Raw genomic sequence first — 72,089 nt, 5'->3', positions numbered from 1 at the left:
TCTCTGCTGCAGCCACTCTCTCTCAGGACAGATCAACATCAGCATCACCACCGATGCTTTTCACTCATCACAATGGGTGTGTCAGTGCAAACTAGCAAGTGGCTTGCTTATTAGAAAATGTAAAAATATACAACCTGCACATTCTCCAACAATTTACATACAGCACTTTTAATACCAGAGGCTAGACATATAGAGAAAATGTAGGTAGTACAAAAATGGTCTTCTTTGCAGCAGACCAACTTTACGGGCAAGTTGAACATTTTGAAATTTCAGTCCCTGCCTTTGTTGGCATGTTGGCTATGCCCTGCAAAGACATTTGACCACTAAAAGGTGGATTTTGTGTCTCCAAAGTCATTCTGTAGTATATTTACTTTGATGTTTAGGACTGGGGCAGCACGGTGGCTGAGTGGTTAGCACTGTTGCTTCACAGCAAAAGGGCCCGGGTTCACAATTATTTCTGGGTCATCATGGACATTATCTGTCACTGCTGTCAGAAACTCCAGCTCCTCATTCAGTTCAATTCAATTTGTTTGTATAGCACCCAATCACAGTAAAAATCATCTCAAGGCCATTTTCATAGAAGAAACCTCGACTAGAAATGGGCTCAGTTTAGATGGCCATCTGCGTTGACCAGTTGGGGTGAGTGGCATTAGGCACTGGCTACCACAGATTTGCTTCAGTGCCGTTTACCACAGTGTTGTAGTGACAAATGTAATTATTGTCTGGATTTTGTTTGTAGGGAACATTTTTGTGAGTAAAAAGTACTACATTTACTGTATAGCACTGGAATCACAAAGAATGGACAGTCGAAGTGCAAAAAGGCATCTTTGTACTACAGTTAGCGTAACAACATGTAGTCCTTTCCAGGAAATGGTTAGTAATTTACAAATTTGCAAAATAAAATGCTAGCAAAAATGAATCTGGTGCTGATGGTACTACATAGAAAGTCAGGGGATCATCAAGATTCATCCTGTTGGGATGTTACATAAAGACCTGTGGCAAATTTTATAGGAGTTAGCGCGATATGATATTTCAGTCTGAACCAAATTGACCAACTAACTGATATGTGGAGGAGTACAGCCTTGCAAAGCTACAAATGTTGGGTCACTTCTGGCAGACAACACATCTTGAATTATTATTATTCCCACAATAACGCTGACCTACCACAGTCTGAGCTGTGCTGTCAAAGGTTTTATTCTGAGTCAAGTCTTGCACATCCTGACTGTGCTGCTAGTGAGGGAGATATAAATGTGTAAGCCCACCATTTTCAACCTGAACACTCTGGCTTCAGCTGCAGGGATCAACAACAAGTCCCAGTGGACTGTGCAGGCTGTGAGCCAGCAGCAACTGGACTGAGGCCCAAAGGCTGTTTCCACTCCAGTGCTGGAAAGCAACTTCTGCCTGTTAAATTCCCCACCACTCTATCAGCACTGGGCAGCAGGTAGCAGGTAACTCTGCTGGCCACTGACTACGGCAGTGATAAAATCTCTCTCTCTTACACACACACACACATTTATTTAGCAGAACATATGTAAGTTGTCAGTAGACTGACTGAGAGCAAACAGAAGAACATGACTCATAATACTAAGATTGTATGACAACATGCTGTGTTGTAGCCTGCATTGATCATATTGAATGTTTTTTATATGTGCAATAGAGGAAGATGACAGAGGCACTTCTTTATTTTTATTGGAAGGATAGCATTGTTGGTCAACAGATAAATGATTGTAGGAAGACAAATAGCTGTATTAGATGAGCAGATTTCTGATGTCATTCCACAGGAGTCTTTACAACTTTTGCTGCCACTCATTTTATTCATTCATTTTGGTTGATAGTTTGGCTCTATGTCAGAGGCCACTGTAACACCACCTGTTAGCTGTGGAGATCACATTTTAATAAGGTAAAGAAGAGCATAGTATGAATAAGCCCCAACTCCAACATCATATAGACATTCAACATCTGACTGGCCACTTTCTGCATGTTGGCACAAATGAAGTTTCATTAGGATTCCAAACACAAGTAGAACAATTGAGAGCCTAGTTCGTGGACTCTGTATTTTATCTATGGCCTTATTCCAAGACAGAGGAACGCCTACCAGTAGCTGCCATCTGAGTTTATCAGTCACTTTGGTTGTTTCCAGTTGAGAGAGATTATTTACACCTCAACTACAAAAGCACCCTGGCCAATAAAAATTTAACAATGGTAAAATGTACAAAAGAAAAAAGCAGTGTTCTAGAGTAAGGTAGTGTTGCCTATCTATCTTTTGGCTTATTTTTCAGCAAGAAATCTTGGTGAAGTACACTGCGCTGGATCTGCATCCTTTGCTGCCAGAATGCAAGCTTTCTTGAGAACTTTGGGAACTGCATTGTACAATTTTAACTTTCTTTAAATGTTTTTTATTTATCCATATAAATCTTAATACTTCAGATAACTGCATCAGGTCCCACCATTTCTTATCATCGCACCCTTGATTTGATCTGGTAAGGTCTGGAAAGTGCTGCCAAGTTCTAATCATTATCATCAGATAGACTGAGTTCTTGGTTAAAAGCTCTTGTAGGAGAAATTATATATTCTGTTCTATTTGTTTAGCAGACACCCTGTCTGCAAAAGGAGACAATCAGGATGAATAGAGGATAGGCTAGGTTACAAGCTAAGAAAATAGGGAACAACAGACTACACTAAGATAATTTCAAATAAAAAAATAAATCTAAAATTATAGGAATTTAGCAGACGGAGAAATTGAAGGTAGGTAGAACAGAGAGGATTCAGAAGAGTGAAGAGGAGAAGTAGAAGAAGGAGCAGATAGCAGTTGTCAGTCTCATGGAAATTACAATGTATGTCACAGTACCCTGTCAAGAGCAAGGAACATGAACTGTCATGGAGCTAACTTTGTTACCTAGAAAGTAACTGCACAGCCTGCAGAAGTTTTATATGATGAATAGTCAGTCATTCAGTCACTTCCTGAAGGTCACTTCAAGTTCTGAGATATATTTAGACTGTCCTGCATACATAGCACTTTTAAGGGATCAGGTCAAGGGACTGCAAAGGCTGTTCCAGAAGCTTCAACTCATGTTCGTTGATGCAAATTCAAGACGGATTTTAAGTGTATTGTGCTGTCGAAGATTTTTATTTTCTTGCTGGACATTTACATCTATAATTTGCTGATATTTCATGGAGTCCTCTTACTTGCAAAGTTTCTTGGCTGCTACACAATGCAAAATGAGGGTATAATGTTTACTGAGTTAATGAAGTAAAATGAAATGAAAGTCCAGTCACATTATGAAGCTAGAACATAACTTATATCAATAACAATACTACCACAACACTAATTCATGCAGATGAAACTCCTGTAAAACTTTTAGAACCATGATATTAATATGCACATATGGAGAGTGTTTGTGTTAATTTGTTTTCAGCTAATAGCACATGACATGACTTCTAGCTTGTGTGTGTGTGTGTGTGTGTGTGTGTGTGTGTGTAAAGGAGCCACTCTCTCCCACTCTGCTCCATGTGGGACCCATTACAGGACAGTAAAGTCAGCCTCCACCTCACATATTCATAACATCCCCCATTAATTGGGGAAACATTGATTATTTCATGTTTGTGCCTGAGGTAATTGAAAGACCCTGTCATGATTTGGCAAGTGTTGTAATTGCCAGTAAACAAGCCAGCTGGTGTAATGTGAAATGAGGGTTGTTCCTCATTTATTGTACAGCCAAAGTTCTCAATAAGGTGTTGCTGACAATAACGCAACAGATGATTTTAACCTCATCATGTGTTTTGTTGCCTGACAATGGTGATAACTGCAGATACTGATGCATTGGACAGATGCAGTATGGTGTGCAAAATAATCCAGTTTATCCAAACGCAGCAACAGAGAAAATAAAGGAACATACAATAAATTGGCTATCCACAGTGCAGTGTCACACAATTTTGACAAAATATTTCTTTGTGGATTACTTTTCCCAGAAGAAGAAGAATCTGAGCAGGCAGGCTGTCATAAAGCAGACCCCAGTTCATAGATATAAATTAAAGTATTTTGAAGCGAAACCAATAGGAACCCCCTTGTTTTCTGATGTTCAGTTTTATTTTAGTGTTAAAAAAAGGTTAATTTTTAAATAGATTATCATTTATTTTCACTTTTCATTCTATAACTAGTTGTTCAGTTATAGACTGTAAATTTATAGTTTAAACTGGACAGTACAGACATATTTCCTTTTTTTCTACATTCATAAAATTCTGTAGGTCTGAGTTAATCACAGATTTTCAGTAGCATATTAGAATTTCTGATGAAAGTGGACCCCAAATTGTACAACATCGTCCACCAAAATAAACTTAAACTGCTGAAGCAGGTCTGAAGCAACCGTATAGTGGAGGGAGGTAAATGTTAGGAGAATAACAGCTTGTGAGCTTGTGGCTAGTAATATATTATCATTCTCACTCTTTATGACATCGTGCTGAATGCTTTGTAAGTTTAATCTACCCGTATTTTGCTGTGGGACTAAAAATCTGAAGAGTGCTCATCAGTAAAAAAGTTTCTGCAGCAACTGAGACTGAGACCCTTTATGAAGAGGGGGAAAAAAAACGGGAACACACTGTTAAATGGACTAGTTTTAATAGTGCAAAGAAGTAAGACTAATGTTTCAGCGCTACTGTGTCTTTATCTGAGTCAAACAGAACAAAGGCATAAGACAAACCCTATAATTGCTTAGAATGAGATAGACACCTTAAAGCCTGAGAGAGGAAGCATTGTGTATGCAATATGTATGAAGTATGTGTGTCATAAATTTACAGACATAGGGACACAGGAGAAAACCTTACTTCTGATTAATGAGCATGTTATGCCTGTTAATCATAAATAGACAGAACAGACTGAAAAAAAAAAGTAGTGTCATGTAGGGGTTGATGCTGGTTACTACAAAATAAATACAGTTTCGGTTTTTTCAGCTTGGACACCTCATTTTGGATATTCTTGTTTTTCTTGTTTGTACTCAGTTTTTCTTTATCTGTATTATGCCCTCTGATCCTCCTTTTATGGCTTCTATACCACATTGCAATTGTATTGAATAAATACTTAATACCATCAATATCTGCTGTTTATATGTAAACATAGCAAGCTCATATGTCACAAAATAATCCAAGTTCAAAGATGGGTCATCTTGCTTTTAGGGCTTTCAAATGCATTTCATGGTTTTCATTGCCAAAAGAGCTGTGTTCAATTGTCATGGGAGACAGGCTTTTAATAATCATCTAGCGCTTTTAATTTATCCAGAAGTAATTATGGAGACCTTCATTTCCATTGTGACCAAAAAACTGTTTGCACCACAAATTAAAAAGATCCAGAGTTTAGACAGCATGCCTCACAGTAGTGCATCCAGCACAGGGTGAAATAATATGCCAAAAGCACTGCTTGTTACATGCTTGAAGTTGCATTGTGTAATGACAGTAACAAAGAAAATACAGAAATTATTTAATTCACCACCAGAAAACACAGCCACATGATTTGACAATCAAATTGTAAACTACTAGGTCTGTATTTCAGGAAAAATCTAAATGGAAGACTGCCTACATAATAGAACAAAGAACTTAAGATGTAGCTATAACTTTGGAACAAGACCCAAGGTTGTGAGAAATGCAAAAGAGAACCATAGACATAGTTCTAGTGTTAATGGTCAGCGGTGCCAGATTTGGCTGTTTGGCTAAGAGATCTGCCCTGACCAGAAGTCATGGTTGACCATGAAACACTGCTTTCAGGACAAATTGGACTTTATTTTCCCTTGGATGCTCATCCCCTCATTATTCGGTTAGTGTTCTTTGTTTTGACTGTTACTTTTCTTTTGTCTGTCTCATGGACTGATAAATGGTGTTGCAGATATTTATGAGACTTGGATGCTTTCACATGCCAAAGGGTCTTAGATAATAAACAAACAGTAACTTTAGAACTAGTTTGACTATGTAGTACACAGGGTAGTGGTAGCAGCTGTTTGTTTATTGTCTTTGAAAGACAAAGAGATTTTATTAGTATTAATTAGTATTTTAGTAGTATTAAAAAAATGTGCCCCTAAATTTTGATTGGCATTTTTTTTTTCATTTTGCAGCTCAGTTCACATTCTTTTTAAATGTTAAAACAATACAACATATAGCTATATTTGAGTTAGCCATACAGTGAATATCTTACAAAGTTTATCTTTGTAATGAAAAACATCACTCCCATAAACACCATGGTAGATTATGGTTTGTTTTTATACTGGTTTAAAAATCGACTTTGCATTTCCTAGAAAATGTAATTAACAAATGCAAATTAGTTGTACACCTACTCATTTTTAGGAGACAGACTTGGCAGTAACACATGTGCTCAGTAGTTTTTTTTTTTTTTTTAGAAGGGTACATTTTGACCTCATGGTACTATACAAAAACTCAGGATTAGTTAGATAAACAATCAGGCCACTGTGAGTCAGCTAAGGGTGCATTAAGAAAAGTAAGATTTTAAAGCAATAGAATGTAGGAAAGTTTCTCCTATTATATCTTGTCTTTAATAGGCACCAAATGCAAACCAACACCCACACACATACAATCATAACCACATACACACGTGCACTTAGGTTACAGCTGACCCAACTGATAAAAACAGAGCTGTCCTGGGGGATGTTGTTATTGCTGAGGCTAATTGCCAGAGATAATGTGATGAATCCCACATAAATGGGAGCTGATTATGTGACAGGCAGAGCAGCTCTCAGCCGCTTAATAAACCATTAATGCAACAAACAGCAAAGCCTTAACACAAGAGACGGCACTGAAGCAAATATATTCTCTCTCTCTCTCGCACGTACACACGCACACACACTAGGAATTACTATCAGAAATGCCACTTCCATCCTAATTCTTTAAATACTGGCTTATGATTGGTCACTTAAAAATGCTCAATGACTTTAAAAGTTAATATATATATTTTTTGTTTTTGTTTATTTGCAGCAATTTATATAAGACCCCCAGAGTCTTGCTTCCAGAGGGCAGGAAGACAAGAGAGTTACTCGATGAATAAGAGATTGACCAGAAAAGATGGCTGGCCTGACTACTGCTACCATCAGTGGTGGAAGTAGGGACTGGCATGATTAATCGTTTATTGATAATTAATCATTATAAATTTTGTCAATCATATGTATTTCATCAAGTGAATGTTCTTAACGAGGATACATCGTGCAGTATGGGATATGTCTTGATGCTACACACAGACAAAATTGTTCATAACCTTCCATTTAAGAAAGAAAAATCCACAATGGTCACTGCAATAACTTGAAACTGACAAAAATAATAATAAAAATTTGAAGGAAATTAACTAATTAAAATCAGACATTGCTTTTGAGGTGTGGTTCAAAAGAAGCATTTAAAAAAATAAACTAATGAAACTGGCCTGGACAAAAATTATGATACCCTTAACTTAAAGGATTGTTGAGAATGCCTTGATAGACCTTTTGAGGCAACCATTGCAATCAAGCGATTTCTGTAACTCTCATGAGACTTCTGCACCTGCTGACAGGTATTTTGGTTCACCTCTCTTGAGCAAACTGCTCCAGCTGTCTCAGGTTTGAAGGGTGCTGTCTCCAGACTGCATGTTTTAGCTCTTTCCATAGATGTTCAAAATGATTTAGATCAGGGTTCATACAATGCCACTTCAGAATAGTCCAGTGTTTTGTTGTTAGCCATTCTTGGGTGTTTTAGGTGTGTGTTATTGGTCATTATCCTGTTGGAGGACCCATGACCTGCGACTGAGAACAAACTTGACACTGGACAGAACATTTCACTCCAGAATGCCATGATAGTCTTGAGATTTCATCGTACCCAGCACAGATTCAAGACTCCCTGTGCCAGATGCAGCAAAGTAGTCCCATAACATAACTGAGCCTCCTCCATGTTTCACAGTAGGTACAGTGTTTTTTCTTTGTATGTTTGAATTGTGCATCTGTGAACATAGATTTGATGTGACTTTCCAAAAAGCTCCAGTTTTGTCTCATCTGTCTAAAGGACATTGTCCCAGAAGCTTTGTGGCTTGTCAATATGCATTTTAGCAAAAATTCCAGTCTGGGTTTTTAATGATTTTCTTTCAACAGTGGAGTTCTCCTCAGTCATCTTCCATTAAGTCCACTTTGGCTTGTATGCTGCGATCTGACACTGATGTACTTTGACCTTGGCAAAGCTTCAAATGAGAAACTGGTTGAACTGGGGTGGGCAGTGGAAGTGATCCAGACAGCTATCCTGCATGCGGGGGGAGATAGGGCTGCATTGACCTACACAGAGGAAGGGGAGTGTGAAATACTAAAGCTGCAGCCATGCAGACCGCTGCTATGGCAGTACTCCTCAGTGGGACTCTAGTATTGAAACAGAAGTTCACAACTTTCTGAAAGAGATTCCCCCACCCCTCAACTGCAGCACTATAGACTGCAGAACCTAACTCCAAAGTTAACAGATCAATACCTCCATAGAGTAAAGCATGGATTGTTTTGTTACAGTTTTGTGTATTTGAACATAAAGCAGTATAGCTCGGCACTTTTTCTCTTGTTTAGGTCAAATGAGCAGTTACGTTCAGACTATTGTTGAAAAATAATTTCTTTTTGGAATAAAGTTTTTGTTGTGGGAAAAACTTGCTTTGTTTGGTGTTTTCTGCTGTTAGAAAATAATAGTTAAAAAAGTAATGATTAATCGATAATGGATTGATAGTTTTGCTGGTGTTCCTTAAATGCCCATCCCTCAGTCGAAGTACAATGTGGTGATGTGTCAAGGTGAAACGTCATCTTTTGTACTGTTCCATGATGAACCAGATGAGCGTCAGGTGTAATCAATCAGCCGCCTAGGAGCACCCACCCACCCACACACACACACACAAAGAGAGAATGAGAATGAGAGAGTTATGGAAGGAGAGATCTGGTCTTTCTGTCACTTGACAGGGACTGTTGGACAGGGATATATGAAGCTTTTCTTTTCACTACCTTTTCCTAAAAGTGTGTTCTATATTATTTTTGATTATGTTTCAGTTATAAAAGCTGGCCCATGTTTTAGCTATTCTGACCTCCTCTTCATAAGAATTGCATGGATAATGACATGCTTAAAGAGTCACCACTACATGCAAAATGTTGCCAGTGGGTATAATTCAGAATAAATAAAGAGAAACCAGAATGCAGAAGTTCATGAAGTCATGAAGTTCTTGGGCCTATTTTGCAAGAATGCTATCAAGAGGGGCAAAGATGACAGAGCAGCCATGCCTGACTATTCTGATACCTGTTAACCAGGCAGTCTTCGCACCCCCCAAAGTAGGCCTTCGTTTGTCAGAGATCTGTGACATTATGTGTCCTTAGTAGTCTTGTCCATAATGCATCATAGCAGTAGCACTCACAACAAACTCTATCAACCTCAACCAACCCACCATAGCATCCCACCTGCTGCTCAATAAACACAGGCTGCGTTTGTATCCAAATTGGAGGCTAATGCAGAATGCCTCCTAAATTACTGCATAGAGCTCCATGTACAGTAGTCTTCAACAACAAAAATCAATGGGTTAAAATCTGCCAGCCAAATATTTGAGATGAAAAGAAATGAAGCTCCCAGTAGCACTAGTCAAATATTAATACTCTGCAGGGAACAACATGAAATATACAAAACATCTCAAATGCATCTCTCTGCAGAGTTCATGTGACCAAATTCCTACCTCTGATGTTAAGTCAGTGTTTCCATACCACACTATTTGGAATTTGTATATAGTTTGTGTGTGTGTTTCCATCTTTGTGAGGACAATTTTCAGCATAATTTGTTGGGGGGAAGATATTTAATGTATGGACCTCCTCACTTCAAATTCCTGTCTCAGGGTTAAAGACTTGGTTTTAGGGTTAGGATTAGAATCAGCTTTAGGCTCTCACCCTAGGTCAAAGTTTGAGGTTTGGGTTAGGGTTGAGGTTAGCCATTTAGTTATGATGGTTAAGGTTAGGGTAAGGGTCACAAAGAGAGAAGTACAAGTATGTATATGTGTATTGAATTAATGCCACATATTTATGCTAATGTCTCTGTAGTTTGCCATCAAAGAGTTTACATGTGGCTTGCAGAAGCAGTTAATATATTGTTTTTTAGAACTGAGAGTGATACCACGTTTGTCAATACAAGGTATTTCAGCTACTACCATCACTATTGCTTCTATTCTAATCAATACAAGTTGTGTTTTACCTGCACTACACAGTATATGCATGAACACAACCTGTGGTGTTATTTTTCTAAACTGTTCCGTTTGATTATTTTATTTTTCTTACTGTACTCTCTTGCCCTGCTCTTGTTCCTTTTCATATATTCACCAAGGCTAGTCTATAGCACGATACGTTTGTGGGCCTCTGTGAAAATGAGCAAGAAGTTAAGGATGACCTCAATTATCAGTTAGTCGTCATTCACTGATTGAAGTACTTGATGTTAACGTTCATTATATGATGCTGGGCCTTGTGTCTGCATTTAAATATGGCCTTATCACTGCTAATCAGAGAATGCTTGTCCACATTAAATGCTTCTGGATGCTGTTTCCTTCTTAAACCACATTGTGCTTAAATCATCAGAGCTAATTTAAACACATGGGTGCAACATATATATTTATTATCAGTCAACAGTTTTACAAATTTCTTGTGTAAATTTGCACTTATATAATGGGGAACTCTACATCATATAGGCTGTTTTATAGTTATTCACATGGTGTTTATATTTACAGATTGTATCTGTTTGAGATTGGAAAATGTTATTTTTTTTGGAGAGTATGAAAGCCACTAACATGATATATCTGGTTATCATAGTTTTGTGACTCTTGGCATGAAAGAGATTTGAGATTCAATCCATGAAGTGTCATGGTGTCAGTTACAGTGTCAGGCCATCACAGCTATCACTTTCATGAAGCACACAGTGCCAGAGGCATACGCTTTGCTTTTACTTTTTGATAGAGTAAGCTGACCTAACATGGACAAAGAATCCTGGATCAATATTTTCCATTTACAACCAACCTTTCAATATCACCAGAACTGATGTAAAATAGACAAAAAAAATTCCAGAGCTAACAAAAAAAGATCTTTGCATTGAGTCTTTCACTGTGGGTCATCATTGTCAAGTGATGTCATTCCTCACTGGAAAACACTGATAGTTTGATGGTCTCAGTGGGTGCTATATATGGATGTAGATTGTGTGCTGCAGGTCTCTTCCACTCCTATCCTGTTTTCCTGTCTGAATCTTCACTTCTGGCTCTCAAATAAAGAATATAAAGCTACAAAAACTAATAAACATTGAACTCCAGAAGGCAAACTCAGTGTCTACTGATGGCTACAGGATGGGGGTGGAGCTGAAACTTTAAATGAACACATTAGCGGCCGGAGCAGAAGTAAATGGTGCAAAGGATACAACAGTGCATCACATGTTATTGTTTTGATGGCATCATGCTCATTTATTTTCATGAATTTAACACTTTTCTAAATTACATTTTTTAGTTGTTTTGTTTTTTTCCCATCAGATCTGTGTTACAGTCCTAATGACACATTTATTCACTACACAAACTACCTAACTACTTTCTAAGAATGGTAAGAATTGGGATCAGTTGACTTTCACAGACTTATATTTTGCTATGAACAATCCCCTCTCTATCCTGCTATCTGTTTATTTGAATGATTTTATAATGGCCAGAGGCTATGGTGTTTTACACTGTAGAGCAAAGCTGCTATGAAAGCACAGGTCCCCGACCTTCCACTGACAATAAGTATTTTTTCACTTTAAAAAACAGTGAGAGCAAGATGAAGAGTTATTTTCTGCTAGAGGTGCTGTCAGTGTGTACAGTGGGTCGTCACTGAGCTGGTGATTTGAATGCACTCTTCTGTAGTCTTCACTATTATATCATGATCTGCCCCAGCAAAGCTGCCTCACTTCCCATTCTGCAAAGGCTGAAGAAGAAAATTCATTGAAAGACTGTGAGAAATATTACAACAGAAAATAGACAACAGGGAAAAGAAGAAAAAGAAATGGATGCCTAAACAGATTAACAATGACTGTTGGGGCACAGAATGTTGTGTCTGCTCATGTATCCAAGAACATGAAATATTTTCATCAGGTCTTTGATGAACTACCTAAGTAACCTGAAGTTCCAGCTCCTGCTACCGCCTTTTCCACAGTTACACAAGATGATTGCTTTATTGTTATTGTTGTTGTTGTTTTGCTGTTATCTTCCTCCAGCAGTAAATGTGACTGTATAAAGCAGAACTCAAAAAGAAGAATAGTTAGGCATTACATAATGTTTAAGTACACTTTGTGCTTGCTGGTCATTAACAGAGAGGAAAAAATAGGAGACTTGGCAGTGGAATCGGGCATTTAGGCACAACTTTAACAAGCCTGGCACAGGTAAAAAGGCAACTTTGATGTTATGATAAAGTTATTAAAAGAGCGTGTTGTGTAAACTTAAAAGGAACCTCAGTCTCATCCAGGACCTCTGGCAAGGATATCTGTAAAACTGAGACTCTTTTAGTACTCAAAGAAAGACACTCTGTGCTAATACTAACAGTCAATATCAATGGCCAACAAACAACCCTATACTAACAGATCACACAAATCATCTTGGTCTCCTTAGGCAAATGGCCCGTCAGAGCTGAACACACAACCATTGTCTAGAGAGAAACACCCTGTTCATTTTAGATACAGTAGAGTTAAGTCATTTTTGTATTAGTTTTTATAATAAGTAATTTCTGTGTCCATTAACTTCCAATAGCCCCTGATGTAGTCTCCTGAGGCCTAGGTCTATCATTGTGCCTACACCAAGAGCCTTTTAAACAACGTTCTAGACAAATCAGCAGGCCCTACATTGTCTGACAGCCCATACGACCCATGTTTCCACCTCTCCAATTTATTATGTGTTCAGTTACATCAGTAACCTCATGTCCATATTTGCTTTTTCATTACAATTAATTAATTACACAAAATTCAGCTCCACTTTCCTTGTTCTTTCTGTTGTGAAGCAATAAAGTCGCTGCATTAAAAGTCATACTTCACATTAGAAATTCATGATTTGACAATTTGATTGGTAATTTATTAATAATTGATTGTTTATATTAATTACACTCAGTATGGGTCGGTCTCCCCTACAAGAGACCTGGTGCCCCAAATAATTACACTGCGCTGTTGATCTGACAAATGTGAGAGAGTGAAAAGAAAAATAATTCAATGTGTTCTTCAGCAGGTAGCCAGGAGCCTTTAAAAAAGTAACAGAGGAAAAGAGAGATGTCCTTGAATCAATCAGAGAGGAACAGGCAGGAGAAAATCTGTTTGAACCTCTGTCTGTTGTCTTTCTTCTCTCTGGCTGTCACTTCACTGAGGCTTTTGATGCTTTTTTATTCTGTTTTTGATATAACAAAACAAATGGAAACAGCCTCAGATTCACAGACTGTTTAAACAGAAACTGCAAGACACAAGGCTGACAGGACGACACGAGGTTTTCTATGAAATGATGGGAAAGGGAAGTGAGGGAAACAAACCACATCGATCTTATATAGAGCTACCATCATTACTGACAGGTTGAACTCTGACATTTTTCAAATTGAACATACTTGCTACTATTGGGCTGAAGAGCAGTATGTCACTTGTCAACAAGTCACCCAAATCAAACAACAAAATACAGTGTCTAAGCCTTTTCCAGGAAGTTGCAGCTGTGTGAAAACAGAGTTTAAAAGACAACTGTCGGTCATCTCTAAAATTATCTCTGGTCACAGTATCATGATTATAAATGGCTGCTTTTATTTAGCATTTACCCAAGCACTTTACAATTTTCCTCTGAGTCACCAATTCATATACAAAGAGCAGCATCAGGAACAATTTGCAGGACAGCGTGTTGCTCAGTGACACTTCAAAATGTGGAGAGGAGGAGCTGGAACCACCAGCTCCATTAGGGTAACCTACTCTCACACCTGAGCTACAGCCCCCCCACCTCTTTGCTAAAATAACCATTTCACTACCACATCAGAACAGTAGCTTGGATAATATTTGAGATGTGATTACATCACCAGGCTTCTTTTTCCTCATTCTGTTTTCTGACAGCAGACGAAGGTTTAACCGCCAGTCTCCCTGTAGCCAGGCACAGACAGGGGATTTGTGGCATTAAGACAGCTTTCATTTCTAACTTTGTCTATCCTCATTCATTTTGATTTTATCTTCCATTCTTACAGCAGCACTGAACATTTCAAGACTAAAGCCAGGTTGCAGACAGGTGTGAATTTGCATCTCTTCTCAGATTATACATGCTGTTTTTCCATGAATAAATGATGTGTAAATATTTCCCTGACTTCTGCATCTCATTAAGTACGCAGAATAGAATCTAAATTTAAAACACACACTGGACCATGTACATACCAGTCAGATAAACCCAACAGCACAGTAGCTGGCAGGCCATAGAATAGAGCAGCCAATCACAGTGCCAGACTGCCAGCTCTGCAAATTTTAACATTATTTTTATTTCCTGGTAAAAAGTTAAAACCTTGTTTGACGGGATCAATGTGCAACTGTTTTTTGCCTGTGGAGATGTCCATTTTCTGGGATATGACTGGATTTGACTGGGTACTAAAAATATTTTAGTGCTTGGGGGACAAAACAGATTTGGCAAAAAAAAAACAAAAAAAAAAACAGCAACTATAACTGTGATAAAGTTGTCCAAATTCTTTCTGAAGCCACTGTTTATACTGAAATTATTATTTTTTTTATTTTAGTAAACAAAATATGGAACATTATAAATGGTATGAAAAATCAAGTTCTGCAGAGTACATTGAAACAGCAAAAGGTCATAGCCAGTGAAATAAACAATAAAAAATGTAATCACAGCCACAGTAGGAGGACAAATAACAGTAAAATACTCAAGTAATATGTGTAAACCACAATGTTGTGCATAATATGAAATATGGTTGACATATTCATTAATCCCCTGAGCTGGTCACCCTAACCCTGTGACCAAATGGTTATTAATAACCAGCACGCTTCCCATTTGATTCTCATTAGAAAAAGCTATTTCTGCTGCCACAACTCAAAAAGAAAACCTGCAGGTAGAGTACAGGCAGTTGGATGGCACTCGTGTTCACAGTACAACTATACTGCTGAATAGTTCTCTTCATAGAGACCGATGTACAGTATTTCTCATTTTTAGCAAAGGTTCGAACTTTTTAAAAAGCACAAATGGAATTTGTGATATACAGTAGATCAATCTCATCATCAGTAAAGCCTGTACTGAGGAGGTAAATAAACAGACATTGAAAAGATGTTTACAACTTTTTAGATTTGGCAACGTTGCTAAATGACACCCGCTGAATGTGGTCAAGTTCCCCAGAGTTGTGCAGCTGTTTAGCATGATTTCATTCTTCTACATCACACATGAGTGAGGTGGCCTTCGAGAACTGGAGTCCTAGAGACCCATGCTTCTAGCTCGTCATCCAATAAAGCGTCTTTGTTACTTTGTAGTACCTGTGCAATTTTCTTCATAAACATATCTGCATTGTAATCATCGTCACCATTTAAAACAGCCTGCACACCTTTCAAAATCACGTTCAGTACACTATCTGGATGAGAAGGCGCTAGAGCATGATTAATACCAGTCAGCCGCTCCCTGACGAGGACAGGTGCTAGCTCTAGGTTATTAATATCAATATCTCTGAAATCAACAGGCTGCTGCAAATCCAGTGAGTTAAAGGCATCAATATCCAGGACAGTGTATGGGATATCTCTGCCTGAACACAGCATGAGACTCTGCTGATTGTCTTGGGATATTCACCATGTTAGTATGGTAACAGTGTTTGATTCTTCAGTTTCTTTGATATGTGAGTTCTGCAGCCCTAACCTGGTGTCAGTATGGTCTAATCTAGAAAGAACCTGGTCTAACCTGTCATTTATCAAGCAACAAACACTATGTCTGTGTATACTGTACAGCAACACTATGTGTTTCTATTTCTTACAATATGTGCAGCATCGGAATCAGACATTACTGTTAGCATATGCATATAGGCTACACGCTTACAAAACAAAGACTGCACACCACTTTGATGTGGAACAAAAGGATAGCCAGGCACTGTTGTCTTCTCCATGCTGTGATTAAAAGGCACCACATCCGCTGTGCCTTGCCTAGCCTTCAAATTCTCCAGGAATTGTGTGGCTGCCTCGATACTCTTTTGTTTCTTTTGAGTCTGCACAACTTTGCGTGAGAGACGCCTCCTATGTTTAGGTGGACAAAGGGCCTCTGCAGACACACACACACACATACAAACACTCAGTGTTACTCATAAATGATACGTATAAGACAACAAATCTTTAACAAAGTCGGCATACTTTCTGAATCGTGGTTAAGACCCTCTATGTCGGGTTCAGATCTCACCAATCAGCCAGTGACTATGTGTGACCGTACCAGAGCGTACAGAGTAACAGCTGAGACTACATTTCAATTATTAAAAAAAAAAAAATGACAATCTGTAACATCCTTATGATCCATTGGGAGGTTTCTACTGAAGAGTGTACAGTTAGAAGAGCACCTGATGAATCACACGTTTTAAAAACATCTGTTTGAATGAACAATAGCCAATAGTAAAAGTCTAAATATCAACCAAAATAACTACAGAATACTCACCATTTGGGCAAACCATATGCATGTGTACACCAACACGGGACAGCACAGATCATTTTGGGAGATTCCCTCTGGGTATTGAACATTCAATTCACCTGCTGAACAGAATAGACCATCCCCGAATATGTCACATGGTTCACAGGGGCCATCCATCCATCCATCCATCCATCCATCCATCCATCCATCCATCCATCCATTTTCTATACCCGCTTATTCCTTAACCAGGGTCACAAGGATCTGCTGGATCCTATCCCAGCTCTCTTTGGGTGAAAGGCAGGGGTACACCCTGGACAGGTCACCAGTCCACATATAGACACACAAAGACAAAGAACCACACACACTCACACTCACTCCTATGGGCAATTTAGAGTCACCAATCAACCTGACATACATGTTTTTGGACAGTGGGAGGAAACCCATGCAAACATGGGGAGAACATGCAAACTCCACACAGAAAGGCCAGGTTGCGTTGTATGAACCAATCATACATATTACACAGTACCCATACTGATCACATGGACAGCAGGAACCAATCACATTACCTATATAGGTTACACCTACTCACATGCACACTCATGCATGCACTTACTCACATGCACATGTGTGCATGTGCAAAGGGAGCACATGTGAGCTAAGTGCAGTCAAATTACTACTGCCCACTCAGTGCCCCCTCAGGCGGCCTGGTAATGGTTTTTTGAATCCAGAGATGTTTTTCATGTCTCTCCAGACCTCGCTCACATTATTTTGCTGCAGTTGATTTTTGATCTTCTTCATTTAGTCGTCTTTATTCTTCCTGATCTTAATCTTTAGTTTCTTTTGGATGCTGTTCATCTCCTCTTTGTTGTTAGAATTGAAAGCTTTCTTTTTCTTGTTTAGGAAGGACTTTCACAATGAGGCCATATCTTGGTTGTGACATCTCTCAGCCAAGACACATTTTCAGTTACAGACTGACACTGGCAAGAAATGTTTTTCAAATACCTATAGCATCTTAGTTTCCAGTTGGTAAATCTTCCAAAGGAGAATCAACTTGCACTTTAAGTTAAATTGAAGGAATACAAGACACCAACTCTCAACAAAAAAATGAGTTTTTATTCAAATTATTTATTATATTTACAGGACCGTTTAAATTCACTACATGCAACTTTCAATATTATTAACACATTCCAGAAGTAGAAGAAGTAATGAGTTAGGAAAGAACAATTTCTACAACCCTTAACAACCCATTACAACCTACCATGTTAACTGGAAAAATTATGAAAACTCCAAACTCAAAGAAAATAATATAATAGAGGAAAGGAGATGAAAGGGGAGAAGAGGAGAGGAAAGGAGAGGAAAGGAGAGAAGAGAAGAGAAGAGAAGAGAAGAGAAGAGAAAAGAGAAAAGAAAAGAAAAGGAAAAGGAGCTCAGCGCATGATGGGAAATCCTCAGGCAGTCTAGGCCTATAGCAGCATAACTAAGAGAGTGTCTGCCTCCTGAACCCAGACCGGGAGCTGGTTCCACAGGAGAGGAGCTTGATAGCTAAAGGCTCTGCCTCCCATTCTACTTTTGGAAACTACTTTTGGAAACCACAAGTAGACCTGCACTCTGAGAGTGAAGTGCTCCATTGGGATAATATGGTACTATGAGGTCTTTAAGGTATGAAGGAGCTTGATCATGAAGGGATTAGTATGTGAAGAGAAGGACTTTAAATTCCATTCTGGATCTTAAGCCAATGAAGAGAAGCTAATATAGGAGAAATATGATCTCCCTTGCTAGTTCCTATCAGAACATTGGCTGCAGCATTTTGGATTATCTGGAGGCTTTTTATGGAGATACTGGGACATCCTGATAGTAATGAGTTACAGTAATCTGGCCTTGAGGTAACAAATGCATGGATTTGTTTTTCTGCATCATTTTGAGACAGGATGTTCCTAATTTAGGCAATATTGTGCAAGTGAAAGAAGGCAGCTCTAGAGATTTGTTTTATGTGGGACTCCACCACAATTTGCCTACTCAGTAATACTGAGAAAACTCAAATGGGCTAAAGAAAATGCTTCTCATTTCTCTCACTATTGCCAAGAAAACAATCTTTAGAGTGGAGTTACTCTTTACAACTGTGTGGCAATTTTAGGTATTAAATTTTTGTTTATAGTTTTTAGTGACTGTTTTCAAGTTCTTTTATTTGTTGCACCTTTTATTGTTTTACACAAAGTTAAATACACATTCACCTAATGGATTAGGGAAAATTCACATTCTATATTCACATTCTATAATATATCTGACATGTAAAGTTGGTGTGATACTACCTTTAGTATATGTGCCATGCTGCATCCCTCCTCTATTCTCCTCACAAATATCCATCTCTCATCCTTCTGTTTTGAGGGATATTAACCTACGGTTTGCTGTGTCATTTGACAGCAGATAAGGTGCTTATAAAAGATGTATTATTCCATGAGCAGTAGCCAGGGGTGTAGGCTGTCTCTTATCATCACTCTTCATCTTATTTTGTTTTTGTGTCCATTTTTTTCAAAACTGCAGTTCTGTGCACACAGAAAGCTGCAATATCCTCCACTGCCTGCTGTTTTTCACTCTTTATCGGCTCAGGTGTCATTTGACCCATGAGGTGACAACTAGGCAGATCCATCCCTCATCTTGCTCACCTAGGGGGACCTTCCCACCCACTTATCTATAGTGCATATATTTGTTGCACACCTGAGGTCAGTTGGATTTTCAGTGCACCCCAGGGTTGATTGAGCTTGTCTGATAGAAACAGACACAAAAAGAGGAGACATTTTCTTACATTTGAATACACGGACAAACCTAATATGACTGCATCACTTGAATCAAATTCTTCAATCTCTCTTTCTGTCTCTCTATCTTTTATATCTATACACTCTTAAAGCTTCATCATTCTCTATGTGTTACTCAGAGAGAGAATTTATGCAAGTTAGTGATGCTTTTAAGGTGATAAACTTTACATAAACCCTAATGTCAAGCTCAGAGTCAAAGATAATGTAGACATTTCTTTCCGGTTTGGGTCAGTATTAGACCAGTATCACTCCTTGAGCCTGAGCTTAAAACTAAAATTTCAGTTTTATCCTAGTTGAGCTTTAAAAAAGTTATGACATCCATACAGTAGTAGCATAGAATACATCTAAAAACATGGTTGGTTCTTTGTAATCAGGATCCTGTGAAGATGATGCCATGTTTCCTGATGACACCATGGAGAGGAAACATATAGTGGTACTAAAATCGATCCTAGAGGAACACCACAAGTTATTATAAAATGCTTTCCGAAATGATCACAAATCTGGCCTCAGTTAAAAAGAGAATTTGTTTATCCACAATCAATATTTTTATATTTTAAAGTTTATTAGATTATTTAGATATAACCTGACATAGTCCAATATTTTTACTAGCCATGTCTTGGTACTATAATAAGCCCATTAAACACAATGTAAAATAGGCATTTCAAATATGTTTAATGTGATAAGAAAACAATGGTGTTTAACAGTTTCTGTAAAATTGTACTTAAAATGGAAGCTTATATATTTATTTGTAGTTACTGAGTGTATCTACACTAACTTTTTAAGGAAGTTTTAAAAATTGAAATTATAAATGTTGTAAAGAAAAACAATAATATTTACAGGATCTTCTTGAAAAACAGTCCAAATAGTGTTACTATTAATGTTTTATTATACATTTTACAAAATTTCATTGTGCACGTGTAATTTACTTGTGGACCTGGACCATGGACTGTGATCTAATAATCTCTTTATTGTAGTTGTGTCATAGTTCTTACACAGCATATTCCTCTTTTAATAGTTTATATAATTTACTGCAACATCATCAAAGATGGTATAGCAGATGATAGTGTAAGGTAAGAGACCTTAAAAGCATTTATTTTAATTTTTTTTTTTTATTCTACCAATCCATCTTACCATCATCTATAAATTGATACAATACATGTGTTATAACCTAAATCTGGTCAATAATATCAGCCATGTTGATACTGATCAGTTTCTGATGGTAGTCACATGAACAATTCAAATGGTGTCATTTTCTTTTGGAAGACACACCTGAGTGACCCTGAACTAAATCAAATATTTTTTTTATGCTTGTTTTTAATCCTCCTTGTCAATGAGTGTCTTCACAAAGATAGACATACAAGTATGCACGTGTGCTTGTGTCTGCATGCACACATTAGTCTTGTTGCAAATCTTAATGAGGAAAGCAGCTGATGTGGGCAGTGTTTGTGTAATGCTGTCAGACAGACACATTTTTTGCCTGGGGTTTGTGTACTGCTTTGCTGCCTTTAATGCAAAAAAATCCTACTGACATACGACATACAAACTGTGCAAATCGAAATGAGCCTTATCTGTTAATCACACACTTCTACTAGAAACTACCAAGACACAAATGGAGCTCTAACTACACAATGTCACTGTGTGTGAATACACGTATAATCCATTCCAAATTCCACCCTGCTTATTATGGGAATATATTTCTTTTTCCAACATGCTTTTGTATTTATTTATGAACACGTTTGCAAGACGGAAATGCAATATCAGCTGCATCAGTGTATTCACTTGTTAAATCCATCAGGCTATGCACCGCACTGAGATATCATAATATCATTATGAAAACCTACACTGTCCCCTAGTTTCTGTTCTTGTTTGCTACACTGTTGGATGAAATCAACTACATATTACATATTCAGATCTGTTCATGCATCTTTCCATCCAGCTCTACATACACTCATGAATTCTAAGGTGCTAAAAAAAAAAATTCACACCAATTGAAATGCAAACAGTGCCCTCTAGTGGAACAAAGAGGATCTTTAATCTGTTTCCTACTAACATCACACTTGACTGTCATCAGACCATTTACTTTCAGAATACGCAAAAAAAAAAAAAATGCAGCTTTTTGGATATTCCTAGATATAAACTGTCTCTATACTAGTTATATATAAAAAATTATATAAACTATTAAAAGAGGAATATGCTGTGTAAGAACTATGACACAACTACAATAAAGAGATTATTAGATCACAGTCCATGGTTCAGGTCCACAAGTAAATTACACGTGCACAATGAAATTTTGTAAAATGTATAATAAAACATTAATAGTCTATAGCTAAAACTGCTTAAGCCTTGTTTGCATCCACCAGGCTTTTGATGGTAATCTGCCTTGTCAGTTAAGTGCACTATTTCTGATTGGCAAAAAGGAAGATGTGCCACCCTTAAGCAGAGAACATACTTTTACCATTTAGACTGTATTGCATATGTAAAATATAATTAGGAGTGTGTGTCTGTATCACCACTATCATTTATAATGATATAAGCAGCAGTGGAGTATGTGGTGTATTTAGAGTGGAACGTGGGTGAATCTCTCCATGTCTACAGCTAATGGTTGAGATTAGTGCAGCTCCCCCCACCCCTCTGGATGGTAGTAATGATTACCATGATGGTAATCATTACTGCCTACATGCTGCAGCTCTTCCCTATGCCACAGAGTCTAAAAAGCTGCTATGTTTATTATTTTTAGCCCTTTTATTCATTATACAAAAAAGTCAGGTAGCTGTAGCAGCGTACTGCCAGGTTACCCAACCCATAACACAGTAGCCCAGTGACGCTCTGATTTCTCCCACATCCTGAAACAATATGCATACTTCTTCTTACCACAGAGCAGAAACTACTAAGGGGCTCTGGACAACTAGTAGTTTAATGTATTAATTAGTTTAATTACATTTTTTTTATCAAATGTGTCATCATTTATCAGTGGGTATGCAAAAGGATGATAGGCTAATGCATAAATGCTACATGCTATGAGATCCAATAAATCATGAGTCAAGTAAATAAAGACAGGTAAAGTGACAGAGTAGTGAAACAAGACCATGATACCAGTGTGAGGCTAAATGTAAGATACCAGCTCAAAAGACCTTGAAAAATTAGATATATGGATATATGTAGTATGTCCTTTAAAGATTAAGTTAATGAAAAGCCATCATTACACTGAAATTAAACATTAATGAAGCTGGTCCTGTAGTAATTTCTTCAAATGTTAAGTTTTAAATGCACAAACACCAGACACACAGTCTGTATGTGCCGGTTTTGTAAAAGTATTTTAGTATTCACCCTTAAAAAAACACATGTTGGTTGTTCAGTAAAACACAGAACACACAGGACACAGAGTGGTAAGGACCATGTTTCACAGGTGATGCATGATTTGGTGTACAGAGTTGCTCCCTGCGAGTGTGAGTGCAATTTGACCAACACAGTGGCATCCTGGTTGGCAACAGTCTAATGACATTAATTGCAGGCGTAGTTTTTAAAAGATTAGTGGTTATCCTCCAGCCTGTTAGAATGACAAACATACAACTGTAACAGACAACCGGTGTAGGAAACCTGTGACTGATCAACTGTGCATTGTGTGTAGTACAAACCGAATTTATATGCTTGAAATTCATACATAGTTGTTGAGTTCATTTCTGCTGGTTGCATGAACACAAAGCACGAGAAGCAAAGTGAACATTCAGTGGATTGTTTAAAAATGATCCTTAATGACTTGCTCTTTAATTCCTACTAAAAACAAGACCTTGAACAACACCCCCCACATTTTTCCAGCTTCCACCAATTAAAGCTATGGCTCCATAAAAGCACCTTGTTTTGTGTATAAACAGGTATAGTACACCCAAAGGAAACTGCTGTTACGTTAAGACAATTACTCACCCACCTCCCACCTCTCAGGCCTACTGACTGCTAACAGCAGCCATAAAAGTTGAGTTGTTATGTGTGTCAGCCCTTATATTCAACCCCTTTCAGTCAAAATAGGCTGGATGGTGTGTGAGAGCCGATAGCAGCTATATATTAGTGTCACTTTTCATCCGATACACAGCCCTCACAGAAATATGGCCAGAAAGGGTGCTTGCTGATTTATGCCCATGGAGTAGGAACTGCAACAGCTGGATGTCCTGCTGGTTAATGCGCTGCTCTGACCTGGGAGCAGCAGTGCTCATATATGCACAGGCAAAATCATTTTTACACACAGCTTCATATTTCATGTTCTAGTAGTTATTTGTAGCACACATACAGTAGCACAGGGAAAGGTGGTAGGAAATAATTTTCCAAATGATGTGCCAGCACAGAAACTTGAGCTTGGTATCCTTCCAGGAAACAAAGAATCGGCCAATTTTTTAACAACCAGTAAAACCCAATGAAAGTATATGGCCCACACACAAACTCACATTCCCCATGTAGTTCTCTGGCAAACAATGTAAAGCTTATAGTAATAAAGGAAGCACGCAATAATAGGGTTTGTGTTTTTATATTCCCTATTAGCCAGTGGCTATATTTCATATACAATAGTACTTATTTTGTAGTTTTTGAAAGAAGAAATAACATTTTTCAAATGAAATGTTTTTTTCTAAGAAATACAAACACCTTTACTCAGCAGGCTTTGCTGCTGTTAGAACTCATAGCTTATGGCGGCTGATCTTAGTAATAACAACAGGCTGTTACCAAACATGGGTAATGAAATTCTTGTGATGAGAGTGTTTCAGCAGTAGCAGTATAATTCTGCACACAACAGTAACTCCAATTTACAGTTCTATTAACAATTGTATTAACCATGTATAAACCATTAGGTTGTACATATTGGCACATTAAGTATGGATTAAATGAAGAGTATGTGACATCAGTGCAGGGTGGAGGTGTTGAGGGGCCTGGAGTTATGAGAGTGCAGGTTTGAGCTTACATATCCACTGTAGGTGCTGTGTGGCTTAGTTATGAGTGGGCCAACTTCAGACAATGTGTGCTAAGTGGCCTCCATGGCTAGGAGCTTCCTATTAATGATCTGCTCTGTTGTTCTCACCTCTCTCTGGAGAGCTTTTGGACTATTATTATGATATCTCATCTGTACAATTTGAGCTCTATTTATTGACTCATGGCACTTAAAAGACGATTGAAGTCTTCCAACCGAGAGGAAATTAAAGCTTGTGTATGAGAGAGCCAGTATCTTTAACACATGCACTGAAACCCATTTTGTTAATATTCTTTTGATAGTAAAGGCATATGGGGATATGAAAAACCCAACAGAGACTGTCTGCTCCTCATCTAATTTATACAGTGTAGTCAGAAAGTATTCAGACCACTTTCACTTATTTCAATTTTGTTATGCTGTTTAAATGCATTTTTTTTCTCATTAATCTACACTCAGTGCCACATAATGACAAAGTGAAAACCGAATGTATTAAAAAGAAAGTATTCAGACCCTTTACTCAGTACTTAGTTGAAGCACCTTTGGCAGCAATTACAGCCTTGAGTCTTTTTGGGTATGATGCAACAAGCTTTGCAGACCTGGATTCAAGGATTTTCTTCCATTCTTCTTTGCAAATCTAACCAATATGCTTTGCCAGCTGTGAGGCCTTCTATTTACAGGGTGTGTGCCTTTCCAAATCATGTCCAATCAATTTAATTTACCACAGGTGGCCTCCAATCAAGTCATAGAGACATCTCAGCAACGATCAAGAGAAATGGGAGGCACTTGAGTAAGTATTCACATTGTTGGTCTGAATACTGATATTTCAGGGTTTTTTTCTTTTTAATACATTTACAGACATTTCTAAAATCCTGTTAACTGAATTTCCAGACTTCATATCTGATTTAGTGCTTAGTACAGATAAAGTAATTTTAGGGGGTATTTTAACATTCATTTAATTCATTATTAGATTCAACTGGTTTCTCTCAAAACATAAATAAACCCACCTACTGTTTTAACCAACCTTGATCTTGTTCTGACATATGGCATTGAAATTGAACATTTAATAGTATTTTCCCCAAATCCATAACTTTTGAATTTAATATAATGGATCATGCAGCATTTGGGAGAAAATTCCACCACAGCAGATCTTTGTCTGTTACTAAATTTAAGGAGGTCTATTAACATATAAAAAAGCTATCCATAAAGCCATAGCCAACTATTCATCACTAATAGGGGAAAACAAGAACAATCCCAGGTTTCTTTTCAGTATTGTAGCCAGACTGACAAAAAGTCACAGCTCTGTTGAGCCCAGTGTTCCCTTAGCTCTCAGCAGTGATGGCGTTATCAGTTTCATTACAAATACAATCATAACTATTAGAAATAAAATTCTTCAGCTGCTTCCTGTAGCTGCCACCAATGAAGTTTCTACTACAGTAGTAGTACAGTCTCTCTGAACTCATGTCAACAGTTGCTTCATCTAAATCATCAACATGTCTCTTAGACTAGACTAGACTCCTCAAAGACAACCTGCCACTAATCGGCTCATCTTAATTACACCTGGTCCATTTAATTGTAGTAACATGCAATGTACCTCAGGCTTTTAAGACTGCAGTAATCAAATGGTTGCTCAAGAAGCCTAGTCTTGATCCAGGAGTTCTGAGTAATTATAGACAAATATCCAACCTATGCTTTATTTCTAAAATCCTTGCAAAAGCTTTTGCTAAGCAGCTGCAGTGCATTCAGAAAATATTCAGACCACCTTCACCTTTTTCAATTTTGTTATGTTTCAGCCTGATACTACGATTTTTGAAATTAATTTTTTTTTCTCATTAAACTACACTCAGTATCCCATAATGACAAAGTGAAAACAGAATTTTAGAAATGTCTGTGAATTTATTAAAAAGAATAAACTGAAAGTGAAGGGGGTCCAGATATTTTCTGAATGCACTGTATGTGACCACTTAAACAGGAATTAACTATTTGAAGCTTTCCAATCAGGATTTAGAGCACATCATAGTACAGAAACCGCACTGTTAAAAGTCACCAATTTCCTTTTAGCCTCAGACAATGGAATTGTCTCTGTACATGTCCTCTTAGATCTTAGTTCTGCATTTAACACTACTGACCACAGCATCTTATTACAGAGATTGAAACATGTGATTGGGATTAAAGAAACAGCACTAAATTGGTTTCAATCTTATTTTTCACAGTTTCCAATTTGTTCATGTTCATGATGGACCTTCCACACACACAAAATTTGGTTATGGAGTTAAAAAAAGAAACACTGAATTAATTTCCATTGCTATGCAGATGACACTCAGCTGTATTTATCTATGAAACCTGATGAAACAAACTAGTTATCTACACTTTAAGCATGTTTAAAGGACATAAAGGCCTGGAAGACCAGTAACTTTCTACTTTTAAATTCAGAGAAAACAGCCTAAAAACCTGAGAAATGGCTTATCTAACAATATATCTACTTTAGATGGCATAGCTTTGGCCTCCAGCACTACTGTGAAAAACCTTGGAGTTATATTTAACCAACATATGTTCTTTAATTCACACATTAAACAAATCTCTAGTCTTTCACTTGTGCAATATTGCCAAACTTAGGAACATCCAGTCTCAAAATGATACTGAAAAACTAGTTCATACATTGCATGCATTTTACTTCAAGGCTAAATTACTGTAACTCATTATTATCAGGATGTCCCAGTATCTCCATAAAAAGCCTCCAGTTAATCCAGAATGCTGCAGCCAGAGTCCTGACAGGAACTAGCAGAAGAGATCATATTTCTCCTATATTACCTTCTCTTCATTGGCTCCCTGTAAAATCCAGAATAGAATTTAAAATCCTTCTCCTCACATACAAATCCCTTCATGATCAAGCTCCTTCATTCCTTAAAGACCTCATAGCACCATCCATCCATTCCTCATCTATGCCCACTTATTTCTATTTAGGGTCACAGGGATCATTTGTTTTCAGGTGAAAGGCAGGGGTACACCCTGGACAGGTCACCAGTCCATCACAGGGCCACATATAGACACACAAAGACAAACAACCTCACACACACACTCACACTCACTCCTATGGGCAATTTAGAGTCACCAATCAACCTGACATACATGTTTTTGGACTGTGGGAGGAAACCGGAGTACCCGGACAAAACCTATGTAAGCACAGGGAGAACATGCAAACTCTGCACAGAAAGGCCCCTGCTGGGTTTCAAACCAGCAACCTTCTTGCTGGAAGGTTACTAACCACTAATCCACTGTGCTGCCTCCTCATAGTACCATATCATCCCAGTAGAGCAATTCTTTAACATTTGGTTTGAATGTTTGAATATGAATAAGTGTGTAGGTTGTATAAACCATTTAGTCCACTATATATTTGCATACATGGCAAGTACAAATTCATCCATTACATTTAAATGCATAAAAATATCAGTACTGTCTCCATTCCAGCAGCAGTAGGACAGATATTCCCTATTCCATCCATTATCTGTCACTTATCCTGGTACATTCATGGTCATGGTGGGTTGTAGCCAATCCCAGCTGACATTGGGTGCAAGGCAGAGTACACACTGCACAGATTACCAGTCTATCACAGTGCTGACAAATAGAGACAGATAAACACTCCGACTTACATTCACACCTACGGGCAATTTAGAGTCACCAATTAATCTAACCCCAAACTGCATGTGTTTAGACTGGCGGAGGAAGCTGAAGTACCCAGAGAAAACCCACACAGACAAAAGGAGACATTGCCTATTCTAGCTCCATGAAATAATAGCACTGGGAATACATGTAAGTGTAGGAAAAACATTTACTGTCAGAGGGGGTAGAGAATGTTCAGGATATTAAAAAGGATTATCACTGGTAAGATGTGTCAAGATTGGCAAAGAGGTCAAATACTGTGTTTTATAATGGATAGCTTTTTTAAAATAATGAATATAAGTTGGTAAGTAAGGAAGAGGATTTTTTAAGTTAGCTGGACTGCAAAGATTCCATCTACTTTAAAAACCCACTAGGGTAATTGGTTCTTTAAATGAAAAACTTGTTGGGTAGTAACCCACATAAGTAAACCACTTGTGAGTCTATTCAGAATAAAAGGGTTCATTTTGCTACAGAGCATAAAGATAAGACTTTGGAGCAATGAAAAGGGTCATTTGGTCTGATGAGTCCAGATCTACCCTGTTCCACACTGATGGCTGTGTCTCTGTAAGAAGGGTAGTACATGAAGGGTTGTATCCATCATGCCCAGTGCCCACTGTACAAGGCTCTGGAGACAGTGTTATGATCCGGGGTTGCTCCAAGAACTACCCGAATATACTGATTGGTTAGCCCATCAATGGATTTTTTTTTTCATCCTGATAGCACAGGCGTATTCCAGGATGACAATGTCAGGAATCACAGCACTCAAATAGTGAAAGAGTGTTGCTGGGAACACAAGGAATCATTTTCACACATGAACTGACCACCACAGAATCCTGACCATAACCATAATAAAGTCTTTCGGGAGTGTCTCAACTCTCTTGTCATCAATCTGGGGGCAAAAATAATGTAAATCTGGATAAATAGAAATGTTATGTTCATACGGTTGCTGAAACAATACCATAATCAAAGCCAAAGGTTATCTTATTAAATTAGAGTGCAGGTTATTTTATTTTAGTGTAATTTATTTTATTATTTATTATCTAGCTATATATTTTTGACAGTGTATATTAAAAGAAAATAATCATCCAGCTAAGCACAGGTGTCCTTTCTAGGCTTGTCTATCTGACGTTAATTCTAGAAGGCTTCTCTGACAGGGTATGAATATTATTTTCACTGTGATTTTGTGCACTGTGTGCTTTTGAGCTGCAGCACAGCTCTCCTGTGAGGAGCAGAATGAGTGAGGACAAGGTTAATGAATGTCACAGAGCAGTGAGGAAAATATGAGGTGAAAGCACTTCAACACTTCAGCACAGCTTAATGTTCATTATTTAGTTATGATTATTTATTACTGTAATTTCTATTAGTGTCAGTGTCAGCTTGCCTGGTGATCGCTCCTTATATCACAATTTAAATGATTTTATTAGCAAAAGCAAGACTTTCACTCTTAATATTACATTTGATTTTCTGTAGCATCAAACAGCTGAAACAAAACAAAACAGCCTAATTAAACCGATAAAGGATTCAAAGGATCAAAACTAGATTCAGATTTGGTCAAATGTTTTCAAAACCCATTCTTACATTAACATATCTCCCTTTACAGTGTGTTCTTAGTAATCAAAGCTTTCCATGTGTGCTGAGAGCAACACCCAGCTAGTTCTCTTTATCAACATTACTTAAGGTGTGTTTTATATTAACGCCTTTTTTGGAACAGCTGTCTACAGGAAATGTCTTCTGTATATTTTATCATATTATGCAGGCATCGTTTGATTGGTCTGGATGTGAGAGCCAGACAAAACATATCAGCTTCACTGAGTTTAGTTCAAATGCATTTTTTTCACTTTGGAATCCAAAATGGGGAGAAAATATTGCAGTGCTCAAATCCATAAAGCCATAGGTCTGCTGCCAAGGCTCACTTCACTGTTCGGAATTACAGGGTGGTTTATTTTTACCTTTGTTATGTTACAATAAATGTATTATATTGAATTTCAGAGTAATTGTATTGCACTTATTTTTAGTCAATGGAAGGATCCAAAACTAACAACAATGCTGGTGATACTTTGCTTTTTTCTACAAAATCCAGTATAAAATTCAGCTCCCATCTGCCTACTCTCTAAAACACAAGTACTACACAGGGGATTAGAAGATGCAAACATTTAAGATAAGCAAAAAGGAAAACACCTACTATTTGTAGAGGTAACACTTTAGTAGTATTGCACACACCTGTGCCCCTCTTTCCACACACCCATGCTGAACACCCATGCTCACCCACTCCCAGTAAAGCCCACCACCCAATCATTGGGTCATCAGTGAGCATCTGTCACCCTTGTCTGTCTGGTGTCACTATCACCAGCCCAACCACCAATAGTCCCTTTACAGACATATTCAATCAGGGTTGGGGCATTGGTGAGAGAGTTCTCTCTGATTGGCTGTTTAGCTTAGCGGATCAATGCAGCATCCATATTCTCACTTGTTTTGTGTGGTTTCTAATTTTTCACCTTCCTTTCTCCCTCCACAAGCAAAAGACAAAGGGTTGACATTTTCTTAACTAGAAGCAATGAATAAACCATCTGTAGTGAGCGAGACTGGTGTGAAAATGGTTTCGCAAACACTGCTTTTGTTTACAGTTTGTATATCTGCAGTATAGTTCTTCCACTTTCCCTTTTTGAAAGACGAATTCCCACTGCCATCTGGTAATGTGGAGAGTTAGTGCAGGCGCAGAACTTACATGGTCGGCTATGGTCGTACATGGTCTGTGTGGTGCCACTTTTTGACGTAGACAAAGAAGACAGTTATTGATGTTGCAGTCCTCCTTCATCGCTGCTGGTTCTTCCATCAGCTTGGTGTGTCCCTGCCTTAACACTGACAACATCACACATGCAACCGATTAATTTGGTTTATATGATTTAGTTTTTTTCCTCAAATACATTTACTTTATTAATCCGCTTCTATGTCTTTCCATTGTCCCAGTTTGATAACCAGAATGTGACAACAGTTCCGTGACTGATAACTATCACCCCTGGACTGGTCATGTCCAATGGATAAAAAGGTGAATAGAGAATAGATGGAGAGAAGAGTGGATGAATGAATGAAGAGGGCAGTGAGGTGTAATGAAGCACAGCAGTGGTTATTACTGTCCATATTTATTTGGCAAGGCATGTGTGTGTTAATCTGTTCATCCTGAAAATAGAGGGACAGTGCAAATACAGATTACAGCTGAACTCCCATATCTGCCTGCTACAGTCCAGACTGAGCCAGCGTCCCTGGAGCAGACACAATGTATGGAGTGGATCCATTAACATCTGCTCTTGTATGGGTTTGTGTTAAAATCAAATGCAACAGTTATTTTATATTTCTAATGTATTACTTACCATCATGTAGTGTGAGTAGGGTTGTTTAACCTTTTCTCAATCTCAGGGTGTTAAATACTGATGCTTTGTCAAGTACCTTTGGTCTCCTGTGCAACCATGCTGACCCTTTATTGAGTCCAGTGCACACCTAGCCATGGCAATATTAGACACTTGAAGCTTTGATACTTCCATTGGAGAGCTGAGGCACAGATATTTGGGGAGGGCCTGGCTGCAGACAAAGATGGTGGGCTTTCAGGAAAATTGTGGTATAAAACTATCCAGAAGTTGCCACTGTTTTCCAGAAGTTGGGTTAGGGGTTAGGATTGTAGTAAACCCCAAACCCTAACCCTGCCAAAGTTGATGATGTCCAGCTAATATTGAGTACTTCCTGCTGAGATCTACATTCTGCCAGCTGCAGGCAGGTTCACTTGAGAATTTCTGCCCAAGTAATATATTCAGAGAAGGACCTGTGGTTTGGAAGTATTAGTCCTCTCTCTCTAAATTCCACATTAAAGATTTTCTTTTATTGATCTTTGATAGGCTATATAATGGTGCAGTACAGTGGCTTAGTGGTTAGCACTGTTGCCCCACAGCAAGAAGGGCCCAAGTTCGCAACCTGTCAGGGACTTTTCTGTGTGGAGTTTGCATATTCTCTGTGGTTGCGTGGGGGTACTCTGGTTTCCTCCCCAGTCCAAAAAAACATGTATGTCAGATTAATTGGTGACCCCTATTGCCCATAGGAGTGAATGTGAGTGCATGAGGTTTTTTGTCTCTACTATTTGTGATGGACTGGTGACCTGTCCAGGGTGTACCCCTGCCTTTCACCCAAAGAGCTGGGATAGGCTCCAGCAGATCCCCATGACCCTGGTTAAGAATAAGCGGGTATATATGATGGATGGATGGATGGATGGATGGATGGATGGATGGATGGATGGATGGATGGATGGATAATTGACTTTTGCCTGACAAATGACAGATATTGTGTTGGCGACTATAAACACTAATGATCCATCCATATATTATCTATACCTGCTTATTCCTATTTAGGGTCATGGGGATCTGCTGTAACCTTTCCCAGCTCTCTTTGGGTGAAAGACAGAGGTACACCCTGGACAGATATTCTGTGTTTTTCCATTAGTTTCAGGGCAGATCTTTTAACATGAAAAGTCGTCAGTGTTGCCAAGGTCCCTTTTTAAGATTTAAAATTTACATGCACCACCTATTGATATGTCATTCATGTGTATGCATACAGTATGATAAGTGTAGTTATCATGACTTGACTGCAAGTAGTACACATAAAAAATGCCATTTCCACACATCGACCAGAGGGCAGAGGCAGTGCCCTGGGAATTTTTTCAGCTAAATGTACTCTTCTTTAACATTTTCAACACTGAAATCATGAATGTCTTTGATAATTTGGTGATACAAAAAGTTTATTTTATGCTGATTAGTTTGAATTATTTCACCTGAGATGCATTTACTTATTTATTTATTTACTTATTCATTTGGACCACTGAATTGTTGTTTACCTTGGCCATTTTGCAATTAAATTAGACAGCTGTGGTTCTGTCCCTTCATGTGTTCTAAATGTCGTTATACAGGTCAGAACATTCAGTCAAAGTAAACGCAATTTCACAGGATTTGCAGTCATAATGGCAGTACCAAGTTAATAAAACGTATTGTAGTAAATTCTTTAGTCATGTTTTGTGTATGCATAAAATATATGTAACTATACAACCATACTTCATTAAATTTTTAATACAGAAGAGCTCAGTTGTAAAGTGACTGATGATGATGTTGTCAGCATCAACAAAACAACCAAAAGGAACACTATTAAAGAAATATGCATTGCTTGGATATCTTATGCTTTTGTGAAGATCTTATTTACTGTCATTCTTGTCATAAACAGACATATCTGTTGTGCAATTGGAAGCCAGACCATTTACATTGTTTAGTCCTTTTCCTCATTAAAATTGGACGAGGCCCCCCCTTTACTAACTGAATGGACGGCTCACCACACTTGGTAAAAAGGATTCTAGGGAATAAAGGCTGCACAAACCCTGCCTCTCTTTTGTGCAGGACAAAGCAAGCGTACACACAGATATCACAGTCTTCACAAAACGAATGGGAAAGGTGAGTAGTCCAGACATCTCACCACAGCTTGTTTGCCACACTGGCAGCCACAGTTTGCATGTGAATCCAGAGCAGCCAGCATATTTTCAATAAGAAAAGGCCTGGCCTCTTTCCATTTTTATGAGGAAAATGTGTTTCTGATCCCCCAGTCAGTAGCAGCTGACTCAGACAGAACCAAACACTTTATGGCTTCCAATTGCTCAACAGCTCATATATTTCCACCGGCAACAAAATTGTCAATAAAAAAATAAGCTTTCAAATTGACAGCATATCCTGGCAATTACTCTAACCAGTTGTTTAATTATGCACCTTTTGTTTGGTTGATGCTGACAACATTATCATCAATGAGAAAAGAACTAAGCTGTTCTGTGTTACAGGGTGAAATAACGCAGCATGTTATTTTAAAGTAAATATAGGCAGTGATGACTTGGAGAAAAGATTAACGAAGGGAGAATAGAACTATAAAGCATATTATTATATTTACATAATGTATACTTAATGGCTGTAGCAGCTGATTTTTTTTTTTTATAACATAAACCATCTTTTTATTACTATTTAGTCACACCCTGGACAGATCACCAGTCTATCGCAGGGCTGACACATAGAGAGAGACACACTCACGCTTACACATACGGGCAGTTTACAGTCTCCAGTCAACCTAACCTGCATATCTTTGGGTTATGGGAGAAAATGGAGAAAGCTCACCCAAGCACGGGGAGGACATGCAAACTCCACACAGCAAGGTCCCAAGTTCTGTCATGGGCATTTCCCCCAGAACCTCCTTGCTCTGAGGCCACATGGCTAACCATACCAGCTGCAACATTATTCTGCGACAAAAACTCTAATATCCTGTCTTCTGCATACTTCTAATGTTGTAAAATATGTATTATTTATATATTTTTGGCCAGATTTTTATATGTTTTTATCTTTTTTACATATAGGGTGAGTCGACATCAGTCCATTTCTGCTTTCTCAGTGTTTAAAAATTAGTAAAGATCAACACATAAATGGTAATTAGGTGGGTGAAGGTGGAGGGATACAGAGGTGAGGGAGACGAGTTCATCCAGGAACAATTTCTCCCAGACACATGTGGGGGCTATTGGCCAAGTCCTATCTCAACCAAGGGCAGGACGAGAAGGTAGTACCTCCACATTCAACATGTAATATGCAGACTCTCCAAACCTGGAAAAGGTCAGCAATAAAAATTTCAGATATGCACAAAGAACATGAATCCAGTCTTTTTACACCTTCAGCCAAGCTGTTGCAGTGGCACTCAGGATATGCCAATCAATTACTAAAGCCTGCTATTTTCTTTTTCGCAGCAACAGCTGGTAAATGATGATGGTGATGGTAATGAATTGTTTGAGCTGCATCTGGCTCATTTGCTCGGAGGATGTGTTGCTTTTCCGACAGCCAGCATAAATAAACTGCTTCAGGCTGAGTACTTGTCATTTTTTGACTATTATACAGTAAACAATGAAAGATGACAGTTTTTTTTTCTTAAATCATCACATTTTAAAAATTAAATGAAAACATTAGTGTTTAAAGTCGCCAGAACAATATCTGTCATTTGTCAGGCAAAAGTCAATCATCCACCCATCACCATCCACCATTATTCCTAACCAGGGTCACAGGGATCTGCTGGAACTTATCCCAGCTCTCTTTGGGTGAAAGGGGGGTACACCCTGGACAGGTCACCAGTCCATCACAGGGCACAAAGATTATATCACAAGGCAATCAGTTACTCAAAACGTTTAACTCATGACTCAAAGGCAAACCAACCAAGACAAACCTTGTTCTTTCAACAAGGTAATCCAAAACACCTCTAACAACATGTGCCCTTATCATGGTTTTTAAGTTTCTCAGATATCCAAGGAACAGTGTTAGCATTAACAGGGGACATTAAAACTGTGTTTGTCTGCTGTTCATCTCCAGTGTCTGCCTGCTTCATTTTTACTAGCTGACTGTAGAGTCAGTCAAGGAATATACCTTATACGTAGTTCACCCATTCTCTCGTGTTGGCTTTGGTCTGCTGACCTATAACTCTGGCGTTATCTGTAGGGCTTTATGTGCAGCAGTCAGACCCCTGCTACATATAGAATATGTGGAATGAGTTATTGCTGCTCTCAGATTGGAACACAGTGAAGAAGCACAAAACACCACTGTCTCTGGGAAATGAGTAAAGCTCTCTACAGAGCAAACCTTTTTCCCTTTCTTTATTCTTTCACTGTGGTTTAGTTTTGTCCTATTGGCATTTCAGCAAATTAAAAATGTAGAAATAAAATAAAATTATGATCATTAATGTGAAAAATCTGATTTATCTTGCATATTCGAGCAAACATACATTTTAATCAGTTTTTACTAAAATATTGATGTTGTGCCATTTTTTTCAGGAAAAATCTCAGAGAATGTTATCAAACCAAAAGTTAGAGTGGTAACATTAAAGTTTGAACAGCCAATAGTGGGCAATTGCTAGCAGATTAGCTTCCCAGCAGGTCAGCTAACAACTGTATCATGGAATCACTAGTTTGCAGGTCAGACTTCTGTAAACTGAATGTATCATTTTAAAATCTGTGGTCGTTTGTCCAGACATTTCCGAAGCACACAGACACATAAACCCTAACCTTTTGACTTTTTTGTATCAGGTCGTGGCAGGCACAGTGACAAACATACAAAAAAAAAGTTTCTGCTTTATCAGTGAAAAGCTGTAACAGTTCAGTTTGTATTTCGTGTTGATTTGACTGAAGAAGAAAATGATTGGCACAACAGGAATAACTGCATGGTCTGATTAAATCAGCTGCTGCCACACGTACCTGGATCACCACACACACATAAACGCACACAGAACTACCTACTAGTTTCTTGAATACACACACACACACACCTACACACAGTACTGCCATGTGATAATGCTAAAACACATCAGAGGCTGTAACTTTATCCACCTTGTTTCATTAACAAAGTAAACAGATTAGTTTACTCGATAGAAACCAGTGTTCAGCTATTACAGAGAAGGGGGGCAGACCTCACCTTGTTTCCTGTATGTGACAATGACTGTCAGGAGTTGAACTAGAGCTCCATCTAGTGGCTGGATCTTATTAGTACATCATTCTCACATTCATCATTACCCTTAAAGTCCTAACGAAATTGAAAGCATAAGCATTTCCCAGCATGTATTTCAGCACCATAAAGAACTAAAAGCAAGGCAACAAGGCTAAAAAGGGATGCGTGTTTTGGTCTTTTTGCAGGTCTTGTTTTGCGTCTCTTTAAAAATAATTTACATGTCATTGTATTGTTTTGTGTCTACTTGCAGTTGTATTTGTGGTCTTTTTGTATCCGTTTGCATTTTCTTGTAGTGGTTTTGTGGGCTCATTCTGCATCTCTTCATGCAGCATCTCTTTGTTGATATTTTGTGTCTCTGAATACATTCTTTATCTCTTTGCAGTTGCTTAGTGTCTCTTGAAGGATGTTGCTGTGTCTCTTTGAAAACACTGTGCATCTCCTTGTAGATGTCTTTACATTGCCACCTTTAAAACTACAGGTGATTTACCATGTAGAGCCAGTGTTTCATTTGTCCTCTCTGAGCTACTGTACAAACATGGCAGCACAGCATGCTACCTATGTAGATTTAAAATATCGTTCTAAGATTAAGAAAACGCATTTGTCAGTATTTTCTGGTGATTACACACTAATGACAATATCTGTGAATACTATATTCAATTTCTGCAAATAGATCAGTCTAAATATTACATATTGCAGCTTTAATACTTGCTTCCATCATTCATTCAATGAAGCACCTTCCACACCCATTTCACACAGTAGATATAAAATTTAAAAGAGTCACTTCTCACTCTTGTTTATTCACAGACACACACCGAAACAACATCCAACAAGTGCAATCAAATATAGATTACCAAAGAACAGACCATAAAAATAATGTCCACTCTGTGTGTCCCTACATCTGGCCCTGCCTTCTTGGAAGGACTCAGCCTGCTAAAATATGTCCATGACAGGACTGAAGGCTGGTGGCTTAAACCTGCTCCTCCTCCACAACATTTACAGAGGATTCATTTGCACATCGCTAAGTTGTGCCCTGAGTCTCACAGAGACTGAACTAATATAACAAGTGTTGCTTGTGAATGTTTAAGTAAATCAATGTCCATGTCCCTTTACCATCTGGAAGTTGCACTTAAAAACCAATAAGGTGAACCTCAACATGTTTCATGATACCAGAGGTTAGACTACTAGCTTTAACTTTATCATAAGTGGTCACATGCGCATTTTCCAACTTTGTGGGTTAACAGCCAACTGATGCTGGGATCTGATAGCATACACTTCTTTGTTAATAAAACCATATGTTGTAGGTCTCTTGCCTTTACCTGTACCTTACCTTCCAGTGTCTCTTTACCTTTTTTACCTAAATGCTGCTCTGGATGAAACATCATTCTTCATGACGTTGACAACAGAGTTAAAATGCAGTGCAACAGAATAGCATAGTTTTTAGTTTAGTTTTTTTTTAGTGTACAAATATGCAGTGGATTTTGTGTTGCCACCAGGACCTACAAAAGTCATAAAGATCATCATTAATTGTTCAGTGTCCTGTCTTGGACCTCATTTATACATATTGTTTTGACATATATGTTTAAGTGGAAAAACCCTCCCTTTACAGGGGTGGAGGACTCAGACATAACCTATTTTCAACCTACCAGGCTGCCCTTTCATCTTCTCCTAGGACATTAAGAAACACATCAAATGTCTTCCAGGGAGGACACACTCTGCAGCCAGTTGGTTAATCAAAGGGGTCACGAGTCCACCATTAGTTCCTAATGACCCTCACCTGAGCTCACTTCTTTTGTTTACCTAACGAGCCTATTCAGGCCAGGTGTGAAGTGAAACCAACTCAGGAGTGTGGGTCTAATGACTCTCACCTGATTTACATTGCTCTCTTAATGCGCCTATGGGACTAGGGGTGGAGCGAAACCAACCTGAAAAATAAAGGTTCCATACCAGCTCTCTGTTAGACTGATGAAGCTACTTGGATGAGTAGTGAAACGTTTTGACCTTAAAAACTAAAAGTCCAGTTCCCATGATTCAACCTCTAGGTAACTTCACCTGGACGACTGAGAATCTCCACAGACATAATAGTGTATGTAGTCATATTTGGATATTAGAGAGATTGGTTTATCTGTCACACCTTTCTTGTGACAGAGCTTTTCATAAGGTTGCTGAGTTTGGTACCATTGTCCAGGCTTGTGTTTACTGACAATTAGTACATTTTAAAGATGCTGGAAGGCAGTTCATTCACTTTGGACATAGTCAGGTGTTTCCTTGAGCCAGATAAGCCAGGCAGACCAAGTCCTTAACTACAAGAGCTAAATCATAGCATATGATCAGCTTAATAAATGGTGCTGGATTGGCTGTAGCTGACTGTGCCCAGTAAACTGGCAACTTCTTGTCCAATATAAAATTACATTGCATTCCCTAAACAAGATGAATGCTTTGGTTTACAACGAGGTACAACAAAAACTAATGTTTAGACTTCTATAAAACCAGGCATTATTATAATAGACTGTCCAGACCTGAGAAACTACAGGTGTCATTACCAGTGAAAGTTGGGGTGGATGGTTCAAAGTGTTTCACTTTGATGTCTGACTTTGGTTTCTTTAAGCGTAATCAATATTATTTCCTGCTGCTCCATGTATTGTGTTTTAAACTTAACTAGACCTACACCAAAGGGAGAACAGATCAGATTTGACTACGTTTACACGAACAGCAATAATCCAACTATTGACCTTATTCCGAATAAGACAATATTCTGATGAAGGTGGTTACATGAGTTGCTTTTAGAATATTCCTTTCATGTTCCCGTTTTACATTATAGAGCATGGACCGATTAATGACATACGTCTGTCAGCGTACGTCATGCCGTCTTACTTTCTTCCACTCATAATTTCACATTGGCATTGGCTATCATCAAATAATATTGATTTCTTTTAGAATTGTCAACATACCAACTGTCTCCCCGGTGACCAAAAATAAGCTTTCTTGTTAGAAGTCATGCCGAACCATCTCTGACCTGTAACGCCATAAAACAGTTGAATAGTGCCATGTGTGTAGGTATCCTGTCGCAAAATGCGACAATTATGATAATCAAAAATTGCTGTTTACATGGTAGTTTCTTAATCAGAGTATTGCCTTAATCTGATTAAGGGGGTCAGTAAGGTCATACCTCTTTTGGAAGGCACTAAAAAACCATGTCAACCTGATAACACACTGACAGATCAGCGTGCAGTGAGATGTGTGCCGATATTCGTGAGCAAAAGTGGATGAATCATTCTCTGTTGGTGATAGTGCAGCTTTTTGTTTGAGGATACATTTGGGGACTGTGGTAATTGTTCTAACGCCACCTTAAAAAAAACGTAACATTTTTAGCTTCACTACTGATAAGGCTATCAAAACAGCTAAATTGTTTGGTCCATCTGATCATTTTGTGGATAATCACTTTTTTTCCTGCTTTACTTTCATATAGCTTAAAGAAGCTGAGCATTACAAAGAACAGCAATTTTCAGACCTTATATAGTACGAACGTACACACAGTCACAGTTACCACTCATAGCAAACTTGTTTTTTTGTTAGCTCCCTTGAGTGTTAACAGGGGGCTCTTGTTTTGGTTGAGATTTGAAAATTTGTGCCTACTGAACTGTCTGTGATGGCTGGCTTCCCTGGCTGAGCCCATTCCTATCAGATCAGTTCTGTTTAAGAGTTGATGCTGTGCAGCAACCATCCTTGTTGCTTGTCTATGCTTAGCAGCTAGCTCAGGGAACTGCTGGGTGTACAGATGGTCTGTGTACTGCAGTTCTGGAGTTATAAGTCTCTGACATTTAGTTTTGGTGTGTTTGTCTAAGTGTGGGTTTAGGTTATAGCCCTGAATGACAGCCGCTCCATATTGGAATGGCTTCAGCCCAGCATCTTTAATCTGAGAAGGGTCAACTGCCCCGCCATCTTTCAGGCAAGTGTTTGCTAGCCTAGCCTGTAGCTCTCTTAGCTGAGATACCTCCTTCTTCATCTGCTCTTGTCCAACCAGTGTATTCACTTTATGCCAGAAGGTGCTGTTAAAGTGCATATAGATCCTCCAGTCTAAAGCATTCCAACTCTTGATTTTCTCAGCAGTGGTTGGTAAAAGTGGGTGACGAGTTCTTTCACTGCGACTGTTGAGCTTAAAGGAAACCACTTCTTCCAGAGCCCAGCAGAGGGCATATTTGAGCAGAATCATAGATTCATCAAAGTATTCAGAAATAAGAATAAGGTGGAAGTCCCGTTCAATGGCTGCGATAGCCATGCTAGCTCGTTCCTCTAGGTCTTCACCATCAGCTGCAATGTTGTTATCAAAGCCAAAGTCAAAGGCCAGTATATTGTGAGCATAGTGGTTGTTGGTCAGTGATGAGTTGTAGGTTCTCCAGGTATTGTCAAGAAATTCGTCCAGGCTGTGAGCCTTATGAAAGGCTGGGATGCTCTTGTAGTAAATAAAGATGGATTCCATCATGGCCACGGGATTTCGCAGGATGGAAAAGTAGAAAGTATTCTTAGGCATCACTTTTGCCACCTGGGACAGAACATAGAATGAAATAATTTTAGCGTTTGCATGTTGAGAAATTTAAGTTGTACTTACTTGTGACTGAATTAAATAAAACAAAGGAAATGTATTTTTAGGCAAGAGAAATTAGCAAACTCTAAAGCCAGTAGCGCATTTAGCACACAGCTGTTATATTTCAACTCATATTAATACTTTATGCAGGGCCCTACCATAAGTGTGGAATATACCATACTGTAAATGTCTAACAGCATCCCCTGCCCCCTTGCACCCAGGTAAGGGACATATTGAACAAAGTGGGTTCCACAGAGACATTTTGCAAGGGTAAGCTATAATCTGACTATAATGCGTCTTCAGTGTTTTTTTTTTTTTTTTATTAAATACTGAAATGTTTTAGTAAATCATGAAATATGTCAACATCAAATAGCAACAATATGTTACAAGGGTAAGAATGGATGCAATGGACTAGTGGCCTGTCCAGGGTGTACCCCCGCCTTTCACCCAAAGAGAGCTGGGATAGGTCCCTGTGACCCTAATTAGGAATAAGCGGGTATAGATGATGGATGGATGTTACAAGTGATCAGGCCTACATGTGCTTTGCCCAACATAGGTAAATAATATATTGCCATTTAAAACTACTAAATGGAACCCATAAATTATGTCCAGTGGCATCATCGGTAAGCCATTCCATGCCTTGGCCCAACAGTAGTCTGCTGGTGCTAGGCATAACTCACATCTGACCCATTAGCAACCCACATGTACAAGGTCATTTGAGCCCAAAGGAAACTGACTGACGTATTTATGGACTTCACTCTGGTTGTCCTAATGGGCCCCAAAAGGCCAGTGTATCACTGACCAATGGGGGCCCACATAGACATGATGGTTGGGCTCAAAGATAAACTGAGCACACATGTCTTTTGGATTTTTTTTTCTTTTTGCATTCAGATTATATTAATTGAACACCTTCTCAATGTCATTATATTTCTTCTGGTTTTTTTTTTCATACAGTACATCCAGTTACATCTTATCCACTCTTTGCCTTCACACTTTATGCATCTCAGGCTTGTTTCCATGTTTAGCCCTCATATGTAGAATGGGCTGTAAATTCACAACACCAACACAACACGACACAACATAACACAACACAACAGGTTGCGACGGGACTCACCTCAGATTTCTTAAACCTCATATGGTTGCACATGATGTGGAACTCCCTCACACTTCTGCTGCTGACACCTTCCACAAAGTGTGATGCAAAGAAGAATGGGTAAAACAACTGGCTGTGTTTGTTTAGAGGAAGGGCAAAGGTCAAGTTCCTGCTTTCACCATAGCGATACAGGATGTTTAAGATGGTACTGCTGGCTGTTTTGTGTGTCTTGAGAAAAACAATGTGAGACTTTGGGCGGCAGGTTGTTTTTTCAATATGGAGACTGTGAATATGGGTCTTTAGAAAACTGGATGGAGTGGGAGTTCTAAAGAGCCTTTTGTCTGCAGTTAAACCTTTCCTAGTACTGTGGTGGACCAAAGAACCTGGAAGCCCAAAACCTGTCTCATATCCATCATTCGGTAGATGTTTTCTTTCCTCTATCTGAGAGTCCATATCAAGACTGAAGATTTCATCCACTTTTCTTGACAGAATGTTATCTGATTGCTTTACATATCTCCCACTTGGATGATGAAGATCTGCAGTTCTTTCTGTCTGTAGTGAACTCATGTCCTGCTTTACTGCCAATGAGGACTTAGAATGGAAGTCTTCCCAGACAGGAAGCAGGTGCTTTTTGTTGACAGTGAATCTCAGATGCGGGAGTCCTGTCAGCTTGTCATTCCTAGAATGGTTGTAAGCACAGTCAGTGTAGAGTAATGTGATGCACAGCACTGAGATTTTATTTTAGATCTAAATTTTATTTTAGATTATACAATTTTGATTCTCATGACACCAGAAAATAAATGTGTTGTCTTGTCTGGTTGTCATAAAACAGCAACAACAAGATCTATGGTCTTGATTAGGATTGAATATAGTTTATTATTTCTGAATGTTTCACTCCAGGGATTCCTAAAATTTCTGCCCATAGAAGAGAAGTAATTTTAAAAACAAAACTGTCATAATTGTTATTTATGTTATCTGATGATATTTTTAATCTTCTTTACAGTAAGTGGTAGATGATGAATTAATTATCTTAAAAATATTGCATAGATCCTCTTTATTTATTACCAGTTTTAAATACATCTGAGCAGTTACAGGGTAGTGTCCTGACCTGAGTTCTTGTCTGGAATGGCAGAGAAGAAAAGTGAACTGAATGCCATTTTGACTTGTCATTTCTGTGGTTTGATGAATGGGAACATTTTGCTTGCTTTTTAAGCACATGTGCTAATGCAGTTATCTGCTCTTGATTTCTACTTACTCAATGCCACTCTGAGCTCTGATTGAGAATGCAGTCTGAGTAAGACACTTGCTACAGCGACTGCATAGATTATGTTGACAGATTATACTTCACCCTGTTTGCACAAATGTATCTTGCAACATGGCTAGACTATAAGTTGCATAATGGTCAGGTGAGCAGTGTGGCATGCAGCAAAACTGTGAATAGAGCATCGATAGCTCAAGTATCATAGCAGGCCAAGTTTATATCATGTCATCATCATTAGTATTTTTTGTCCAGTAATATCTGCTGTCTAGCAATAATAATGGATTAATAATGGTATTTGTGTATAGGATATGGCAAACCTGACAAAAAAATGCATGTTATTTAGTCAGCTGATTCTGAAGAAAAGTTTGTAGTTATTGTCTGAGTTATTGTTTGCCCACGCACTGGTTTGGATTGTTCAGTGTTACAGTGAGTGTGACTTTACCTGGCCTGTCGGGCAACGAAGGTCTGAATGGCAATACAGACTACGAGCAAGATCAGCAGTATCCACAGATAGTGATGTCTGCTGCACAGCCCTCTCCTTACACACCTGCAGGGGGCACATCAAACACACACACACAGACACAAACTTGTTTTTATAATTTGTAGTGATTGACATGGTGGGGACCAGCACCCCTAAGGCAGACAGAATTCATACACACAGACACACACAGATTTTTGAAAGAAGCCTGGTCAGTGAAGCCAGAGATAACTGCCTCTTAAGTAAAATATGATTTGATGCAGGTGATATGTTTTAGTACTGTGTAATGAACAATCAATATATCTCTGGACTGGAACTAAAATAATTTGGAATGAAAAGGGGATTTTGAGCTGCAGACAGTGTTAAGCCTGTGTGGAGACTTGTCTGAGTGTGGAGGCAATGACAGTATGAGAGAAGACCCAGTAAACTCAAGCTGCCTCTGGGAGAAACAATATATCAAACTACGATGGAATGTATTTTCCATTTTAACAGGCGGAAAACCACAGTCTGTATTCACAGTGTCTCACCAACAAATCGCAACACTCAGAAACTCTCTGCTTCACTGTTTGAATTTTTTTTTACCTTCTTCATTTTGTTCCCTTCACTGTAGTGTGATTATGAACTGAATTTGGTTCTGTTTACTATTCTATTATTATTATTGTAAGAGGTGCCAGTCATGTTAAAAATGTTTACTGCTGTTTGCGCCTGAAGCAAACAGAATAGTTTTTTATACAGTAAACCTTCTAAACAGTAAAAAGTTTAGAAGATACAGATTAAAAGCTCTTGTTTGATCCCATCATCAGACATTCTGGATGCTCTGTGGACATGCTAACACACCAGACAGCATGACTATAAAAAAACCCCAGACCTATTTTAATGAAAAAGCTTTTGAAAGAAAGTGATTTATTCCCACAATATCCATTCACAACAGTTTAGTATTGTGTGGAGGAGACACCAATCCCCCAGGACACCAGAGCCACAGTGGGTCCAAGGTTGTGTCAACACCCCAGTGGTAAATGAATTTATGTCAAATTTAATTTTTGATATGTAAAATTCATTCTTGACCTCCAAAACAGCAGTTGACAAAACAGTCTCATTTTTCAGAGGTGTCATGTGGTGCTCTGTAATTGAGCAACATAATATGCTGTCAAAAATACACTCTGAATGTACCTGGAAATTGTTTTCCATTTTTTCACAGTGCAGAAATGCTGAAGGCATCCAGCCCTGCATGTTACCTCATCCTGTGGCCCTGAGTAGTAGAGACACCCCCAGTAGCTGCAACTCAAATCATGTATGTGCTCAAAGAATGTCATTATTACATCCTGTAACCATGTCTTTATAGCAATTACCAGAGCTTTAACCAACATTAGAGGTGCCAATGAAAATGAACAGAAGAAAGAAATCATATTACGAAGCATACCAGAAACAGTCCACCAAGCAATCCATACATTCACAACTGTTCTCATCATAAAAAATCATTAACCACACAATTGCTGTCATTTTAAACTATACAGCTGTTCTCATCATCACTTTATGCCACTGTTTTCATCACATTCATATTAAACTATACAAACTGTTGGCACACCCTGGCTTTCAGGAAAAAGCGGGTATAGAAAATGAATGGATGGATGGAAACTGTTGGCACTATGACCCATACAACTATTTTTATCATACAGATCATAAACCATACAACTGTTCCCCTCAGGGTTACACATGTACAGTATATGCAGTTTGCTGTTCATGCAGTAAACTTCTTTCATGTGCACTGCTTCCCATGCACATGAATTAAAAGAAAATGGAAATCACTTTTCAAAACTGCAAACTTTATTTAAACTTAACTTTATTCTTATTACAATTTGGTAACAATTTGGATGGGATAAAACATTTCCCTGATCAAAACCCTAAGCTGGTGCTGGACATTCATGCTCCATTCCCAAACATAGGTAACTATCTCCAAATGATGTGTTCCTGAATACAAAAGGAAGACCACGGCCCTCTTGGCTATCACTAATGGGTCAAATCAATAGCCAGAAATGCTCCAACACAGCAACAGCCCAGATCAGTGGGCTGCACTCTTTTGCCTCCACAATAAGTGTTTCCCACCTTGGTCATGCCCTGACAGCACCCAGGACAGCATGTGAAAAAAGGAGTAATTCCCAATGTCCTGCAAATAACAAACAAAGGAACATGGGGAGGCCACCACTCAGATGATCTCTACATCCCTTTGCACATCAATGTGAGCTTGTGTGATAGTGTCACACAATGAGTGAGACAACCGCTTCAGTAAGAAAGGGGAACCCAGCTATCTGACTCTATAGTGCAACAAAACGCAAAAAGCGCTCTATGTAGCACACCAGCATGCACGGGGCAAATAAATGAGAGGCCGCCCCCTACTCAAAAGCAAGAGGAGGGTGGGAGAAGTCCCTTCAGAGCGATCACCCTAGATCTGAATGAGCTACTGAATTTAGGCATGAGAGCAGGATTAGGATGCAGTAAAGCTGCACTGCAATGTTGAGACGAGAGATTGCTCATTCTCCTGACAAGGCCAAGAAAATAACTGGTTGATTTTCAGAGAAAACACGGTGTGGCTTGCAGCAGGGGCTAAAAAGGAGCACCTACAAGTGCAACCAAAAACAGGACAAGATTTCATTATGGGGCCAGGGAGCGTGAAACAGGACAGTTTTTTTGCCCATTAAAAAAACAAAAAAACAAAACACTTAATTAGGGAATGACTGAACACCTGTCACTGGATTCTCATGACAGGAGAAAATAGTCCAGCATAGGTGTTAATGGTGCCAAAACCCAAATTCCTATCCAGAAAGAACTGGGGTACCACCGCCCAAGCCCGTTGGGAGATACTTCTCCACCAACAGTGAAGCTAAGCTCTAGGCTAGGGATGGTAGAAAACCTCATCACCATCACACATTTACCTGGATAATGGGCGAGAAGGTGAAGGCCAGGTCCTTTAGGTTTGCAGGCTTGATAGCCGCAGAAGAGAGACACATAGACGGCGGGAGAGCTAGGGCAGACCAATACGTGCCACTCACCTGCGGTGGACTTTGCTGGCAGAACTGGGCATTTGGAAGGGTCATGTCAGGACAAGGGAGAACTGGGAGACAACACCAGTTAGCTGCTGTTCGTGAGCCAGTACGAAAAACTACCCATAGCCGGAAACGAAGTGGAGGTGGAGGCCAGTGTAATGTCAGCTAGCATGCCTCTTGTCCAGTTCCCTGGACAGGGAGGGGTGGGGCAGCTAGGCTACACCATCATTCAAAATGTTATAAAATCAAATGCCACCGCTTTTTTTCCCCTTAATATATGAAATCATCATTTAAAAACTGCATTTTGTATTTACTCAGGTTATCTTTGTGTAATATTAAAATTTGTATGATGATCTGAATCATTTAAGTGTTAGAAATATACAAAAAAAAAAATCTGACTTCAAACTGCTGTGAGATGTTCGAAATGGAGTAATATACAGAGGAAAAGTAAATAAAAATGTAAAACTTGCAACCTTGCATTAACTGCTTTATTATCCCAGACTGAATTCACTGTAAACTCTAAATAAATGTGAATGATCTCTTTACTTCTCTCTGAATTTACCATTGTTAACCTGTCAATCAAACCTGTCAATCATCCCCACGTACGAACCGAATAAGGCGACATAGATTAAAGGAGGCACCTGATTGGTCAGTTATTTACCTTAACGTCTTGTGTTATGGAGAAACTATTGACATAAAAAAATAATAATATTAAGAGCATGTTCAAACAAAGACAACAAAGCCACAATGTTTACTGTGGCAAAAACTGTGACTTAGAAACATGTAATACAGCCATCCTGGTCAAGTCTTCCTTGAGAAAGTGGCTTATAAGTAAAATCAACTGAATGTGCCAAGATCATTTATCAGAAATGGTGACAGGTGTAAAGATCTCAACCACAGGAAGCAATTAGCAGTAAAAACAATCTTAATCTTAATGTGCAAAGGTCTTTCACAGGAGTCCATGGGTGAGTAACGAGGCAAACAGCGTAAAGGCAGGAGGCAGAGGAACAATAGTCAATACAAGATGAATGCATTGAAGGGGACTATCAAACAGTTCAGGGCAAGAAGCAATAGTATAAAGCACAGAGCAAAGCTTGTAACCATTGAGACAGTAAGTAGTGTCAGAGGCAAAAACCAGGGCCAAAGTTAGTTTTAGAGGAGGTTATATAAAGTCCAAATGGAGCTCCAAACTGGAATAGGCAAAGTCAAAGTTTGATGGGTAGAACAGGTTGACAACAGATCAGATAAGTGATAGGAACACCATAGCATCACAGTATTAGCAAAACTATTGTATTAGCATTGGATTAATTTTGAAAGTTGTTTGCATTAAAACTGAATCTATTTATCGCCCCTTTAATAAAGTGAATGTATACGTGTTTTCTTTTCTTTTTTCTTTGCATCTCTAAGAAAAATACAAAATAGTGGCCATCAAACAGCTTGGTGCAAAAGGCAACAACTACTCAAAGTTGACATTTGAGTAGTTATGGGGCCACTATTGCCATAAAGAAACTGTATCTGCTGTTTTATGTTTTTAACACCAAACTATGTGGTTGTGATGAATTTTACAGTGTACTAATTTTATGTCAAATTATACAAAGCTAGTAAGTGGGAGAAGCGCACCGTGGTTTGGTGATTAGCACTGTTGCATCACAGCAAGAGGTCCATGGTTTAAAACCCAGCAGGGGCCTTTCTGTGTGGAGTTTGCATGCTTTCCCTGTGCTTGTGTGTTTTCTCCAGGTAGCCTACTCTGGTTTCCTCCCACAGTCCAGAAACATGTATGTCAGGTTGATTGGTGACTCTAAATTGCCCATAGGAGTGAGTGTGAGTGTGTGAGGTTGTTTGTCTTTATGTGGCCATGTGATGGACTGGTGACCTGTCCAGGATAGTCCCCTGCCTTTCACCCAAAGAGAGCTGGGATAGGCTCCAGCAGATCCCCATGACCCTTAGATAGGAATAAGAAGGTATAGATAATGGATGGGTGGATGGATAGTAAGTGGGGATCCTGTTGCTTGGTTACCGTGTGCAGATACAGAGTGAAAACATTATAATTACTGTCTGCTGTGTAACTTTCATGGATTGATCTAATGACACGTTGACATGCGTTTACTAATTGTTCATATCAAATTGTTGATATAGGCCTAGAATAAACCATTTTGGATAAAGGCTCAAGGTGGTGACCAGGAGTCCACATGGTCTCTACACTTTAACAGCTCCAGATCGAGCCTTTGATTCATAGCGAGAGCAAAGATGGCAAGCCTCACACCAGCAATGTCTTAGGTGTTGCAACCCAACCATAACTTCGACCTTGTTTTTCAATGGCCTTTCCTAGCACAACAAAATGAGATTAGATGAGAGCGGTCTATGATGTAGTCTGAAAGAGATAATAGATATACTGTACTGTATATTTATTATACAGTATAATGTATAATGTTACTATTACTATGTTGCTGTTATACCAAAAAAGCATGTACTTCATGATTAATTGAATATTGTGATTCAAACATATGTGAAATGCTCTTTTGTGGATCTGGCCACACCTTCAAAAAACTAATGTAAATGCCTCTGCATTAACCCAGACAACAGCTCTGTCCTGCAGCCCATCTGTCTCACTGTGTAAATGTGTTGTTGGAGGGATACTTAGCCTCCTCTGCCAACATGAAGGTCTGGATGCATTCAACATCTGTGGGTACTGCTAGAATAAACAACACACTCGCACTCACATGCAAAAACACATGCACTACACTCTCTCCACCACTCCTCTTAGTGTGGTTCACTGTGAAGTTTAAGGTGAATACCAATCAGTTTTAGTCCATTTGGACTGTCCAATCATGATTTAATTTTTGAAGGGTTTGCAGCTCTGCTACAGAAGCATTTCTGGAGGAAACAGTTTTACAAAAATACACTGTTTTCAGATTAAATCTACTGTTAGAAAAATAACCTTGGCTGTGAACAAATATAGGTGTGCAACAACCGAGTGATGTCATATTCACCCCTCAGTCGCTCTCTCAGCCTCTTCTTAACACTTCTAGTACTTTTAGTCACCTTTACACTTTGCTGTATTTTTAGTTGACACTTGGAAATTCATCATTTACTGCATATTTTTCAGAATAAAATTTATGTCCATTGGGCCTTTAGAAATGTTTTTGTAGGAGTTCAGCTTAATCCATTTAGCTCTAAGCATTTTTGGAATTTTTGCCCAATAAACACACCCATATTGTAATTTCGTGACTTTCACAACACAGAGCCAATGTGAACAACCTAAGATAAGTAATATTTGGGAGAATTTTGAAAGACAATATATCACCATCCCCATCAAACGTTCAAAATTTAAATATTTATTTCCACTGTATCTATCCAAATTTGCGAGCAAAAAACCCCCTAATAATAATGTTCCAAGTTGATAAGGAAGCTGCTCAATCTGTTCTAAAAGTTTAGAACTGCAATTTTCTTAAAAATGTTAGTAGTGCTGATTTGGACTGTAAATAAACACAACACCATACTATCTATTTTAGTGATTTGGTAGTCTTTCGAGGGCTAAATGTGCCCCGCTCTGCGACCGTCTCGAATTGATGGAGGCAGATTGTGTTTGAACTGATCCAGCTGGTCCCAGGAGAAGGACCAGTATAGCAAAAGGTTAACAGCAATAATAAAGCAGTAATGAAATCGAAGTGGAAAGGACAGAAAATAATCAGTGAAAAAAAAAACGGAACAGTCTACAGTTTACAGTCTTCTGATTTGTTTTCCAAGTTTTCAAGAACATACAAGAGGAAAGCTGGGACCAGCTCATGTCCATGTCTGTTTCCATGCTGCAGAGAAGTGGTCAGTTGCTTTGTCATGTTCTGCTGGTTTGATGTTTCAGCATAGCCAGAGAGTTCTGTAAACAGACTCAGCAGCCAGTCACTGCTCAACCAAAGCTCCAGATGGAAAAGAAATGAGACATTCAGTTAGCCAAAGCCAAATCCCTCATGCAATGATAACAACAATGCTAAGATACAGTCTTTTAGTTAGAGGAGCAACTACTCCATCAGACAAGTGTTTTGTAAACAAAGCAACCAGCTAAAAATGAATCTGTAATCAGTGCAGGACAGATAAATATAAAAATATAGGGAATTAATTATTCAAGTAGCTTAATTCACTTGGCCAGTAGCTTCTTTTATTTCATTCTTCATGTTGATCATTACTGTCACAGTTTTCACTGTCTGGATTACACAGAGGATGGCAAAAAAGCATTTATACTCTAAGTAGCACTTATCTGCTTGGAAAGAACCAGACTGCTAAGGCCGTGTCACTCAATGATTTCAAACACGACACCACATTCTAAAGACGAATGTGAGGTTTCCAAAGACCAGGTATATTTTAATAAAAGGCTGCTGTAATTCTATACTTTTCCCTTGGACAGCAAATCCCATGTGCAGACCCAAACTAACAATGTTTTAGTGTGTCTTTCAGAACCCTTTGACTCTGGTACTTGGTCTGCAGCTCTCTGTTGCAAGCCCACTGATTTTAAGTAATGACATAAATCTCTAAGAACACATCACAAATAAATGCTGCTCATTGTGGTTTTTATCAAACAAACAGAAAAAAACTGTGCATTTGTAGGGGACTATTTTCAGAGACAGATTTATCCATATTTGGTCTCTATTGGATATTTACAGCAATGGTAGAGTGTGTGTGAGAAAGTGATGGTGACTGTTGTATTTTGGACAACTCACACCACTGCAATCAGTACAAATACATATTACAATTTAAATAAATAACCAAAAAAGGATTAGGTTGAAGCAAAGACTTATTTTTGCCTATCCTGTTCAGTCCATGTACCAATGTGGAGCTCTGTGGCAGAGAGGAAGAAGATCAGGCTGTGATACACGCACAGTACAAGTCAGCAGAAAACATTCACTGTTGATTTGAGTCTGAACATGGCATGTTTTTGACAATAAGTAAAATCTAGAATATAACCAGGCTCTTCCTTGAAATTGTGGTGTTTTGTGGACACTTTGTGTTTTACGGCTTGGGCACTTATGTTAATTTTTTATGCCTGCCTGTTGTATTTGTGGGTTCCCATTGGTTCATGGAACAAAATTGTGCTGCCACTTTCACAATAGTAACTGGGTTTGAGTCCTGTGGGAGAATTTAGTATGGATCTATGGACATTTTGACTTAGCAGTGAATGTTTGCAGATTGTGGCATCAAGTTTTATATTTAATAATGCAATTATTCGTGAGAAAATGACAGGTCACCAGGACACTGAAAGATGCAGATGTTTTTATTAAAACAACATACTGACCTACAAGTTATAATCCTAAAGAAAGGACTAGAGCCCAAAAAAGGTTATGTCATGCACATTTTAATAACTGTAACATGAAATACTGTCACTGCATAGTTTTAAATGAGAGCTGCTTTTTGGTCACATGGATGTTGCACTGCCTGTGCAAGCTTTTCCAGGTTGAAGTGAAATGAAATTTAAATTCAATAAAACTAATGGAAACCTTGTGGTGTTTGAACAGCCTGTCCTTTGTCTGTGTGGCTGCTTTTTCTTTTCTTTTTTTTTTTTAGTTCAAAATAGTTGATTCCATTATTTCGGATTTACTGCTGATAACACTGACAGCCATAAAAGATACACTGTAGATGTTTTAATAAGAGATGAAAGTTTATGACATGTCTAAAGAGTAGTTTAAATTCCCCTTTGTGCTAATACCTTCAAACGTTTCCTCCAAGGTGTGAAAAAGAAGTGAAACACAATGCTTTATAAATGCATTTCAGATGGCTCATCTGACATATCTAAAGCATGCATTAAATCCACAAGTTGAAGTTTTCATGAAGTATGGAAACAAACTGAAACTACTAGGTGCCTGCAACTTTAACACGTCAACATTTCAAAACACCATGATATGTCTTGGTCAGCAAAGTTATAAAGTAAACCCCCATTTTGACAGTCTGCTCTGAATGTACAGAGTGGGCAGTGAGTGTTTGCAGACATTAAGAGTTAATGAGGGGGAAAAAGCCACAGGTTGCTCAGGGCGACAGCAACATCTGGAGCCCGGCCTGCGCCTCCTCCAGCACTCCCTCTGCAGCGCTCACAAACACACATGAACTTTCAACCTCTAAATAAGGAGTTAGACACAGGTAGGGAACTCTGCATTCCAGGCATCTCCCTGCTGACAGCAAGCCAGAACACAGTCAAATGTACAGCCAGTGTCAGTGTGTCTTCCCAACTCACTGTGGACTGAAACAACAACACAAGATATTTGTACAGCCAGGTCACCCTGAGCGAAGAAATCATATTTATGATCTAAAATAAATATGGAGCATTGATATGCAGTGTGGGAGGAATTTGATACCAACTTGGTCAACTGGATTTGCACCAGTTAGCCATATACAAAGACATTTACATGATGTACATTGGTAATAGACCAAATCAAATGTCAAACAATCCGTATATTCAAATAATGACTGAAATAGCAGAAGGAAACAAAGACTGGTCATTGTTAGGACCTGATATACAACACATGAGGGAGTTGGGAGCTGATGAAGATCATGTAACTGTTTTTAAAAAAGTTTTAAAACAGCTACTAAATCGACCTCATAGTGAAATTATTTTGTCAACTACAGATTACAAGGTCAAGAACAAAACAACAAACAAATCAAAAATACTTTGTGAGTCAAGCATACAGGCCTGTCTGACCTCAATAAAACAACGTCTACACAACCTGGACTACTGTTACACTTATCAGATCCAAGCAGCAGACTGTAATCTGATGCTGAAAGGCTACCATTTCATCCTGCCTGAAACCTGGGCCAGGATACAATGTCAACACAGAGCTGAGTGACATTAGCAGAGGATGCTGAGCTGGCCCTTTGATTTGCGTACTCTTCCCATTAGAGTTTCATGATGACATTTTCTGGGTTTTAAGCTTGTTCTTTAACTCTAATCCTAACCCTGTATTTTAATTCTTGCTTACCTAAGAAAGGCCACAATACATTATGGTGTTTCAGCAAAAAAAACACTGACACAACTCCATCTTACATCTACGTGAGCAAAACCAACCCCATACAGTATTTCACTCTCACCTGCCTACTGAATGTTCCAATCTACGGGCCATACTAAACACTGACAACACTCAAGAATGTTAGTGTTATATTCATAGGTTTTAGATTCCAATTTTTAAAAATATATATGTATTTTTTGGTTTCTGGTCGGAATTGTGTGAGCATGGTGGGGTGCTATACTCTATCCGCAATGCTGTGTCTAATCATTTTGCCACATTGTAAAACTTTGGAAATCTCTGGCCTGGAAGCACTTTTCCAGCATGCAAGTACCCGTTGGTTTCTGGGTCGGTGGTCAAATAGTAAAGCACGCTAATCACAGGAAAAATGTAGTAGAATGGGGGAAGGGGAAGGTGGGGGGTAGGTCCAAGCACCTAATTTTTCCCCCAGGCTGGTTACATATTAATGCAAACATGCTAGTATTTTATTAACATACTTCGAGCTGTTTGACAGCCGTTAGATCAGGGATAGCCTCATAAACATTACAGTTTCTGCTAACAAACCTTAAATATTTTATATTTGTTTAATAACTTTCATTTTACAGTGAAGTGAAGTGGTTGACCTGAAATGATGGTTATTATATGACGTGCATTTTAATCAGTTATGGGTTGGTGTCATTCTAAATTCTCTTTATCAGCTCAGTTTGCCCACAGTTTGCCCTAAAGACACATCTCAGGGACAATTAAAGCAAACAGGATACAATTTAGAGTCAGAGCAAAGGATCTGAATACTTTTGTAAATGAAAGATTTGTATTATAAGAATCGTCTAAAAACATTGTGAGTCACAGAGTGAAGATTGATGAAAAATACGGCATTTGTAGTTATTCCAAATTAAATCAGCAACACAAAATGAGAAGAGGTCTGACTACTTTCTGAAGTGACTCTATCTCTACTGATGAGAAACCCACTTTAAACTAATTTTAGATGTAATCGTTTAAAATGGAACATCCAAAGGAGGCCACCCCTAAATTATATATTAAAATTAACACCAATCCAATTACGCCCCCCCCCCCCCCCCCCCCACAAAAAAAAAAAACAGCACACACAAAATAATAAAATAATAATACTAACAGTACTACTAATAATAACAATATCACAGACATGAAGCTCGCTACAAGACTTCAGCTGGGACCGACCGGAGTCCCCTGTGTGACCCGGCTGCGGGCAGACAGAGCTGCTGATCTTCGGTGTACTCTTACAGCTGCACATCTGAGCACTGCTGTCAGTCAGACCGGTCAGGAGACTTTCAACCACTGAGGGATTGAGTGTCTGTCCGTGGGACTACTGAGGAATGTCAAATTAGAGGACAGCGGCAGAGAAAGCGGAACATGAGTAGACTTACGAGGGTACAGAGCTCAGAGGCTGCTCTCTGATCCATCTCCATCTCCTCGGTAGGGAAAGCATCTCCGCCACACTCCCGGTACAGCTCCCGGTCCGACTGTGTCCCCGGTCCCGGTCCGTAGTGCCGCCCTCGCTCTCTCTCTCCTTCTCTCTCACTCGACTCCTCCTGCTGAGCCGTCATCACCTCTTTAACAGAGCAGCCCGGTCACACAGGCTCACGCTGCTAGGACGGGACTGCTGTTCATCGCAATGAGAGCCGTGCACTCACAAAGCGCAGTTACACTTCAAGGCAAAGTTTGGGAAAAGCTCAGCTTGAGCCCCAACTGATTTCCTGTCTATGTCTGGCAGCGGCATATATTCCCGAGATAACAACAGGGATGGAAATTGACATCCGGAACTGCAGATCGATTAGACCAGACAATGTTACTGTTTGAATCTGTGCAGCATGTGCGAAATAGCAAGGACACAGAGAGAGAAATAAGGGCTCTCCACCGCCGAGCCGGAATTCTGTCAACTGCAAGTGGCCAAAGATGTGGTCACAGTCTAAGTAGAAGACAATGTCAGAGAAATGCACCAGTAATTTGCACACCACACTACACTTAAAAATAACTCAAGCTTACTCTACACAGCTGCTGTACACTCTGTTTGTCATGTGCTATAAAGATACACATATTTTTGTTGTAGTACAGAAACAAAGGAGGACTCAGATTTTGAGATTTGCCTTCAGGCTGTTTCCGTTGAAATGCTTACATCTGACTGTGGTCTGAGCATGTCTAATGCTTGGTATCTGAATTAGATTTTTCTTCTTGGCAAAACTGATCTAATGTTGTTTTGGCAATGCTCAGCCGTCTCAATATCCAGGCTGTGGTCACGCAGTCTGCTTTTCTCACTTTGTCTTCTCGTCTTTCTTTATGTCCTTGCGGACTTGAGCGACTTTACCAGTCTCAGATCAAGTTCTTTCCCAATCCAAGTATTTATTCTCAGCTCATTTTAACAGAAGCCTTTCCACAGCTGGTATCACTCGCATGATGTGGACCAAAACATATTTTCTTACTCAGAAGCTGGAGCCCACCATGTAAATCACTGAAATGTAGTGACATCTAAGTTGAAGTTTAAGGTAAGTGTTAAGGTTAGGCAATAGTAGTATGCAAATTAATATAAGTCAGTATAAAGTCCTGACGAGAAATGAAAACTGCAGAGGTTACAGTTTGGTCTCGACACAGTAGTAACTCCACTTCTATTAATTTGCTCTGTCGTGCTGGCAGAGCTTAATATTTATATGTTAGGACAATTTGATTAATAGCATGTTCTGTTTTCTATTGTTTCCACATGGAAATAGTAATGGGGTATTCTAATTATTAACTGATGGTGGTCTGTGTTTGTAGGAGGAGACTCTGGTATATAAAGCCAGGAGTAGAAGTTCCTCAGAGAGTAATTCACTGTGGCAATCAGAGGTAGACCTGCTACTAGATCTGCTAGTTGCCCAGTAGCAATGGGCCTAGACTAGGGTTTTCTTTATTTTCTGTAATATAGAGATTTCATGTTCTTTTGATCAGTTTAGGTTTAGGAATCAGTGATGAGAATCAATTGATTTTTTACTATTACATTACTAAAGTGGCAGTCTGCTTCACAATTACCTTTGCTTTTCAAAAAGTGCCAGTAACAGCATCCTTGTAAGTGTCCTTATATGGCCAAGTATGGTGACCAATACTCGGAATTTGTGCTCTGCATTTTAACCCAGTTGCAAAGTGCACACACAGGAACACACACACGGAGCAGTGAGCAGCACTGGGGGCCCTGTGCCTTTGCTCAAGGGACTCACCTCGGTCGTGGTATTGAAGGTGGACAGGGCGCTGGCTATTCACTCTGTGCCCCCGACAATTCCTGCCGGACCTGAGACTCGAACCTGCAATTTTCAGGTTACAAGTCCGACTCCCTAGTTTGTATCAAACTTGTCAAACTTTGACATGACTCTCTTTGCACCAATAACAGCTGTTCTTATTCATTAAAAACAAAATAAATAAGAAACATTCTCCAAACAAAAACTTTTGTTATGGGCAAAAAACCCTGAGACAAAACTTGCTGTCAAAGCTAAACAGCCTAACAAAGATGCAAAATGAAGCAGGTGCCGCTCGTATGGTTTTTATCTGTTCCGCCATTCTCTCATATGCATAAAGATACGAGCCTAAACATTTTGCATGCATGTAGGCTGTTTGCTGTCAAATTGATTATTAACTGTTCCACAATAATTCATAATCGTTTTAAAGTGAACAACAATGCATTGAAAAAAAATCATTTTCCCCACCCCTAGAGATTTCCATGTGAATCTGGCTTTCACTGCACAGCACAGCACAGCGTAGTACAGTACTGCAAACACCATACTGTACATCACTGCACAGCCTGCACAGAAACAGTATATCTGAATTTTTCACTCCCCCGGTGACCCCAGATGTGCCAGGATAATCAGTAGATAATGGATGGATGCTTATTATATTCAACTGTTTCCATTTAAAAGACTACTAAGTGTCCAGACAAGAAAATGACTGCTGTGGTTAGTCCATAAAGTACAGCACCCTAGATGTCTTTTCCAGTATGTGACACCCAGTTAATAACTCCTCTGTGTGATAGTCAACTATTTTGAAAATAAATGTGTCCCCACAGGCTCATTCTCCAGAAATAGCCTTTTATTTGTCAGTAGTGACTAATAACTGAATGTAGCTGCACTGAGCAGACTGCTCAGTAGTCACGCACGTACTGTGTACCGACTTCCTTTCCTCTGACCTCATGGGACACGTGCAAATAGGTTATCACTGCATGATAACAGTTAAGTCAAATTCTATTTATGAGAACAAACCGCCTGAAATAGACTTGGCCATTAGCTGTTGAATGAGAGGGACGGACTCTTAGAAAATCAAGCAGGGACTCAGAGACGATCAAAAGATTTAAATAGTTTGTTTACTGAGTCACTATAAAACTCTTCACAACACTGTTAATTGAAATAAATACTGGTGTCGCTTTTATTAGTGCTATGGGCAGAACCAGAGCTACCATTAAGAATACTGAGGTCGTGTCTTGGATATTTTTTCATTTGAACTTCATTAATTTGAAGTCAGTGTTTAGTGGTGGTGTAAACATTAAAAACATACCTACAAAGCTTTTTTTAAGCTGATTCCAGAATTTGGTTTTTGCAAGACTTTCCTTTACATTTATTTCACAGCTTCCCAATGATCTTCCTAAAGAATTATGAACTGACATGGCCTTTGTTTTCAAAGCGCATTGGAGTACATATTTAATTGCACAGCACAGCACCAATAATATACATTTGGAAACAAAAATATGATACAAAGCAGAGTGTCATCAAAGTAGAAAAAAAAAAGAGGCACAATTGAGTTAAAACCATTATGTTTTAAAAAACACCCAGATTTAAAAGGGTGTTTCTAAAGTGCCCCAAGGGCACCATACTGTGGGTTTTTACTGTGTGCTTTAGCCTAAATGGTTCCACGAGCAGTAAAAGAGTAGCATCAACTGAATTAAACCCTTAAGTGAGCTCCAGTGTCCAATGTCTGGCTGCAGTTTTTATGGACAGTATCAAGGACTGCTGGCTGCTGCAAGACATAGAAACAGAAATGGGAACCACCTCTATTTGGCTGTTTCTGTTTGTGACAGAATTAATTAATTGACTGAAATGAACTTCCTGCTAACAAAAACAGGAGGAAGCTGACATGGGAACAAATAAAATACATGTCACATGTTAAGAGAGTGTAATTTTATTGTATCTCATCCAGTGACGTATGACATTCCAGTTAATGGCAAAGAGTCTGGCCCTAGTCAGTGTTTATTACATTACCTTAATTAAAACCAACTTGATCCTCCTCAATACACAGTCCTAAACAATGCAGTAGCAGAGTCTCAAGCTGGGACCCATATGATATTTGAGTGTCCTGGTCATGGAAAGTAGAACTTTTACCCCATTAGTTCAGACCAAAAAAAAACAAACTTCTAGGAGATCTACAAGAAATCTCATACCAGAGGTGTTTTTTTATAATCTGTTGTTTGTGCCTGCTTTGTGTTGCTGTAACAGGGTAAAGACTCTGAGGGGCTGAGGGGTGCTGGGGGGGTTTGGCCCCACAAAAGACTCCTTTGTCCATGTGAACAGAGAGGTAAAACAAGCCTGTGGTAGTCACCTTCACAGGGGTGTGCATTGTGTAAGTCCCCCTCACAACCCACACACAAACCATGCCTTTCCTTATGTGCCCAGAGTGGTGGGAGAGAGTATGATGTACAACCATAAGGTGTTAAATGTAGGAGTGTATAAGTCATATATGTGTCTTATATGTCCTTGCACCTTTCCAGGGTTGACTGAGTGAGTGTTAACACTTAGGGTTCAGGTTCAGGTTGGGCTTAGATTGTGGCTGGGCATTTATATGTGACTGTTAAGTTCAATTGCAGTAAGCTTGTACTGTACCTTCTGTTACTATATGAGTCAATTTGATCTAGCTGATGAAATCAGTACAGCATGGAGACAGGTCACTAGCCTGTCACATGAATAAGAGACAGGACTATTTATGCTCACCTTCACACCAGTTAACCTGTCCTGCATGTCTTCTTCCACATCAGGGGGTTGTTCCATAACAGAGTTGTAGAGTAAAGAAATGTATTTTAAAATGGAACAATGAAAAATCAGATAAATTTACTTTTTGATACTTTGATACTATCGTCTTTAATCTATGAAAAATAGTTCTGTAGATACACAGGCACATTTTTTATTTTTTTACAATTATAAGCAAGAGACAACCTAACGAATTTAAACCTGTTTACCACTGCTTAAGTAGTTTTTTTTTTTTTTTTTAAAAAGTGTGTGAAGTTTCAAAATCACTCATACTCGTTTATTTTATGTCTCCTGGAGTTTGTTTTTATATGTTCATACCACAAGATAAAAGCATAGTCAAGAGTGACTAAACTAGGGCTCCAGCAAAGATCTGTAAAGTTGATATGCTGTATTTGGCAGCATAGCTTTCCTAGCTAAATATTTATTTCTTTGATTAACTATTGATTGATCTGTTACTTTTTGGTCTAGACAATGTAAACAATCCATTAAAGGTACCCCCTTACTCTTATATAACTCTTATATATCTCTAATTGTTATTTTCAATCTTAACAGAATAGATTTAGTTTTTACTAAAATTAAGAAAGCAAAAACAACATAACATAACTAGTCAGTGCAGGCACAGTTGTTAGAACGGTAACAGTATGTAATGTTCCGCAGCATATATAGGACATATAAAGAAAGGGGACAAACGTGGAGTAATATGTTAGTGCTGCAACAATTCAAGGTCCAGTTTACAGTTATTGCAGTGGTGGAATGTGGTGTGTGATGATGGGTGGAGGCAGAAGGGGGTGAGAGTCACTGCTTGAAGATGGAAACTGTGAGCCAGTTTGGTGGTTCTGGCCCAGGTTGACCCTGTATTTTCTACCTGCATCAAGCGGAACAGGTGATGTGCAGGATGTTGTGCACTTGTCGCAGGCAGCGGGTGGTGTAGATGGTGCTGATCTCTGGAAGACCAGTCCTGATGATTTTCTCTGCTGTTTTCACGACCGGCTGGAGTGCCTGCTTTGCAGCCTTAGTGCAACTGGAAAACCACACTAGGAACACTACTACTACAGTACAGTGGTAGAAGTTCACCATGAATTTTTGGCACTCTTCAGTTTCCTCTGATAGAAGAGACATTGTTGAGCTTTTACTACAGCTGAGGCAGAGCTGAGTCCATCAAAGTGGAGCGTTTTACAGTGGGGAGAGTTTGAGAGACACCAAAGAACCCTGAGGATACGGGCAATGTATTGAGAACAAAAACTCATGACAAACATAAAACCTTGTGGTGATGTATGAGACTGTTGAATGGGTGTAGAAATACCTGTGTCCTGTCTCTGGCCTTTTAAACTCTAACCTATAAGACAAACACACTGGCTGAAGTCAGAACAATGACTCTCTGTTCCCTGTCGCACTAGTGTCACCTTCTCTCCAGTGTTTCTACCCCAGACTTTCTTCCCCTCTCATTTCTCCTCACACAAGCTATCAGAATGATTTTCCACTTTCTCAAATTTTCCTCTTCTTCACCAGATACTCTTTTATTGCACAGACATTAAATATATCAACACATCATTGGGAAGGACGTATTAGCAGGAGAAAAATGCCTCCCCTGCTCACACACATACACTTACACAGTGTGTGTCTGTCTGCTGACTGCAGACTACAAGTTCAGTAGAAAGGTCAGACCTTCAGTGTGTCAGCAGAGACAGACTGGCCTAATTTGATTCTTCGTCATCGACTCTCAGGGCTACATATTCATTATGAAGGCCGTTTGCCCTCAGAGAGCCACTGATATTCTGTCTCTTTTTCTCACTCACTATTAGAGAGACATAGTGATTTGCTGAGAAACAGGAGTTCTCTCAATGACCAGAATACCTCCATCAATTCAGAAGTGGATCATTTGTCTCAAGGACAAATGGGCAGAGGGACAGAGTTTGAATGCAGACACTTTCTGCTGCCTGTATTAAACATTCAGAAAGAACTTAACCGAGGTGTTAGAGCCCCCTTCCTCTCGGATAACTGTCTATTGTTTTACTGTGCAGCCATGCTGTGGGCCATGAAGACCTATGTCCTCTGTCACTTTTCTATAGCCTAAATACCACCCACATTAGCATTCCCTTTGTTGGTGTTGTGTAATCACAAATAAAAAAGGTCAATGGTGGAGGGTTGATTGATGCGTCACTCACTTTGTTTCACTTGCATGTCATCAACCATGAGTATGATCATTCCCTAAATTTTGCAATGGAGTTCTTGTTTTTAACCTCAGCTTATTGTAACCAAAAAGTGTTTTCCTAGTTTTTGTGTTAAAACCTAACTGGCCGTTAACTATGGCAGTGACAGATGTTTGTAACAACGATTTGTAGAACATTGGGAAGACACTGATCCACAGTATCATTCTGCTGATAGTGGAATCAAATAACAAAATTCAAATGTGCGATTCTTCACAAAAACTGAAATCCTGGATTTTCAGTTGCCTCAGTAGTCGTAGCAAAGCAAACTCAAACATGGTATTGTTTTTTTTTGTTGTTTTTTTTTTACAGAGCCTCAACTAACTAACACGTTAACCATTTTTGATTAGTAATTAATCATTTTCTGTATAAAAATAGTGAGAAATGTTTGTCAATGAAAGTTTGTCAGTCCAAGATAACACCTTGTGTTATCTAACAATCCAACAGAAGTGGAAGAAGTGTTCAAATAATGTCATTGAATAAAGTAGAAATACAACAGTGTAGAAATAGTAAAAGTCCTGCATTCAAAATTTTGCTTAGGTAATAGTACTACACAGATTAGCATCAAAATATACTTGAAGTCTCATAAGCGCTCTGTTCTGATTTCTGAAGACTTCATGTTTGTTCCACTTCATTGTAGATCCCATTTAACTCCTCAGCTTTCGTTGTTGTTCAAATGAAGCCTTCAAACGATTTATTGTTTCTGGTCAGTAGGCTATTGGTTATCTGTTAATTCCCTGTGTTTGCTGCAAATTGTCCATTCCCATTTTTGATTCTATTCATTTCTTTCATTATTTGAGTGTTTGAGAGCGACAGATTCATGAATCAACAGAACACAAGAGAACTTTTCACCTTCTGTTCCTGGGCAGTTAAAAGACACCTTTAAACAAAGCAAAATTACATAAAACAACTAAAACAACAAAGCATGAAAATAGCATCATGATCAAAATAACCAAATCAATATTATAATAATAAAGCAGCATATTTAGCAGCAATTCAAACTACATATGACCCAACTCACAAAGATAAAGCCAAAACACAACAGGGCAGCAGGCAGAGGCTACTATTGTTCTAATGTTCACTGTAGTTGACTGTAGTTAACTAGTGAAAGAGCAGTAAGTGTTAATTTCTCTGATGTGCACTGGTACTAAGTTCCATTCTTTAACGGCAATAATGGAAAAAGCTGACTGACTAAAAGCACTTCTTCAAATAGGAATGATGCAGTCTCCTCTTATTGTTCCTCTGGTAATATGAGTAGTGGATTTCTGCATGATAAAAACCTAAAGTGGAAAAGGAGTAGTTTATGTAAAAAATTTAAAAGCTGAACAAAGATTAAAATATCCCAGAAAATATTTCCCAACTCAGAATTTTGTTTACAATTTGAAAGATATGCTAACTATTTGGTTTCTGATTCAAGACCTTGGCATGTTTAATTAAATAAGGTTACACATGGTTTCAGTGTGCTTAGTTTGTGCCCAACTCATTAGACAATATGTTAAATATGATATGAGCATTACATTTCTATATTATGTATACAATTGTTCTTATAATGCTCATTGAATTTCAAACAAACCTAAAATTATATTTGTCCTTATTCTTTGACTGTTTTTAAAATGAGATCTGAAGTAAAGATTGAAATCAATGCACACACACTCAGATAATGAAATTAAAACACATTTAACTTGCCTTCATATAAATATGACTGGCTCTGTAGTAGTGTATGCCTAAAGCCTACTGGTGGAATGTAACCAAATGAAAAAGTTTTAGGTCCTTGTACTGTTTAATTTTCATGTTACGATTAATCTATAAAGAAGAAAACTCTAAAATGCTGCTTCATGTGAGTTCACATTATCTATAACCCTCTGAGAATTTGGTAAAATACCAAAATGTTTCTGCAATGTGTACATTAAACACATTTTTTGTGTATACTTATTTAAAATGTTTAATTTAGTACTTTTAATGGAATATCTTATGGTTTGATATAAATACTTAGAATAAAATTTCAAATATTACTTCTACCATTGGTAGAGCCACTCTGAGAGCATAGTTAAAAATGCTGGTGTGCAGGCTCATCCTGTGTTGCATGGAGGTGTTGAAGAGGTTCATCCACCACTGATTAGTCCAACTGTCTGTAGAGAGCTCTTGTCCCTGCAGTGTATAACACTCACAACCTGGATTCGTCATTGTTGTGTGTGTGTATGTGTGTGGAGAAGCTTTTTGACCACTGAATAAATATACTGCATATGACAATGTGGAGTGGGACACACGTACATCTACATGTACATACTAGTTACATTTTTGGTCAAATTTGAACAAAGCCTGGACACACACACACACACACACACACACACACACACACACACACACACACACGAATCCCAGCTACTTTGTTGTGTCCTTTCATTTTGGTTACTCATGGACATGATGTTGTGGAGTTCTGCAGTGAGGGTATTTGGCTTTCGGTGCCTCAGGGGTTGGTTAGAGAGGAGACTGTTTTATTGGATTGGTATTTATAGATAGCAATTCACGGGAGAGGAAAGAAAATGCAGGGTTCAAGTCTCACAAAGGTTGAATAAAAAGATAAGCCCACAGTTGGAAGGAGAAAAGAAGGAAGAAAAAAAATTATATATATATAAAAAACATTCTGTCTTGCCACTTAAGGTATTTATTGGAAGTAAAAGATGTATTACAGATTCAAATGACTATGAGAAGTTAAAGTAGTAGTGGAGTTTGGAGGTCCTAGCTGCCTCAGGGTGCCTTGGTTAGATGAGGGTCTTGTAAAACTGTCTGCTGGAATGCATCATGCTGTAAATCACTGGTACAGGCTCATGAAAGCATCAAATAAAAGCAGAGGAGTAGTGAGCTGGGAAAGGAAGGGCGTCGTCGTGGGGAGCTGGTGTTTTACAGACTGGAGATTAGGTCAGACAGGAAGGAGAACAGAGAGACTGTGACCCTGGCTTCCCTCATACTCACCTGTCAGTTGCACTCTCAGCTTTCCTCTGAAAACAATCAGGTTTTTATGAAACTGAGGTGCCTGTCATTTCCCAGATGGCAACCTGTGAAGTGTGACGCCACTGTACACACATCCAACAGTTCCCAACACACACTAACAGAGAGAAAGAGAGAGACAGTGAGACTTCCATCATCTTCAGTCCATGTAATTATTTTTTATATATACAATAAAACATCGGATTGTAAAATGATGATATATCTTCAACCTGAACTGTTCCACTGACTCATATATTGTGTCAGGACTGAACATGTATTTCTCAGTTACCCTGACATATTCTCTATAGCCTTGTTTTTTTCCATGGTACCTATATTTAAGCACTAGTAGGACCCAGTAAATACTTTACTGGTCCAGTGCCAGATTCATACAACTAAATTACACTGTAAATCAGACACTGAATTATAAAATGTTACCAGACTCTGGCCTAACTATTACTGTGTGTAGGTATGCCATCATTACCTGTCCTACCTCCTAGAAGTTTAGAATAGATACTGAAAGTTGTATATTATATATTTACAGACTGTATCATTACTTCTGTGCAGTTTCAACTTGTCAGTGTTATACTAATCTCATATGACAAACTTTATTAAAATGTCCCCTGAGTCACAGCTGCACAGGTCAGCCTGGCTCATCTCACCTCAGTGTGGTAGACCTACAGTGGGCTGTAATGTGCATGTTATAAAACATTACAGTTATTTCTAGAAAACAGATGTCTGGTTGTTGTTTCCTTAAGGATTTTTGCTTTTCGTTACTCTAATCAATATTTCATTATTTTTGAGCAAAGTTGTAAGCACAGTGTTACTTTTTGTTTAGAATTTGAGCAATCAAGTGAGTGTGTCAGAATCACAGAGAAAGAGACACTTCAGCTTTTCACTGCAGCAGTGTTCTTCACATTCTTTGTTATGGGTATTGATGATGCAGATTTTGGGATAACAGCCAACTCACCCTCTATGAAATACAAACACATCAGTTCTGCTCTAAGCTGCGGTACTTTACCAAATTCTCTCACTTGTGTATGAAACAGAGCAACTGAAGAGAGACCGAGACAGAATGTATTTGATTTTCAAATGTCTTGCACTCATGTGAACTGATTGTGAGCTGGGTGCAGCCTGTCTGTATTTAGATTATCAGATAAATGGAACTAATGGTTTGGTTACAGAAACTGAGATCTGATTAAAAACATTGCTGGTAAAAAAAAAAAAATGTGCGAAGCACATTGAAAACATGAATGTCAGATCATATGTGCATCATGTGCTCTAAGTTTGCAACCTGTAGAAGTATCATACAGTACATTATGTACCTGCTGTGGACTTACAGTGGAAAGTACATTTACATATGTACTACCGACAGTTTTCCATATTTTCCATACCGTATCTTTGTTACATTAAGCTATTTTATGTTTCTCCATTACTATGATCCAGGGGAAATATATCTTTCACGCCACAATATTTACAATTACACATATTTAGTATGAGCGTATAAAACATGATGCTGTTGGTTAGATGAATCCAGTAACATGAATAACTGTTTGAATCAGCTGCACCTCACTGATTTTATCCTTACAACACTCCATACAAGTTAATTAATATATTATAGGTATATTTCCCTGAACTTCAGTTTTGCTCCTGTATCTTGAAGGCATGACTTATTTTCAGCATTCTCTAAAATACCCAGTTGTTGGCCAGGAATGTATTTCCACTTTAGGTTTTGTGTGGGCAGCCTTTAACAGCAGTCATGCCATCTCTGACCCTGCCTGCTTTCATCAGCGTCTGCTACAAGCTGATATGCTCGCTGAGCCCCGGTACACTTACCAGCAAATCGATAATGCTTTTTTAAACCCTAGAATCTGTCCAGTGCAGTTTTCCACCAATCAATGAAGCTCAACTTAACTTCCACAGCATGAGCTGACACTGAAACTCAACACATACAGGAGCCAGGCTTCCATCAGCTTTTCAGAAAAGCAAGTACACACATTTTACATGCAGCAAACAATAATTTGTGAATTCAATCAATTTTACATGATTGGTCTTTAGAAATGAATTGATTGGAAACAACTTGGATTGAAGTTGTTTTTATGCTGTAATAACTGATGATTAGAAATATAAATCTGAGTAGAACACAGAGGGAATGTTCTCAGTGGCCAGAACCAGGCCCAAAATAACTTATTAGAGGTCCCTGGGACAAAATTAATTTCCAATCGATTCAGTTCAATTTATTTGTATAGCGCCAAATCACAATAAAAATCTGCCTCACCGGTTGGGGTGACGCAGATTGTGGACCCTTCAATTGTGACTGTGTAATTTTCCCTGCTTGGCAGTATTCAGTTTACTTACTCAGCTGCTGCTCAGCTAGTTCTAGCTTTCCATGATCAAAAATGCTATAGACTGCCCACACATGATGCCCTCATTGCCCTAATTTGACTTAAAATCAGGCTTGATTAAATCATGTCAGGTTCTCGCTGGGCCACAGAACTGATGATAACCCAGGTGTTTATCCTTCACTGCACTGGTGACCTTTGAGACTTGGCACTGCATCACAGGTGGAAAATGTTCCAGGGAGAAGCACAGAGTGTCTGCTCTGCTGACAGAAGGCTTCAGTGGGAATTGCAGAAGAGCAGGAAGACTGCCTTTTATCCTGTTCCACCTGGGATCATCAAACAGGAGAACAGATACCAGGGGCTGTATTCATAGATATTCCTAGTTCGAACAGTAGCTCTTAGTAATGAAATTCTTAGAAGTGATCTTATTACAGATGCACTTATCTGTTACTGACTACTTTTATTACTTATTACTACTTATTACTTTTGCTACAAGATTACCTGAATTTCCCTTTAGGCATCAAGAACATTTATCTCATCTTATCTTATCTCCTACTCAGCACACACATGCCACAGTGTCAGATATGAAAGTCATCACAACACAGAGTGTTACGTTGTGGTGGTGTGTGCTGAAGAGATGAGTGAAGGAGAGGCGTAGAACCCAAGTGCAGGACAAGAAAGTATATTTTATTTTCTCCTGGGATTACCAGGGCTCAGGGAAAATACAAATAAAGATGCTTTTAGCATCAACAACAACTGAAGACAAGACTTAATACTCCCACAAACATAAAAAACAGAGGAAAGTTTATATAAGGAACAAAATAAAAGGCAGAGAACGAACAGGTGAAAATAATTAGGTTAATTACCGTAAAGCTGCCGGGGACCAGTGCAGGGAAAAAGGGAACTGAACACAAAATAAAGGTCCCCGGCAGGAAGTCCCGGGAATCATGACACAGAGATATTTGACAACTGGAAAAAAATGCGAGTGATGCAGTGATGACCATCAGTAAAGTGATTTTGTGAACAATTATTACAGAACACGCAGAACCTCATACTTTGTCACAGTTTGTTTCCACTGGACATTCACACCTTGCAGAGTCACAAAACGGCATTTTTATGGACATAGCAGGCTACCCCAGTGTTGTCAGAGTAACTTATGGGTCGTACATCTCAATTATTACACCATCAGAAAATGACAAGGTTTATGTAAAGAGAAATGAGTACTACAGCATCAATGTTCAAGTTGTTCGCACTGCACTACTATAGACAGCAGTTGTCATTTGACACATTTCACTGCATGTTCTGCTATTCACCTTTCTGGTTCTTGAATCGGGCAGTTACCACTAAGGAAGATCATTTACATAATGCCAGCAGTACTGCTGTCAACTGATTCAAATATTTAATCACAAATAATCGTATGATGTCCATAGTTAACTGATGATTATTCACAAATGTCAGAAACACTTTTTTTTTTTACGGCCTGTAAATACATCTTTAAAAAGACCAAGGACTGACAATGTCAATGCCAGTTGCAACTTCTTAATAGACATCGAGGGGAGAAGGAAGATGAGTTCAGTGCATGATGGGAAATCCTCAGGCAGTCTAGGTCTTCAGCAGCATAACTAAGGGATGGTTCAGGGTCACCTGAGCCAGCCCTAACTGTACTGCATGAGGTCTTTAAGTTATGAAGGAGCTTGATCATGAAGGGCTTTGTATGTGAGGAGAAGGATTTTAAATTCTATTCTGGATTTTACAGGGAGCCAATGAAGAGAAGCAAATATCGGAGAATATGATCTTGCTTGCTAGTTTCTGTCAGAACTCTGGCTGCAGCGTTCTGGATTAACTGGAGGCTTTTTATGGAGTAAGTAATAATTAATAAGTCTTCCACTCTTTCTTTTTGAATGATGAGCGCAGACTACCACCACCTGCTGCTGCTAGTATGGAGTAGGGATGGGCATCTCTGGTGTGAGGCCGATATGATGCCTATAGGTATCATATATCTCATTATTATTATTATTATTATTGATATGTCTCTCTCTCTCTCTCTCTATACATATATAGATAGATAGATAGATAGATAGATAGATAGATAGATAGATAGATAGATAGATAGATAGATAGATAGATAGATAGATAGATAGATAGATAGATAGATATAGATATATATCGAGATATATCTCGATACACTGTCACTGAGCCAATACATTATACAGCAACTACCAGTATGCTACAATACAACGATCTGTTTCAACACAGTGCATATAAAAATATCATAAACATTAAATTATTGAGTCAGCCACATTTCTAAATACATACATAAAACATCTAATCATATTTTTTTAATGCAAACATGTAATAACCAACAAATCTCGATTTCTTTCCAAAGCTGCTCTACCCATAGTACAAAATATCAATGGTAAATGATATAAAGATGGGCATGTTACAGGTCGCAAAATATATCACAAGCAGAAGATGGAAGCCCCTGATAGATCCTCTGGAGTTGTCTACAACACTCGATGGGGCAGAAACAGTGGATAATGTAATCACCATGATTCAGGGAGTAAATACAAACTTTTGATGAGGTTTCAGTTTCATTCAATGATACCATGAAATCCTGGGAATTCAAACTGCTGTCTGGGTTCATTTTGTTTTCACATGGAGGGGTTAAAATAGGGCTGAACAGTGGTTAGCACTGCTGACTCACAGCAAGAAGGTTCTGGGTTTGAATCTTGTTTGACCCTATTTGTGTGGAGTTTGCATGCTCTTGTCATGTCTGTGTGGGTTTTCATCAGGTACTTCGACTTCACAGTCTAAGCTCATGCAGTTTGGGGTTAGGTTAGATGGTGACTCTACATTCCCCATAGGTGTGAATGTGAGTGTGGTTGTTTCTCTCTGTGTGTCAGCCCTGTGATAGACTGGCGATCTGTCCAAGGTGAACTTCGCCTCTCTCCCCATGTCAGCTGGGATTGGCTCAGACTTAGTGTTATAATGGATACATGAATGAATGGATAGAGGGATGGATGGATGGATAGATGGATGGATGGATGGATAGATAGATGGATGGATAGATGGGTTTAAAGTGGAATAGTCCTAGTGTCTGTAATAAACTACAAACCATAAACAATAAATATTGATGATGAGATGACATAAACTATTAATCACTGAAGGGAAATCTGGGTACTATTTATCATTTATTATTATATTATGTATAATAATAAGTATATTATTATGCTATTGTGACAGTGTATTTAATGAATTCATCCAGATAGTTGAAACAGAATTACATGCATCTGTGCTGCTGTCTGTTTTACTATATACTGGGCAAATGAAGGCAAAAAAGAATATGAAGAGAATAACAATTTGTCTAAAAGGAGGCTATTTGATCCTATAATAGAGTGGCGATAAAGCTGCAGTAGCTGACAAGGCAGGTGCTATTGTATTATAAATGTGGGTGAAAATTAAGCTGAAATTAAACGGCAACTTTGATAAAAAATTTGATTCATCGACTTATTGATATTTTCTAACTGTGGACTGAAGATGAACTACTGGGTTTGAAGCAGTATTTAAATTCTTATGTTTAATGCAAGACTGGTGGTGAATGAATCAGTTTCCTTTATGTGGTAAAGTGTATGGTAAAACCACTTTAAACTTTTTTGTAAGCCATAGAATAGAAGTTTTTACCATCATGGACTATGTACTATATAGTAATACTATACAGCAAAAAACACAGCTTTTTCAGTACAAGCTCTTGGACTCCCAGAGTGGATCAACAGCTCCACATTCATCATTCAGTACTTGTAATTGCTTTCATGTTCAACCACAGCTGATTCTGTGGTATGAAGGACTTGTAACTCCAGTACTCCCAGTGGGCCCCAAACCATTTTTAGAAATATCATTTGACATCACAAAGAGAAGAATCATTATTATTCATCAATCATTATTGCTTCCTGAGGCAGCAGTGACCAACACTGTGTTCACTCTTCCATTAGCTGTGTTTTTTAATATTTAGTTAACTGGTATAGCTAAGTCCTGCTTCCTCTATGATTTAGCGCTCTAAAGGTTAGTTCCAGTTTATTTTAACCTGGCATATTTCCCATGAATGTACTGTATGTATTGTGGCTCTATGGGTCGTGCTACCTTTTGTCTCTCCATTTCTGTGGTAGAGAATCAGGGAAACGAGGATTCATGCAAAAGCAACAAGCCGAACCTTCCAGCAGTTTCCCAAATAAACTTGATTTTTACACGACTCATTTCATACATTTGTCTGACCAAAAGCAAACACAGAGACAAGCCACAGTGGAATACACATACTAACATAGGATCATATATCTGTCTGACCTGATCGGCACAACTCTGAATTTTTTTGCTTTTTACCAAGAGTCTACAGAAGTTCAAATAAGTTTCAAACACACAGTTCAGTTTGTCTGACTCCATTGTAGGTGTTGTAGCTTTTGGTTCATTAAGTTTTTTACAAAACGGTTTTTGAGCCAATACACATAGGATTAAACCCTGACCTACAAA

At 38.6% G+C, this 72,089-nt stretch overlaps 1 protein-coding gene across 1 annotated transcript; it reads right to left on the bottom strand.

Annotated features, from left to right (window-relative positions):
- Positions 1–38,704: 38,704 nt before the first annotated feature.
- gal3st2 (galactose-3-O-sulfotransferase 2) lies at positions 38,705–55,526 on the bottom strand. Its single transcript, XM_026296562.1, has 4 exons — positions 55,427–55,526; positions 43,964–44,068; positions 42,282–42,939; positions 38,705–41,125 (listed from the first exon to the last, which is right to left on the bottom strand). Exons 1-4 carry the CDS (start codon positions 55,486–55,488, stop codon positions 40,133–40,135), a joined length of 1,818 nt encoding a protein of 605 aa, XP_026152347.1. The 5' UTR covers positions 55,489–55,526; the 3' UTR covers positions 38,705–40,132.
- Positions 55,527–72,089: the final 16,563 nt, after the last annotated feature.

This window comes from Mastacembelus armatus, chromosome 13 (genome assembly GCF_900324485.2).
Source record: "Mastacembelus armatus chromosome 13, fMasArm1.2, whole genome shotgun sequence".
Taxonomy (NCBI): Eukaryota; Metazoa; Chordata; class Actinopteri; order Synbranchiformes; family Mastacembelidae; genus Mastacembelus; species Mastacembelus armatus.
The sequence above is the reverse complement of the archived record's forward strand: the minus strand, read 5'-3'. Positions and strand labels throughout refer to the sequence as shown.

What these genes read in the sequence shown, in the direction of transcription:
- gal3st2 (XM_026296562.1), bottom strand. Translation starts at nt 55,488, where the DNA reads ATGCTTTCCCTACCGAGGAGATGGAGATGGATCAGAGAGCAGCCTCTG. An exon ending in CCTCTGAGCTCTGTACCCTC is followed by an intron (nt 44,069 to 55,426) that starts GTAAGTCTACTC and finishes TGCCCCCTGCAG; the next exon opens with GTGTGTAAGGAGAGGGCTGT. An exon ending in TGAGGTTTAAGAAATCTGAG is followed by an intron (nt 41,126 to 42,281) that starts GTGAGTCCCGTC and finishes GTTCTGTCCCAG; the next exon opens with GTGGCAAAAGTGATGCCTAA.